Source organism: Protopterus annectens, chromosome 5.part0 (assembly GCF_019279795.1).
Source record: "Protopterus annectens isolate FY-2018-M chromosome 5.part0, PAN1.0, whole genome shotgun sequence".
Taxonomy (NCBI): domain Eukaryota; kingdom Metazoa; phylum Chordata; order Ceratodontiformes; family Protopteridae; genus Protopterus; species Protopterus annectens.
Window position 1 is genome coordinate 529,193,807 of NC_056735.1, and position 72,089 is coordinate 529,265,895.

Below are 72,089 nucleotides of genomic sequence, written 5' to 3' on the forward strand. Positions count from 1 at the left end.
AACTGAATGCTATATTCAGAGCCTGTTTTAACCTTTCCAGATTTTATTAAGTGTTTTATAATACATATTGATGCATCAGAGATGAGCAAAATGGCAGTGTTAAGATAGATCTTTGATGGGCATATAGCTCAACCTGTTAGTTCAAGAATTCTGGATGAAACCAAAAATAATGAAGGATCATTGGCCCAAAATTATGGGCAGATTTCAAATAGTGATATTGTAAACTAAGGAGGCTGCTGGAATAACAGGCTTTGTATTAAAATGCATTTTCTGAGGGGTGTGAAGTCTGAAACTCAAATATCTATCATTTTATTGACTTCTGCACTCAGTGATTTAGTGGAAAACCACAAATTTTGTGAGGAATGGACCAAAAATATAAGCAAAAAGTTTGGGCATTCTGCAAAATTCTGGACCATTGAGAGGTGTGTGTTGAAGGAGAAGTACATCCATGTGAATTTAGCTTCAAAAATTGAGTAGAGCAGAAACCACATATTCGGCAGTAAGATATGCATTATTTTAATTAAAGTTCTAATTTCTTGGCCAAGAATTTATGCTTGGTACAGATGACATCCCATTGTTCCGGTTAAATTGACAGCAGGATTGGAACACAAAACTATGTATTTAGGGACTTTTCTTTCAGACTTACAGACTCATAGTGAAACATAGTCCAGGCTCGACTCAGCATAATACAGATGGCTGTCTTGGGCTCAAAGCCTGAAATTAAGGGCTTCAAGCTGGGAGGGGGGGGGGGTTGTACCATAGTGTGGTGCTTCTCACCAGAATGTTGCATTAAAAGTATGAGAAATTATGTTAAGAGTGGAAATAAAACTTCTGCTTTACAAATGACATAAGTCTTGTGTATAAATTCTGTATAAACTGCTGCTTTAAGTATTCAGGTGCCAATGGATTTTACATAAAATAAACATCATACTTACATTGAAAAGTTTAACTAGATGACAGAACCTCCCTTCTAGCTATGTAACCAACAATAATTTTTATATTAATTTTATACTAATATCATGAATAATATTTATCTCTAATAGTAACATACGTTAGTAAATGTGATACCAGGATATTCAGCCTTAATTCTCTTTAAGGTCATAGTTAGATTGTGTATTTTTTTTTATATTTTTTTATATTATTTTTATATAATGAATGTCATATTGTGGAATTAAGTGAATGGCATAACATAGTATGAATGCTATAGATTTAGTAATATGGTTATCATAGCTAGTTAAAATTATGTACTAACATCAAGTTAATTTCTTGCATGGTAATTTTAGTCACTGCTCATGGTGCCTAAATGTATGTCTCTGAGTTATATATTTTTTTGGCCTAGGCGATTAGCTATGAACCAGTATGAAATGTTGTAGTAAAAAAAAAAAAGTTTGTAGTGTTGAATTTCAGCAGTGTAATAGTAATTCCTTATAGGTAACCTTATTTCATATATTTATTTGTTGTTGTTGTTTAATGTATGCCCATCAGTATACTTTATTTTTAAACTATAGCTTCAATCTTTCTTGTTCATGGATGTTAGCATTGTTTTAGTTTTAAACAGTATTTTTTCATAGTGTGTAGAACAGGAAGGGTTAACTATTGTTGCTGATGTCATCACAACATGTGAGCTGACAAGCTCAAGCACTTCCTGTTTTTTTATTTAACTGAAACTTGTAGTTTGAATGTTTGCATCTGAAGAAGTTTGATTTTATTAAAGGAAAAGCTCTTTATGCACTTTAAAACTACTGTTTGGTTTATGAAGCTATTTTTTTCTATGCCAATGGATTTTAGGCAGAGTGGATTTCTGCATGGTTCATTTAGTAAAACCAGTTGTCTACTTAAGTGGTGCAAAAGAAAGAGGAATGTTGCCCTACAAAACCAGACTGAAGTATTTTGTGGAGGAGAGCTGTATACTTGAAACATTAGTGGTGGTGGTAGTGCAGTGCAGTTAGAACAATCACTGGAGATTATACCAGGGGAATCCTAGACATCTTACTGAGGAATCCAGAGAGTACAGAGCTATTTGGAAGCACTTATGTTCTGTGGATATTAATTCTTGTCTAGAAGGGAATTACTAGACGTAGAGGGACAAAGTATGCCCCTTTGTGTACGTGCTAAATAGACCTTCAAAGAAACAAAGTAATTTGCAAGTTTTGGTTGCCTTTACTGAAAGTTATTTCTTTTGGCAGACTTGTTTATATGCAACACTTTCTTTTGTCTGACTTTACAAGCATGTTTTATTAAATATGGATATGTATTTATTTATGGGTGTGAGGCAGCTGATCGAATGACCAGCTACATCAACACCCAGAATATTGATGTAAAAACATCAAACAAACTTTGACATGTTTTACACATGCTCTGAGAATTACTGCAGAGCAAAATAAATTAAAAGTAAGTGTTTTTACAGGGGGATAAGTCCCCACTGCACCTGCCACACATTGGGGCTTTACCCGCAACACCCCTTGCTAATTATTTATACTAACTCTGAGACTGAACTATCATGGCAGAAAGGGAATATTCCCCTTCCCAGGAATTCTTGATCTCACACATCTGTCGACCATCTATTTGCGTTGACCAAACACACATCGATGCAGGTGGTCATTTGACCCACTACCCATAATATATATATATATATATATATATATATATATATATATATATATATATATATATGGGTTTACTTTGAATGACTGAAATTACAAAACTTCAAATCTCATGTGGTCAGGACCAAATGATCAAAATTTTGAAACTTCGAAGATTCAAAAAAAAAAAAAAAAAAAAAAGAAAATAAGACACATTTATGCAGAGGGACAAGCCCCCCTGCACCCCCACCCCCTCCCCGCTATTAAAATATACCAACTCTGGGATTGCACTACAGCAAGGAAAAGAGATTATTCCCATTCTGCGCTGTATGGAGATCTCTGTTTAAGTGTTTGAAGTTTTAAAACTTCGATCATATGGACTCGGCCATATGAAATTCGAAGTTCTGAAACTTTGTTCACTTAAATGGAGCCTATATATATATATATATATATATATATATATATATATATATATATATATATAGAGAGAGAGAGAGAGATAGATATATTTATATATAGGTGTGTGTGTGTGTGTGTTTGTGCATGTGTTTTTAAATAAATAAATAAATAAATAAATATATATATATATATATATATATATATATATATAATGTATGCATATATATATATATATATATATGTGTGTGTGTGTGTGTGTGTATGTGTGTGTATATATATATATATATATATATATATGTGTGTGTGTGTGTGTGTGTGTGAGTATGAATATAAATGGATAGGCAGGATATGTGTGTGCATGCTTGTGTGTGTCTGTATGTGTTTATATATGTATTATTAGGCTATTCAAATAACCAGTATGGAGAATGGGAAGGTGAAAAGGGCTCTACCTTTTTTGCATGTGAGTGCTATGCATACCCTGTTTTTGTAAGAAGGATGGTCAGAGTCATACTCCAGATGCTGTGGAAACTGAGGTAGTGGAGTGAAAAACTGCAGTGTTTCTTAATGCTGTTACTAGGGGCAGGATTCACGAAGACTCCGTGTAAGAGATACAAGGCTTACATGGAGGCTGCAGTTAAACAGTGTGACGTCAGCATGTCATGCATATGCATGAGGGCATGCTGAATCACACAGAAGGCTAACACGGTCTGTGGAAGACAGTAGGGGGCGTGTCCATAGGCCGAGCCCTGCAAGCGGACACGCCCCCAGAAGAGTAAAAGTGCCCAAAGTAAACCCCCACGACAGAGTACATGGAAATGTGAATAAACACAACACAACACATGCCCCCACAGGCTATGAACATAAAATCATATAAATGAACATGTTATATATTTTTTTAACTGTAAAGATGTTTGCCCGTGAGTGTGCTTGTTTGCGCGGGCGTGCCTGTGGCTCAGCCACAGTTAGCAGTAAGTGGAAAAGCATATAAGAACTAACTATGCAAAGCAAGCAAAAAAGCAATAGTGTAGCGGTAGAGATGGCGGCTGAAGAGCAGGCAGTCATGGTTCGAGCCCCCACAACATCAATTTTTATTTTTAGTGAAATAAGTATGAAACAAGTCCCCGACATATATGTACACATATAAAATTATATTTTATGTAAAATGTAATGAAATAGGCCATTTATTTTGAAGAAATGTGACATAACAAAATAATAACAAATGCCAGATGTGCCCATAGCTGAGCTATAGTTTAACAAGTTGAGTGCATCTGCCCGTAGGTGAGCAGTGGTTTAACAGGTGCAAAATGAGTGCCCGTAGGTGAGCAATGGTTCAACAGGTGCAAAATGAGTGCCTGTAGGTAAGCCATGGTTTAACACGCTGAAACTGTGTGCCCCTAGCTGAGCTGAGCATAATATGTGTGCTTACAGCCAATGAACCGTAAACCAATGTAACCCGTTTGCGTGGAGCTGTGCACTGCGCCAGCAAGCTAACCGACGGGCAACGTTGAGCAAGCTGTAACAAAACTGCCTTTACACAGACACCCCCCTAGCCTGTCTAGACAGTCATAAAATATAAAAAGTGGTGATCAGGTTCGAACCCAGGATACCATGCACCATAGTCAAGGTACTGAACCACTAAACCATGACAGCTGTACTTAGAAATGCAGTAATAGCAAATATATAGGAATGAATAGAAAGAGGAGCATGACAAAGCAGGTTTTGTGAAGTTGATACAATTCCAAAATGGCCAATCACAGATAAGTGCGGGAAAAACGGAATATATAAGCCCCATAGGCGGGAATACACAGCATAACCGATTGTAGAACTAACTTGCAGCCAGAATGTCAGGAGTAGGTGAGGGTAGTTGCTTCCGAGCACAGAGGTGGGGCGTTGAGGAGTCCAGATATATGGTCTGACTCCTTGTCCACAATCATGAGGCCCAACTCATGCAGGGCCAGGTCCTGTGGGGAGCATATAGGGCTGAGGCGTGGAACCGGTTGGCTCATGATCTCACCAGTGCCACAGGGATTCCAAGGACTGGTGAGCAGGTCCGTCACCACCATGCGGACCTGAAGAGACATAAGCAGGACCAACTGAACCTTTGGATCCAGCAGGCCCGGCAAATGCCCAACGGCCCACTACTGAGTAAGTTACATTTAATTATGTATGTAAGAAATTAACCTAGCTGATATTATGGAGATGTGTATTCCAATATTACTTTATTTATATTACAGCTGCAGGTGTCCGTTCTGCGAACCGCAGAGCCTATGGCGATAGGCTGGTGCGGTTGCACCACCAGGCAGGTCAGTAATCCTCTCCCTGTAACTGTAAAAAATATAAAAGTATGACAGTTAGCAAAAGAGTGCAGTGTAGTCACTAAGTAATAAAATGTGCAAGTAACAGAGTAAGAGTGTTTGCAAGTATTGCTTGATTACAAAAGTGTGTTGCAGTCCGTAATCCAAACAGAAAAATTAAAATGTCTGAAATAAAGTTTGAAATAAAGATGCCCCACCTGTAATATAATAGTACACAACCTGCAGCAGGCAGAAAAGTACAGCTGCAGAAGATGAGCAAATCACATGTGCGAAATATATCCCTGTTGAAATACTGAAACATGACAGAAGTGAGACTGTTGGAAAGGATTGTAATAACTACAGGTAAACATGTCAATAAAGCCTAGAAGTAAGTACCATCCTGAATTGAAAAATTAAAACAAGTGAGAGAGTGTGAGAAAGAGTTATGAATCCACTAATAAAGTAGTAATAACCCCTGAATAAAGTATACTGCAGTCAGTACAGAATGAAATGAATGTGACAAGCAGAACCAAACTGCGAAATGTGTTCAAAATGTTGCTGCAGCTGGAATGTGTATCCCAAAATCTGGATATGTTTTTCTCAGTCTGCAATATGCAGATAGTATGATAGTCTGAAATACCAATCATCTACAGTTGTCTATAGCTATATAAAGCAAATGTAGCAGGATGATGTAGCTGAACAAAGCCAGATATGAACGTGTATGAATAAAAATGAAAATGTATATTGATGTAGCAGTAACATTCCTATCACCAACCTGAAGTAGTCATCACATAGGAAACTGTAGGTAGAACTGTAGTGTATATATATCTGCAGGTATTAGAAATGTACAGCATATGTATTGGTATTTGAAGGTGTTAATTATATTTTCTTCACCCTACCCTATAACCACATATAATCCATTCCACGTGAAATTGGTATGTGCAATCACAATTAACACCCCTGGACATTTGTCCTGTTGGGTCATACATATTTGCATGTACGTTGATGCATCTGCCCTCTTCATACATCCAAACATGATGGCCTGTTGCCATCAATCAACCCTGCATGTTGTTGGACTGTGTATTGCTGTTCAAATTATGCATGTGTTATGCTCGCTGTTCAATGGTGTGAATATCTGGGTGTTTGGTTAATGGGAATACTAATGCATGCTGTTACAACTAATTGCGAATGGTATTGTATGTTACTAACCCAAACTGTCATGACATAATGCAAAACATAGGATGACAGGGAAGGCGGGTTCCAGCGGACCCACCTCTCCCACCTCAGCTGGCGAGTGCACCTGACAGTAGTGCCCAGTCTGGACCCTCCTCCAGTGGCCCTGTGCCACCTGCGGGTGGAAGCGCTGCAGGGGATGGGGCTCATCCCCCCTCTGCAAGTGTGGCCGGAGGAGAACCACCACTAACCCTCCATAGCGTCCGGACTGTGGTGCGTAGGGAGATCCAGGAATCTGTTCTTGGGCCCCTACGCCAACTTGAGGCACAGGTGGCACAACTAACGGGCATGCTTGTTGCCCAGCCTACACAGCCCCCAGCACAGCCCCATCCTGGGCAGTGAAGGAACAGTGGCAACTGCCCATGGGTGGGGATATCAGTTCCACTGTTGCCATCTGTGGGCTCATGGGCTCTGGATATCCAAACATCTGTCCCCGTCAATTGTGTAACCCCCCACACGTGTCATACACCGCCCCTGTATGCATCTTGTTTGTCTTGTCTGTTGACCTACCCAACCTTCCTCCCCAGCTATACCGACTTCCTTTACCTGACATACCACTCTCATCTGAAAAAAAAAAAAAAAAAAAAAAAAAAGGGAACTCTGTACCCACAAAAAAATCATGCCCCATACATAGCTGCCCATTTCACACACATGTCTGCTGGACATGGAAACTGTCAATTACAACTGGCTGTACAACAAGTATTATTGTTGTCCTGACACCTCTCAGGGGTGGAAGGTTTCAAATGTCACACCAAATTACAAACATATGCACAGCTGTTGCTGATGAAGAAATGGGTAGCTATGGGCCTTACCTACATCCCTCCTGCAAAACCCAAGCTTGTTTCCCTGCTGTCTTACCCTCTTTGTGACCCCTTTTTCACCACTTTCCTGTGTCCCCATTTTCATTTCTTTCAAAGAAAATAGCGTGGGTGTGCGCCAGAGTAAGCACTGTTAAGCAGTTGTAAGCGGGTGTGCGCAGAGCTGAACGCCAGTGCACATGCGTGAGCTCCATGCAAACCAGCACTAACCCGGTTACAACTGCTTAAAAGTGCCTTAGTCACTCTGAATGACAGGTCCTGTAGTCAGTTCAAAAGCAAAATAAAATCCCACTATCAGTCCCGAAACCAGGACCTTGGAAACAGTAGTCTGCATGACTTACCACTAAGCCATGACTGTTATATAAGAATATTGTGCCACAATAAACATATCATGTAATAGTAGAATGAATGTAAAGGGAATATAGGATGTGTAGTACACAAGGCATGTCATGTATATTTACTGTCAAATCTAGTGGATGTCTATAATAGTAGTGTGTGAACAGAAACAGCCATGCTAGTTGGTAGCTAGTAGGTAATAATGTCAGTTATTATACATATATAAATATATATATATATATATATATATATATATATATATATATATATATAGTTGTAGGTGTCAGAGTACATACACACTTAGTACAGGAAACAGGAGAGATGAATGGAGAAATGTTAATCTACAACACAGCCTGAATTATGAGAGAGATACTAACCTTTACACTCACAGAACAGTGTCCACAGCATACCAGCATGGTCCCCGCCCTTACAATCTGAAAGGGCAACGCCTATCTCACATACCCTTTTATAGCACTGTCCTGAAATCACAGTGAGAACTGCAAGCAGTACACAACTGGCTGCATGCAATTAGCAAATGCTGGCTTACAATTGGTGCAGAGGCCATCACATGGACATATGCAGATACCTACAAAAGCATCCTGTACTCCCACTCCACACATGCAATACTTTCATTGCACCATCTGGAGGCAGCAAGAGAGAGAGAGAGAGAGAGAGAGAGAGAGAGAGAGAGAGAGAGAAAGAAAGAAAAAAATAAAATAAAAACACAAACAAAAACCACACGTAAGACAAACTAAGTGTCAGTATCAAGCTGGGCTAGCAGCAGTAGGAACCTATACTAATGGTAATGCAACCAGCTGCAACAAACCCAGGTAATGTAAAGTAACAATTTAATAGTTTACATACTGTGAACCCTCCATATGTGTTATTGGTCTGTATCTATATGTATGTCTATGTGATAAGTTGTGTGTACGTTGTTTTACCCAAAGGGGATAACTATACATTACATGTCATTCAGTGTTAGGCCATGATTCTGGCACCAGTTGTCCATTTCAGTGAGGCCTGTCTGTAGGATGTGTGTGTCAGCTGGTGTAACGACTATGGCGGTTAGTTCGCAGTCATCTGGGAACTTTGACATCTACAACCCACCCATGTTTGCTTTCACATCTGAGAAGTAAATGCCAAACAAGAGGGGTACTAGGACAGAGCCCTGTGGGATACCACTAGTGACTGGCTATGAGTCTGACATGGCTCCCGCAATTTTGACTTTATGGATTCAGTTTTTCAACCAGTTTGCAACCCGTCATGTGACATATGTATTAACATTTAAGCTGATGAGCTTGTCTATGATGCCTGAGTGGAGTATTGTGTTGAAGGCCTTAGGCAAGTCCAGGTAGGCTGTATGGACTGCTTTGCCCTCATCAATGGCTGTAGTGACTGTTTTGAAAAAGTCAACCAGGTTCAAAAGGCAGGATCAGCCCTTCACAAAGGCAAACTGGGTGGGATCGAGTGTCTGTAGGTACCCAATATCGCTGTATATGAGTCCCATAATGAATCTTTCCATAGCTTTGCAGACCAGACTGGTTAAGCTTATGGGCCGGTAGTTCCCAGGGTCAGTAGAGGTGCCTCCTTTGTGGAGTGGGACCACTGTTGCTGTATGCCAGTGTTCAGGTACATATCCCGTAGTAAGGCCAAGTTTAAATATTAGTTTTATATGCGGTTGTAGCTCCTCTTGGAGTTCACATAGCACACATCCAGGGATACCATCAGGTCACATTGGTGCTGTGTATTCTGCTTTGCTGAGGGTGGCCCTCACCTGGACATCTGAGATGACAGGGAGGTTACATTCAGCTGTGATAAGTATTTCTTATTTTGGGGGAGAGGGAGGGGGGATATTTGCACTGAACCTGCCTGCCAGAATGTTGCCAATATCTGTGGGCTCAGTGAATTTTATGTAGTTGTGTACTAACTCAGAGCATATGTGAGGCTTTTGGTCCATGTGTCTAATAAAACTGAAGAAGGCCTTGTGGTTATCTATAGTGTCCTTGGCCATTTCCCTCTCAGAGTTGGCCTTGGATGCTGTTATGAGAGAACTTAGCTTATTACTAGTGCCGACCACAGATGCCTTCCCTTTATGTGATTCTGTTCTGTCCTGCAGTAGCCTCCTTCTATCGTTATACAATTTGTCTTTGGCTGGGGTCCACCAGACAGGATGCTTAACCTTTGTGCATAGGGTCTGGGTTAGAATTGTGTGTGCATGTTCCATGAATTCTGTGGGATGTCCGTGGGAAGCATTTGGAAAGGGGTCAGCATTGTGGGTTGTGGTCTCCACTGGCCCAGTGGGCTGCATGGATACCATCTCAGTCCTAACAAGTGAAAATCTGTCTAGTCACATATATATCAAAGTAGTCTACTGTGCTGGTGGTGGTGGTGGGATATGTATATCCAGGCCGATTATTTTGTGTCCAGATCACACTAGTGGATGATGTTCCACATACAGTACCTTGTTATGAACCCCCAGAGTGAGGTGGTGCATTGGACCTGTCTCAGTGTGCTGACTGATGGGGCTTAGTACTATGTTGTATGGAATATGGCAGGTATTGTTGCACAGGTGTCGGCTGAGCACTGATATCTGGACATGTACATGTGTATCCACCAAGAGACACACACATGCTACATATGGGAGTAGTAGTATATCACTACAGTTGAGTATCATGTATAGTATGTGTGCCATATTTTGCTGACATAGTTTGCTGATATCCTGTTTGTGTTCTCTTTCAGGGACATGGCGCATCAGCGAAATCCTGCCTACTCTGCTGCAGAAGATGAAGAGATACACCAGAGCCTGGTGCGGGATTATGACATACTGTTTTCCCGCACCAGCCAGAATCAGCAGGAGAGGGCTGCACTGTGGCAAGACCTTGTCAGTAGGGTAAATGACATTGGCACGCATAATAGGACATATGAGCAGGTACAACATCACTGCAGTGATTTAATCAGAAGTGTCCGTCAGCGTGCGTCGGATATCCACAGGCAACAGGTCGCCACAGGAGGTGGGGTGGCCACACATCCCCCCCTCACCAGACTGGAGGGGCTACTCCTAAGTCTTGTGGCTCCAGCCCAGGAACATCAACAGCAACACACCTGCATTATGATGGAGGCTGGATCCACACAGCAACACGACATGGAGCGTGCAGGTAATGTGCCATATGTACACTTGACTGTTCTGTACACCGTTAGTTTATGCATGTGTAAGGTGTGTCCTTGGTATGTAGCTGTCAACATAGTATGTAATTGTGCAGGTGTGATATTGCCAATATCAGCAGCTGACATGTGAAAGGCAACTGGTGTACTACTGAACTGTATCATATGCAGTATCAATGGCACAGTTGTGCCCACTGACATTAATCCCCTCATTTCTGCAGGTCCCTCCGGTGTTACAGCAAGGCAGCCCATCTATGCTGGTGAGTGTGTTTTAACAATACCTATAATAGTCCTGATAGTGCTAGTAATAATAGTGTAACTCAGTAGTGCTCTGTGTGTATACTGTGGGGTGTGCATGTGTGCATGTGTGTGTGTGTGTTCACATGTGCACGTGTGCATGTGTGCATGTGTGCATGTGTGCCTGTGTCCACGTGTGCATGTGTGCATGTGTGCATGTGTCCACGTGTGCATGTGTGCATGTGTGCATGTGTGCATCACTGGTAACATTGTGTAGACATTGTAAACTGTGTTTCCTGTCTTCCTCCCACAGGTTCTGGTGCTGCGCTGGTGTCCTGCAGCAGGGAACCTGAATCTGGTGTCACAGGTACAGATAATGATGATATCTGTGTAATGGCACAGGAAGGTGTGTCAGGGTCCGTCATTGGTCAGCCAATTGACAGTACACAGCTGTCAACCCCATCATTGCACACAGTCATCCTGCCAGTACATCCTATGTCACCAATGTCCCTAGGTGATGGACAGAATACAGTGGGCATTGACCAGGGTAATGTGGTATCTGTGGCACATGCTTCCCCACACAGCAGCCATGGGCAGGGTCCTGAGATGGTACCACACAGACAGTTGCCCATGGGTTCTCGTGGGAGCATCCGTGGGTGCACTGCCTCTGGCAGACGTGTCCAAAGAGGTCTGTCAACCTCAGCTATGTATTGGGCTGTCATGCAGGTGCAGTCACGTACAGAAAGGTACACCAGACAGGGTCTGAGGGAGCTGAGAGCATGTCATCCATGACTGACAGTATGCGTGACATCGTGGATGCTATCCGTAATTTCACCGATGTCATAGGCAGACATTGTGGGGGCATATTACAGCAGTTCCACAACCACATGTCCATGAGCCAGGGCAATGGTGGATGGTTGCGGCATTGACGTGGCCGTATGCCAGCAACAGCAGCCGCTGGCAGTTGGTGCAGATGACAACAGGCCCGCAGACGCCCCCATAGAGCCAGCAGCAGCCCCAGCAATGCTGGGTCTGTGCTGTCATCAGACCACCCCAGGGGGACCACATGCACGTGGCTCTGGACAGTCCCAACAGGGACCTGTGTCCAGTCAACAAACTCCCACTTCTGATGACAGTACCCAGTCTGGCTTAGTACCGGATATGGTCCGTAGCACCCCTGCCAGGCACAGGTACCATGTCCATGGCCACAGACACTGATCTGTATGACCTGCCAGGTGCAGTCTGTGGCTGTCCACAAACTCCAGTATATGGCAGCCATGAGGTGGAACTGTGTGCATGCATGCACACATGCGAAATGTTAACATGTAGGGCTACCACATACACACACACACACTGCACCAACAGTGCCCCACCCTGTACTGCTGTCCCTCACCAACACACATACACATACATGTCAATTGGTGGTATCAGTGGCAGACTCAGGCATACCTAGTTCACACCCTGTGCATATGATGAAACTGTGCCACCTCCTGCAATCTCCAACATCAGTGCAGGAACAGATTAACATGTTGCTGATGCACAGGGTGGCTACATAGAAGTGTATTACTAGTATCATGTTGGTAACAGTACAGTGTGCTGGTATGACTGTGTGCATATCCCAGCATGCCTGATGCAGTAACTGTATGACTGTCCTGAATTGTTATCTACACCCATAGTAAGTACCATAGTGTAACAGCTGCACATTATTGCATACTGGTGGTAAGGATGTCAACAGATAGCCAGATACATAGGTAGCACAGTGGAGAAAGTAATGCAAGTAGTGATACGCAATGATGGTCATGTACACTAATGGTGGCATGTTGCCCACAATGACTATGCAATGTGGATGTTTGCGCATGTTGATATGTGCGCAGTACCAATTTAATTTAAATTAAATTAAATATTAAATAATATTAGTTCTACCATGGACATCTGAGCTGTGCATTCCTGTGTACATGTTGATAGTGCCTGCATATCTGCACTGTTACCTACTGGAAGTGGTACCCCTTCTTTGTTGTACAATGAACTACTTCCAGACCTGCTTACTGTAGCCTTGTTTGCATGCATGTTTGCTTGAGGTTCCCTGGAACACTGATTCCACCTGCAATGTAGATTTACAGAGCTTTTGTGGATTCCTAGTGACATCTGCATAGCGTACTACATGTATGTCAATTTTCCACCTGGCAGAACGTCACTGTCTTTTCTGTTCACATGTACGTTGCCTGTGACACATTGCATATGACTTACCTGGCATTTACCCACGTGTGCAGTCATATATGCCAGCGCTATGAAATCAGTAGCAGCACACCCACACATACTCACCTTCAGTATGTTGTTCCCCATTGGCCCTATGTGTTGGTAATCACCATGGCAATCACACTACTATGGTAGCATGTGCAAAGGTAACCTGTGAATCACCTCTATGGTCCAGTTGTTGTTTATGTGAGTCATGTGGCAATGTCACAGCTGCCACATGTATGCAGTCAACCCTCTTCCCTGGCCAGGAACGTACAACATATGTGTGAGATGCAACCACATAGCCAATTTGGGGACTGAGCACTCAGAACCCAGTACTGCCATACCCTGTCAGGTGGCATGACATACTACAGTGACTACAATACCAGTCTGACATAGACCCGCACTGACAGCAATCTGAACATACTGGGGCATACTTGGAGCTGCAGAATAGCATCCTGCCTGAGCATCACACACCTCCGCAGCTGGCACACAGGCATACGTTAAGTCGGAACAGAGCACATGCCACACATGGCACACACATCCCGTGTGCCACGCACTCACATCCTGTAGGGCTACACAACACACCTGCTACAGATGTGTCAGGTACCTCTCTTGGCAGCTGCAGTGGGGTCCTGCTCAACAGGCTGTACATGGTGAAGGTCACAGTGATATGCCCATGGGGCACTATGGTCCACCACATAACACATGCATACAGGTCAGTCAGAGGCATGGACACATATGACTCAGTCATTGTCCATGCCACTATGGATGACCTGAGACGTACCTCCCTGGACTACATGATAGGGAACATAGAAGGGCTCTCTCAGCATGTGGCATGGGCCGGTATGAGCCTGACCTTTGTTGCCATCATACCCTCACCAGGTATGCTACCACAATATGTAGGAAGGGTGTTCTATGTTTACATTCTGCTCAATCTCCAATGTCATTCATAGGGTATCCAATGGCAGTCAGCGTGTGCTTACATGCTAGGGAAGCCACAATGATTTGCGAGGGGCAGCTTGCACATGTCACCCATGGGCCATTGTATATTGGCGAAGCCCCTTGAAACACACATAGTGCCTTTTGCTGCAGGGCACAGATTACATAGCCACCTCCACGGATATCACACGGGGTAGGACACTAACAGTAATGCTACACAACACCAGCAGTGTACACCGCAAGATGCATGCACTGGACACTGTCCTCAGCACTGTAAACTGCAATATCTGTGCAGTAACAGATTCCTGATTCACGGCTCACAGGTGCAACCCATCACTGCCAGGTTATACCTCATACCATGCCTGTTGTCCCCTACACATGTACCACACATGAACAGGGGGGTGATATCTAAAGGCACCACAGATACACACACCTCCAGGTTGTTGGCACAGCACAAAGCATCATGGGCTATCCGTGAGCAGCTAACAGTGTGTTGGACTGCCTTCTGGTTCATAGCCTGGCACACACAACCCTCCCATACACAGGAAACCCAACTGTCCTCCCTAACAACACTGGGAATAGGACGGTCTCTAGATATGTCTTTATATGGCTGGACTGCATCCAGCCGAACATTGTGTGTGAGCATTACTGTAGCTACAACACACTCGCTGAAAGGTTCCCAGCATGTAGTCACTGCATTGCAGTGGAACAACATGTTACCACTCCCACAACATGTGGGAAAATGCAGCACCTGTTCATCGACTACATGTAGACTATATGGCCCAGACCAGATGTGTATCCCCAGCTGTTAGGATGATACCATATACAACTCACACTGTATATGGTATTATCCTAACAGCGGGGGATACACATCTGTTAGGATGATACCATATACAACTCACACTGTATATACACATACCGCATGCAGCCCCTGCACAGTAAGACACAGTCATAATGTTATGCATTGCAAATACCATTTATCCACTTGAGGCATGTATCAGACATGCTAACTACTGAAGGTCACAGATATATATGTGTATGTGTCACACACATACATCATGTGTGCATTGCCATTGCTGGTTTAAGCAATGTCATGCATTGTTATGAACAACAACCCACACATGGTCATTTTGTGTGACACAACCACACGTGGCAGTTGTGGGTTTCCAAAACATACCTATCTGTGGTCTGACAGTGGAAATAGACCCAGTAGCGGAGCGCACTATTGGCATTACTGGGCAATTAGCCCTGTTTGGCTGTACTGATAGTGTGGTGACATCACCTGTATTTACTGGGGGAATATGCAGCATCTGGTGTATTGTAGTAGTTGCCAAAAGGAACTGTTCTCTCACACTTGCAATTACACACACCCTACTACCCCCCCCCCACACACACACTTGCAGGAGTCATACCCCTACCTAACTATGTTATGACATGTGAGAGAGACGCATTAGCGAAGCGCACTATTCGGATTAGTGGGAGGTTCCTCTTCTCTGGCTGTACTTATAGGGTGCTGACATCATCAGTGTTTGGAAAGGGTAATGTGCATCATGTAATGTGTTCTCCTGATTGCCAAAAAGTACATGGCTTTCATACAGAATTGCACACACACAAACTGCCCTCATCCAAACATACACACTTGCAGGATTCATACCCCTACCTAACTATGTTATGACATGTGAGAGAGACGCAGTAGCGAAGCGCACTATTCGGATTATTGGGAGGTTCCTCTTCTCTGGCTGTACTTATAGGGTTCTGACATCATCAGTGTTTAGAAAGGGTAATGTGCATCATGTAGTGTGTTCTCCTGATTGCCAAAAAGCACATGTATTTCATACAGAATTGCACACACACAAACTCCCCTTATCCAAACACACACACTTGGCATTTGCAGGATTCAAACCCCTACCTAACTATGTTATGACACTCGACAGATGCGTTAGCGGAGCTCGCTATTTACATTACTGGAATGCTTCCCTTCTCCTGCTGTACTTATAGGGTGCTGATATCATCAGTGTTTAGAAAGATGAATGTGCATCCTGTAGTGTCTTCTCCTAGTTGCCAAAAGGGACATTCCTTTCATACAGACTTGCACACACACACTAATCCCCCTCCACACACACTGGGCATTTGCAGGATTCAAACCCCTACCTAACTATGTTATGACACTCAAGACGGATGCATTAGCAGCACGCGCTATTCGCATCACTGGGAGGTTTTCCTTCTCCTGCTGTACTTATAGGGTGCTGACATCATCAGTGTTTAGAGAGGGGAATGTGCATCCTGTAGTGTGTTCTCCTAGTTGCCAAAAGGGACATTTCCCTCACACAGACTTGCACACACAACAACCCCGCTCACCCCCACACACACACACACTGAGCATTTGCATGGTTCAAACCCGTACCTAACTATATTATGACACTTGAGGGAGACGCATTAGCAGAGTGCACTATCCAAATTACTGGGTATCTGATCTGCACCTGCAGTATTTATAGGGTGCTGACATCTTTATTTCTACAGAGGTATGTACATCTAGTAATAACTGGCAGGTGGGGGATAGCATATATATGCATTTGCAGCCACCTACTTCAGGGTCAGATATGCACATTGCACTGGCAGGTTATGTTCTATACCATGCTTTGTGACCACAGGACCTGTAACACACAACACAACCAGTCCAGAACACCCCTCCCAAATCCAGGACACACACTTTGCTTCCCTGGGAACAGTGCCGGGATATGCAGGTGTTCACATACACCATTCCAGTTGTTAACGTCAGGTACAGGCATATTGTGTGTGGGAACTACTCAGGCCTCTACAACCTTGCCCTACAGCCACTACAATTTGTGGGTCCATGTGCTATGGCAGAACCACTCACCACAGCCACATGGGGGAATACATATTGCACCTGACCATCTGCAACATGGATACTCACTGTTCCACACCAGAGGTAGACCACCATTGTTGATATCTGACCATACCCACCTTTCCCTGGACATCCATATCCCATCCCCACCCCCAGGCAAGGTTGTCACTGCAAACAAACTGTATTTATCACAAGCAGACTTTACACTTGTGAAGACTGGGGTGGAAGACTTCAAAGGACCCATGCTGGGGGACTATACTGGCCACTCTGCATAATCCTTGACAATTGCATTCTATGAGCATGTGGAAGGTTTGCATTGATCATGCTATCCCACATATACCCATGATTGCTCCACAACAGGACACCTGTCAGGTGTACACCAGCCATATATGAGCTGTCCAACAGACAGAGTGAGCTAATACATTGCAGAGCTGTAGCCCACAGAGGGAGGACATCTCTGAAGCGTACCGGCATGACACTTCAATCCCACATAATCCTCACGACACAGTGTTGACAGTGAAATTGTCCAGACAATGCAGATAAGGCTCCCCTCAGTCTGTTATTGATGCCCACTTACTGTTAGAGGTCCTCAGCAACCCTCTTCCTGCACACACCAACAACATGGATGTGGCTTAGCACATTCAAACCCTGGGATCTCCACTGTGTCCCTGCTTGACAGAGGCACAGCACACTAGCCTCACACAATGCCTTATGTGACCTACTTTACAGTGGCACAGTAGCCTACTGTACTGGGGATGCAGACGCCAAGCACACTCTGGCTAAGCTTTCATTCCCTAGGGAAAACAGCCTAGTATTGACCTCTACACCCATATGTTTAATTGTCAGATGCACAATATTTGTTGCTGATAGACTGTTTGCAGGTCTTTATTGCCATAGCATTCCCTGTTTCTATGAACAACTTGTGTATCTGTGGAAGATGTTTGAATATGAGGGGGATCCACTATATCACTTATGTCTCTGTAGTCATTTAACTGTGTGCACTGGGCAGATTGCTGTGATGTGGTTGGTTCCTGGAATGACACGTACAAATACCAGATATGTGTGGCCAACTGCTAAACGGAGATATGGCCTAAGTGTGTGAGCATGCCCAGTTCAGCCTTTCCATGGCATGTTGTCTGACATATGTCTCATTTATCAAAGTGTGCGAGCATGCCCAGTGTGAGCTTTCCATATGTTGAACTCTGCAGTCCACCACATATGTGGATGAGTGTGAACTTCAACAATATCTTATGTTTATGGTTGTGTGTTGGGTGTCATGTTGTGTACTTACTGGCCAACTGCTTCATGTCTGAACACAACAGGGATTATACTGTGCCTGCAGGGTTTGCATGGGATACTATGCATACAGTTGTCAACATCCTTTCATACTGACCTAACACTGTAGTACCATATAGTGTACTGGTTAAGTACTTTCACTGTGGTGGAGAGTATCCTGGGCTTTAGTCCTATCACTGCTTTAAATTTTCATAGTGAGCACAACAGACTGTTTAGAGGCCAGTTGTGCACATATGACCATGTTGCATTATGTTCAGATATGGACTACTTAAACCAGGCTTGTCCAACATTGGTAGTGTATTCCACAACATAGGTGGACATTGGCAAACACTAGCGATGTGCCCTAGGCCATTTCTAATGCTAGTCAGAGAGTGTGTTTGTCCTTCAACACACATTGTAACTGGAGTTTGCCATGACATATGTCATGGTTAGTATACTGTGCCTCCATCTACCTGTGACATAACAGTGATACCCAGGGTAAACCTACCATATCCCATCCACTCATCAAGATTCCTCTTGAGGAGAGTCGATGGGTGACTCTCTGGCTAACCTGTACTGGGAGTTTACTCAAGAGTGGGGGTGGCTTCTGTGTTATGGATCATTCAGTACAGCTTGTCCTATGTATGTCAGTGCTGGGGTTCAGGTCTCTCATGTGCATAGCTCACTGCCATTCAGATTGTACAAGGTGCAGCATGTTCATTGATTCCAGCTTGGACATGGCTTTATACATCAGGCACAGCTTGCCTCTGGGTGGGCAGTATGACAGTGTGTGGAGCTGCAGTTTGTTTAATCAGGCAACACATGGCATCTGTTCAAGCTCTTTGCTACTCCTGGTGAGGTACTGTTGTGGACTTTACAGTTGATGGAGGTGTCTGCTGAGGTACATCCCACAGGGGCTATTGTAGTCAATTGTAATGCTGATGAAGGATGACTGCAAAGCCATAATGACCTACCCTTATCTAGATCTGACAACCTTCATGATTAGGTGGGTATATGGTATGTTTCTGTGAACACTACAGCCACATGTTTGTCCAATGCAGGATATCTATCACCTTGTGTCCCCAGGTCTCTCATTACATGTTACGTACGTAATGGGTTAACACCTATGTGGTAATTGGTGGGCACTTACTGTATATCCACGGGGGTTGACTATACACTTTTCTGCAATTAGCTTGCTGACATGGCTATGGCACCAGTTGTCTGTTTCTATGTGGCCCTTTTGTGGGATGCTTGTGTCAGCTGGGGGTCAGATATGGTGGGCAGTTTGTAGTCCTCTGCATACATGTTCAGACACAGTCCTTCCATGTTGGCCTGTACCTAGGGGACATATATACCAAACGAGTGAGGTCCCAGGACCAAGCCTTGTGGGATGCCACTTATATCTGGTTTGTAGTCTGACATGGCTGCAGCATGTCTGACCATGTCAGTTCTGTCCTTGGTCTGGTTTGCAACCCCTCTACTGACATAGGGGTTTATATTTAAGCTGGTGAACATATCTATACTGAACACGTAGGGTATTGTATGGAAGCATTTGCAAGGTCCAGCTACGCTGTGTGGACCACATTGCCCTCATCAATGACCTTAATGACTGTTTCAAATGAGTCAAACATGTTTAGGGGCCGGATCTGCACTTAAGACAGCCACACTGGGTAGGGTCCAGTGTCAGTAGGTCTCCGATATCTTTATGTCTGCGGTACATGCTGATCCTTTCCATAGCTTTGCAGACCAAGCTTGAAAGGATTCTGGGGTGGTAGTTTGCAGTATCCAGTCAGGCAACACCTTTGTTGAGAAGGACCACTGTTGTTGTACACTGCTCTTTGGGTACATATCCTGTGGTAAAGCTGACATTGAGCAGTAGTGTGATTTGGCATTCCATTCTTCTTGGACTCCATGTTGGACTCAGCCCAGGACACCATCTCATACCATTGCTGCTGTGTGTTTTGCTTTGTCGATGCTGGCTGGTACCTCAGCATCTGCAATGTCACGGGGCCAGCAGTCTGCTGGGATAGATATTTTGCATTCTGGGGGGGGGGGGTTGCGCTGCACCTGTCAGGTTGTATGTTGGCAATATGTGTGTGTGTGTTTGGTATGTTGTTTGTAATATTTGTGTGATTCAGAGCATATCTGTGAATTCCCAACATGGTTCCTACCATCAGTTGAGTAATCCTTGGGATTATCCTTAGTGTCCTGTACAATTTGTATCTTCATAGGTTCATAGGTTCATACTAGGCTATCCACCCTATAGCATTTGTAAGCCTAGCCAGAGTGTGTGTGTCTTTCGCCGCCCCTTGCTATGTGAATATTATGGCCATTTATGATTTACTTTACTGTGCCTCTGTCTGGACATGACACAGTGAAGGCCCCCAGTGTACATCTACGATCATCCATCCACTTGGCAATATTCCTGTTGAGGAGTGTCAGTGAGGGGCTCTGCCTAACATGGAGTGGGATCCTGTTCCAGGGTGTGGGGAGCCTCTGGGTTATGTATCTGTCCCTCCAGCACATCCTATTTCATTATGTGTTGAGGTTGACATCTGTCACTCTCACAGCTCCAATGGCTTTGATATTTCTGGGGTGGAGCATGTCCATTACTCCTGTGTTGGACATGGCCTTGTACAACAGACATACAATGCCTCTGTGTAGGCAGTATGTGACTGCATTCAGCTGGGGTGTCTACAGCCAGGCAGCATATGACATATATTTGAGACCCTTTATCCTCTTGGTGAGGTACCTTTGAGGTCTTTCTAACCGCTGCAGGTGTCAGGTAAGGTACTTCCCAAATGAGGCATTGTACTAGATTATGGGTCTGATAAGAGAACAGTACAGGGGCACAATGACCTCTGTTGACGTAGATGTGAATCCTTTCATGGTATGGTGTCCAATATAGGCAGTCTTCCTAGCCACATTGGCAATGTGAGTGTCACATAACAGGTTACTGTCCACTTGTGTCCCTAGGTCCCTGATTACTCCTTGCATACATAATGGTTTACCACCTATGTGGTAATTTGTGAGTACCTTGTTTGGTATTTGGTGGGACATTCATACTGTCCAGTGTCTTCAGGATGTCTGGTTGGGGTTCCCGTGTGTGAGAGTGTGGTCTGTAGCATGCTACAGACTGTACAGCAGTTTTGACTACAGTTAGGTGCACATGGGTGGTCTCTGATGCTTCGTGCATTGTCAGTTACCTGGACATATGGGTGTCTGTGCTGCATATGGATACTCCTCCTCCTTTTATGTTTTGGTAAAGGTTTTGGGGCCATAATGCATGATATGAGGTATAACCTGGTAGTGCTGGTGTGCTGTCAGTAGGCTTGCAGCAGGTTTCTGTCACTGCACAGACATCGATGTTCTCCATACTGGGGAGGGTCTCAGGAACATGCATATTGCAGTTTACACATCTGGCATTGGTCAGCATTACCCTTATGTTTCTTACCACTTATGTTTTCTAGGGTGGTGGGTTACTCTTTTCAGCCTTGCCTACATATGGCTCTATGGAGGTGGCAAAAGCCTTATCCAATATCCAGACACCCAGGGGTAACAGGTGCAAGCCATCCCTGGAACAGCAGCATGGCTTGTCATGCATGACATCTCAAGCAGACAGACATTAGATCCTCTTGGACTGACAGCTGTAATTGTGCCACCTGTTAAAGCTGATCATTCTGTGTTTGTACTGTGGCATCATTCTTGGTGAGGGTAGGATGCTGCAAACGGCCAGTGTCATACCGGTCTGGAGTACATACTCAGAGAGCTCATCCATGTCTGTTTTCATGTAGTCCAGGGAGGTACATCTCAGGTCATTCACACCAGCATGGACAATGACTGCATCATATTTCTACTTGCTTTGGGGTGACCTGCGTACTTGTGTTATGTGGCGTATTGTAGCAGCCTACAGGCAGCTTACTGTACCCTTTCCCTTGTTCAGTCTGGTGAGTGGGACAGCAGTGTGTCTGCCTATAGAGTCACGTATTACAACTGTATCAGGCATGTTGTTTCTCCTTCTGGCCTGTGACTGTTTGGCACACCAGCTTTGTGTACTATGTGTTGTATGTGCTATATTTGGAGGTTGTGGTTGCTTGGGGTTCTGCTTTGGAGGCCTCTTTTGGTGTGGTGTGTTTGTAATTAGGGCCTCCGGGAATGTTTTTCTGTGTTTATGTGTTTGGTTTACAGTTGTGATAGGTCTATGTCAGACTGGGTTTGTGGTGTGTGTGGTTACCTTCTGCTCCTGACTAGTTTTGACAGTACTGAGTTGAGGGAGCTCAGCCTCCGGTTTGGATAACTGGTTGCATCTCTCACTTATATTTGTATTTATTGAGGTGAGTTGAGGGTTGTCTGTGTACTTGCGGCAGGTGTAACATTGCCTCAGGATTCACAGATTCTACTTGTTGTAGCTGGCCTTAGTGGATTGTATGTGTGGACATATTTTATTGCCATACTACTGATCAGTGATTACTTCCTTTTTTATGTTTGCTCTATCATGTAGTAGCTTCCTCATTCTCTTGCATGGTTTGGTAATGGCTGGAGTCCAGCATGCCAGATGCCTGCGAGTATGGCATTGTGTCTTGTTGTTATTTCTGATTGCATAATCCAAGCATTCCTGGCTGTGTTCATGGAATGCCTGTATAACAGGTTCTGTGGTGTGTCCCATATTTTGCACCTGCACAGGGCCTTTAATGGATTCCACATCAGTTTGGAGGGGTGCAACTTATGCTTTACACATGTTTTTCACTGTGGTTTTCTGGCCAGGGACTGTGGTCAGGATGTGTATATCTGGTGTGATTACTCTATGGTCTGGTCTTACCAGTGAGGGATACTCTTCTCATCTTGCCATCCAGTACCCATGTTGCTGATTATCACATCCAGTATGCTTACCACTCTTGTGGGAGTGGTACGATGTTCCTGGGCATTTTGGTTTATGGATACTAGGAACTTTTCTCCTACAGTGTTGGTGCTAGTATAATGCTCCCAGTGTATGTCTGGGTATTTTCAGTCAACCAATATAATGTGGCTTGGGGGGCTTGATATATTCATGTATTCCAACATAGGCCAGGTGCAGTTCCTGGTGTTAGGACGGTAGTCTGTAGCAGGCTATATACTGGGAAGCGGTTTTAGCCACTGTTACTTGACCATGGCTAGTCCATGCTGCTTCTTGTTGTGGTACCAACATGGGGGTGTGGTTATCCTTGACAATTATTGCTAGTCACCCTCCTTTTGTAGCTTGTTCCATGTTTTGAGGTTGTACAGCACAGTATCAGGTGTAACCTGGTAGTGTTAGGGTGCTGTTGTGAGCCTTGACCCAGTTTTTTGTTACAGGACAGATATCAACATTCTCCATACTGGGTGCATTTACACTGCACGTATCTTGCTGTTTAGACTTCTGGCATTGGGTAGAATTACATCTAGGTTCTTATCCCTTGTGGTACCTATGGAGGTGGGTTTGTGTTTTGAGCCTTACCTATTCAGGGCACGCTGTGGGTACTGACAGCCTTTGCCAGTATCCATGAGGCCTGGACTGATAGGTGCACACCACCCCTAGCAGGTGGAGCATCATGTCATGCTCAGCATGTCATCCCAGGCTGGCACACATTGGCTCCCCTTTGACTCACTGCATTACTTCAGTCAATTATTGCAATTGATCATCCCATCGTCATATTGTGGCATCATGCTTGGTGAGGGTGGATGTTAGTCAGGGTCCTCAAGTGTGCATATAGTACATGGTGTTACATTACTTAACACATGGCATTCATGCCTCAGGTGGTGCTGCAGGGCTGCCTCTGTTGGATGCACATATTACACTCCCTGTACATGTTTGAGAGCAGGTTATGTCATTTTAGGCATCCATGTAATTATATGAGTGAGTCAGAGAGGGGTATCATTCCCAGGGTTCCTACTGAGCCAGTGTATGTGCTATGCATTGCCTCTTTGCCAAGACCAGGGCATACTGGGCATGCCTCCTTCTGCCTACTGGGGCAGGCTCAGGTTGTTCCTCCTCCGAGTCACGCTCTGCCTGTGATGGCCTTGGCAATGGTGGGGGGCTGTTTGGCCCGGCCCTATGCTGGTCCTGCTGCAGCTGTTTTCGCAAGATCATATTATGTAGCATAGCACATACCATGACAATTTGGGTGCATGTAGTTGGTGAGTACTGCAAGGCTCCACCAGATGTGTCCAGACACCGGAACCGTGACTTGAGGAGCCCAAACACACGCTCTATTACATTACGTGTTTGTGCGTGTGCCTCATTATGGCGTTCCTGTTCAGGTGTGTGTGCATTTCTGATGGGTGTCATCAGCCACGGCTCCAGTGCATAACCTGCATCCCCCACTAGGTGTCCGTGTGGGATGTCCCCATTGGCAAATGTCTGGTACAGCTGTGTCAAATGCCAGATATGGGAATCATGGTAGCTCCCAGGGCAGCCAGCACACATATTCATTATTATGCCCTGGGCATCACACACGACCTGGCAGTTGATGGAGGGGAAGCCCTTGCGGTTAATGTAGGCCCTACCCTGCTCACCGGCTGGTGCTTTGATGCGTATGTGTGCAGTCTATTGCACCCACTACCTCAGGGTATTCCGCTATTTGCTGGAAGAGATGCATATTGCTGGCCAATACCTCACGGGCATTGAGGAAATATACATGATCACCGACATGTGCTGACATGGCATCCAGGAACTGGTGCAGTACCCTGGAGGCTGATGCCTGTGATATCCCCATCATATCACCAGTTGGTCTCTGGAAGGTACCTGTTGCTAGTATTCTTAGGCCAACACATACCTTGGTTTCCACTGGGATGGGTTCCCCTCTGTTGGTTCTGTGTGTGAGGCGTGGCCTGCACAGCTTGACAATTTGCTGCAGGAGGTCTCTGTCCACTCTATAGCGCTCTACTATCTCCATCTCATGTAACCCGTGGTAGGTGACCCTGGGCCTGTACACTCTTCTCCGTCTCCTCACTGTGGGTTGTCTGGCACCATCTGCATTGTCACCACCCTCAGCAAGTCGCCTATGTCTCCTTATGACAGCTATGGCAGCCCCTAGCATTTCTGCTCTGAGTTCAGCTTTTTCAGTTTTCACTTCTAATAGCTTACTCCTGTCTTGCAGTGTCTCTTAAGAGATACATCCTGCACTGCTGTTTGCAGAGTTTTAAGTGCTTGGCTGAGCTACTATTCTGCCTGTGTAATTGCCTACTTCTAATTGTTTTCACCTGCTAGCTCCAGCAGTATTCCCTGCTAGGTTCCTACTAATTCTGTTGCTTCCTTTTTACTTTCTGTTTCCTCAGGGGCGAGCAACATGCATACCAGCAAAAACACGCTCACAGTGGCTTACACGCACGCGCACACATGCTTACACGGTTCGGAATCTGCTTATTCGGGTTAAAACGCGCGCGCACCAGTGCAAACAGTGTTACAACTCTGCCAACAGGCTCACACATGCTCAGTCTGCCCTACACATGGACACACTAGCGCAAACAGTCTTACAAGTCTAACAACACGCTCCCACATGCTCAGTCTGCCTTACACGCCCACACACTGTCCTAACCGCGCCTCATGGCGTGCATATGTGCGCATGCATGCCCAGCAAGAAACTTTGGTGTAGGTAACAGTGTACACCTTCCATTTCTTGACTTTCCCATGCTTATCTTGTGGCACTCCTCTTTCCATGATCTGTGTCGGACATCTGTCATGTAACACTGACCTCCAGTGAACTGCATTTCTTTCTACCATTCCCCCCTGTGATGTCGCATATCTCCTACTCTATTCCTCCCCCTTATGTATCTCTTACACTACTCAGAATGTGCTCATTTGCTATGTGACAGTGGGATTCAGTATCCTAACCCTCATTTACATCAGATTGCCTACTAATGCTTAGTTACATGTCTTAGACTCAGCTTACCCCCTTAGCAACCACTAAACGGTGGCCATGTTGTTTTTGGTCTGCTGGTCCCTGGATTGTAAATCCATGTATTGCATAAAACCCACATTTGTGGGTTTATAACCTTCATTTTTATGTTTTATACAGCGCAGCCCATTTGCACGGGGCCGCGCTGCGTTTAAACACTGGCGATCGCCGAAAAAAATATATTTATTTCTCATATTTGCATCAGTGTACCTTGCCAATGGCTGCATATTTGGCCATTGGCATGCTGCCTGACACATATGCACCCTTTATTTGGAGCTGACATGGCTCCATTGTGATTTTTGCAGAAACATACTCAGTTGTCAACTGAGTACATTTCTGCAGCTAAAACGGCTCTTACACGGGCTGCTTAGTGTTTCGTGGATCGCTACTCTACCTCATTTGCATGCCTTTTGGCTGCAAGTGAGGTATTTAGCATATCCACGCCCAGTCCGTGTAAGAGACGTTTTAGCTGGTCTCTTACACGGAGTTTCGGGCTGTTCCTGGATCGCAAGGCTTGCATGGAGTCTTACACATCTCTTACACTCCGTGCAAGCCTTCGTGAATCCTGCCCTAGGTCTGTATGGGTAACACATGGTCTACCTTTCTAATCATGCCCTTTTTCCTGTGTTTTGGACTTTTATTGCTGCACTACATGCCAAGAACAAAGTATAAGTAATCAGCTTTTTGACAGGCTGATATCAGTCTGCTATGGTTTCATATATATTTGTTCTGTCTTACATTTGTTTTTTAAGCTTAATGATTATTAATTGAAGTCATATAAAGTGGTTTTTTTTCTTAAAACAGAAGCCTTTAAGGGAGGGTGACTGCTGGGGGGGTGAAGGAAGGCAACATATTCAGCATCAGTCAGAAAGCATTTTATGTACCCCTGGAGACAAAATCAGCAGATTGCTTTCCTTAAAAGCATATCATAATTAAAACAAATACATCCTTAAGGACTAGATTCTCAAGATCCCCAGCATGTATAACCTGTAAACAACATCCCTGAATACAAGTTATGTTCATTAAAATGCACATTTATCAGCTGTGCTTTAAAGTATCTTAGGTACACTGCTGAGAGTGAAGCTGGCAGAGCACAATATCTGTGGCTCTCCCAGCAATTGGCTAGCAGTTCTTTAGATTAATATGGGATGAGGCTGAATATTTATCTTGCAAATGTACAGTTAAAATATTTATTTTCTACCCTTTAAAGCTATTTCTGATGTTTTCATCTCCATTACAGAATTTGTTAAATGACCATAACAGATGTACAACAGCTCTGCAAAATGCTCCTTTATTTCACACATATAGGGGATCTTTGTTGGTTGGGTTAAGGAAGGAAAGATTGAGTTTGCTATAACAGGTCTCTAGTGCTAATGAAAGTTGTTAGGCTTTATATTCATTCTATGCATTTATTTTTTGTTTACTCATTTATCATTTCTCAGCTTTTCAGAATATAATGGTCCTCTTTTATCAGAAAACTTAAAAAATTCTGATACAGTAATCACAGAAGTATAAAATAATTATGTGTAAAATACTGCTTAAGTTTAATGAGGCTGATAAACTCAGTAGGTTTGAGATCTTTTTTTTTTTTTTTTTTTTTTTTACAGTTGTGTGCAACTTGTACCCACTGATCTGAGAAAAAATGTCTTGACACTGAAATAACTCTCAGTGGCATAATCAGCAAAATGCCCTTTCAGACAAGCCTAAATGTAAATCATAGAAGCAGTAAAACTGAAACCCTGCTTTTTACGTTTAATTAATTCTGTTTATATTCAGGCAAAGGACAACTATCAAAACACTGCAGTAATGCAATTTAGCTCAAAGCTGAAGAATCATTGCTTTCCTTAGAATGCTGAACTTTGCTGATATTAGCAAGTAAGTCAGAATAGAATTTCAGAGACTTCTTTCATGGGCCTCCTCAACTGCTGCTGGTCTTCCATCTCATCCACAAATAAATCTGATGGCTTCTGGCAGGCAGAAATTGCTGTTGCTGCTGAAGAGTGAGCTTTTTCATTTATACAAGGGAAAACAAACTTGGAAGGGGATGATCCATCTCTAAATGGGGGAACAGCTGGCAGTGATGCCTCATGTACATTACACACGCACATACACCCACATGCACGCACACACACACACACACACACACACACACACACACACACACACACACACACACACACACACACACACACACAGATATACACACACAGACACACACACACACATGCACACACACACAGACACACGTGCACACACATGCATGCACACACACACACACACATGAGTGTGTCCCAAACACCCAGGGATGTGTAACCACAAAGCAATAAAACCTTATTTCAACTCTCCAGTGTGACACCAAAAGTAAACCATATATTGGTGGCCAGCTGTGTCAAAACCTCCACAACCTACCACACAGAAGAAAAGCTAGCAACAATTGCTCATCTCAGAGACTTCTAACACTCATGGTTAGATTGCACTTCTCTGCATAGCTTTGTTAAACTGCTGCAGCCTGATGTTGACACTGGCGACCTCAGGAAAGTACAGTTTTGTACCTACCATAAATGTAGATGTCCGATTGGAATGCATCTGCAGTCCTTACAAATGGGTTGTCCTGTCGTCAGGCAGCCCTTCGGTCAGTCGGATTCCAAAGTCTGGGTCTGGCTTCGGCTGGTGTCGCACTTCACCCGACGTCATTGCTGCAGTTACTCGGGTATAAAGGCATCAGCCGACGCCATTTTCCTCAGTGTTTCTTGCCCCAGATGCCAGGTGCCCTCTAGGAAGGCTAAATTTTGATAAATGCCAATGGTTCAAAATATTAGAGAGCAAACAAAAAATAAGCATGTATGTACATATATACAAACAAATACACCATAATAGATTCCCCCAGCTAGCTATAAGAGGGCAAATACCGTAGGAGTACCACAGAGGGAAGGAGGGTGGGTAATCCTGACTGCAGATGCATTCCTATCGGACATCTACATTTATGGTAGGTACAAAACTGTACTATGTCCTTCAAGGATGCATCTGCAGTCCTTACAAATGGGTAGAATACCATAGCCAAACTGCAGGAGGAGGAAAGATAGAATTATGGTGTAGTTAAGATCCCTTGCAAAACAGCAGTGGCAAAACCTGCTCGGGATCTAGAGTATAAAGGTAAATTATAATGCTTGGCAAATGTATGCATGGAGCTCCAAGTAGCAGCCTCTAAAATGTCTTTGGTAGCCACTCCTCGTAGAAAAGCTGTGGTAGTGGCTGTAGCTCTTGTAGAGTGAGGCCTGATGTTTTCTGGAGTTTTCTTTCCATGGTAGGAGTAACAAAATCTAATGCAATTTCCTATCCACTTAGATATTGTCTGTTTTGTAATTGCTTCCCCTTCCATTCCTGCTGCATATGCTACCAGTAGCTGGTCAGTTTTTCTATTGCCCTTGGTCCTGTCCAGGTAGTAGCGTAATTGTCTGTGTACATCCAAGGTATGCAACAGTCTTTCTCCCCTGTTCTGTGGATTGGGGAAGAATGTAGGTAGGTGGATAGCCTGATTTAAAGATACTCTGGAGACCACCTTAGGCATAAAAGTAGGATTTGTTCTCATGGACACTCTATCTTGATGGAAGATCAGAAAGGGTTGTACTGCCATTAATGCCTGTAGCTCAGAAACCCTTCTTGCTGAAGTGATTGCCAGCAGGAAAGCAGTTTTCCATGATAAGTATTGCAATTCTGCTGTTGCTGCTGGTTCGAAAGGAGGTAGTGTCAATTTTTCTAGCACAAAGTTCAAGTCCCATGCAGGTAATGGTGGCTTCCTAGGAGGTTTTACATTTTAATTCCTCTCAGAAACTGCCTGAGCAGAGGATGTGAGAAAACTGGAGGATCCAAGTCGTATTCTGCTGAAATAGCTGAGGCATGAATCTTAATGGAAGAGTAGGACAGGCCTTTGTGGAATAGCTCTGCCAAGTATTCCAGGATGTTGGCTATGTTTACCAGTGACACATCTTCCCCTTTAGCAGTACTCCAAATGAGATATCTTTTCCATTTTGCTGAATAGGTTTTCCTTGTTGAAGGTCTGCGAGCTTCTAAGATAATGTCTTTAACCCTTTGGGATAAATTTGGGTTAATTTGTCTTATGCAAGGTTCCAGGCAGTCAGCTGCAGAGTTTTCAGGTTTGGATGCAGGGTGTTGTAATTGTTCTGAGTTAACAGCAAGGGAACTAGGGGTAATGGCCATATCTGTTCCCGAGACATGCTCCTCAGTAATGGGTACCAATGTTGCCTTGGCCAGTCTGGAGCTATCAGAATGATCCTTGGACGGTCCTCCTTGATCTTCAATAGCACCTTGTGCATCAAAGGAAGTGGTGGGAATGCATATGCTGACAGATTTTTCCAACTGAAGGATAGGGAGTCCACCTTCCATGCCAGTGGGTGGTACGTCCTGGTGCAGAATTTCTTTAATTGGTGATTGAGTGGGGATGCAAATAAGTCTATTTCTGGGAGACCCCATTTTCTTGTAATGGTTTTGAAGATGTCCGGATGCAGCATCCATTCGTGAGCATCTGTGGTAGTCCTGCTTAATATGTCTGCTAGAGTGTTTTCTTTTCCTGGTACAAAGATTGCTTGTAACTGAATGTTGTAACTCAGGGCCACATTCCAGAGGTCCAGGGCCATCCGGCATAGAGGGTACGAATGTGTGCCTCCCTGCTTGTTGATGTACCACATAACTGTGGTGTTGTCTGTCCTTATCATCAATTGGCCTTGTCGAAGAAATGGTTTGAAAGTCTGAATTGCCAGTTTTACTGCCAGCATTTCCTTTAGGTTTATGTGTAGGTGCAGCTGCTCTTGAGTCCATAAACCCTGTATGCATTTGTTCATCATGTGGGCCCCAACCGAGGTCTGAGGCGTCCGTTGTGATGGTTTGGCTTGGTTGAGTGCTGTGGAAGGGCAATCCTTCATTTGATTGACAGGCCTGAGCCCACCATTGGAATTCTTGCTTCAGGCATGGAATTATTGGAATTTGAGTTTCTAGGCTGTGTTTGTGCTGAGACCATAAATTCCTTAGGTACCACTGTAGTTTTCTCATATGCAGTCTGGCATGTGGGACCAATATTATGCAGGATGCCATGAAGCCCAATGCTTGTAGGACTTTTCTTGCTGTTAGATGGTTTTGTTTTGTTAATGCCAAGAAGTAGAGAGGGAGTTGCTCCTGTTTTTCTACTGTTAGGAATGCCATTTGTTTGGATGTGTCCAGCTCCGCACCCAAAAAGGTTATCTTTTGGGATGGTATCAGCCTTGACTTTTTTATATTGACTGTGTATACCAGGGCTTGTAGAAGGTAAATGACTCTTTTCAAGTCTTCTGCTAGCTTGTTTTTGTTGTCCGCTTGTATTAGGCAGTCGTCCAGGTAAGGGTAGATTTGGATCCACTGAAGCCTGCAATGAGCAATTACTGATGCCAGGCATTTCGTGAACACTCTGGGTGCAGTAGATAAGCCAAAGGGCAATGCTGAGAATTGATAATGCTCTGATCCTGCAAGAAATCTGAGGTATCTTCTGCAATTTGGTCATATGGGGACGTGCAGGTATGCCTCCTTGAGATCTAGAGTTACCAGCCAAGACTCCTTGCCCAGCATGGGAAGAAGCTGCTGTAGGGTCAGCATTTTGAATTTTGGAACAATGAGGAATGTGTTTAAAGCGGACAGATCGAGAATAGGTCTCCATTTGCCTTCTTTCCTTGGTACTAGGAAGAGTCTGGAGTAAAAGCCCTTTCCTTGCTCCATATGTGGTACCTTTTCCACAGCTCTCATCTTTAATAATTGATTTACTTGTTGTAGAGCTTCTGCCTTTTGATTTGGAGGTAGGTTTGGCATTCCTCTCTTTCCTGGTAGAGTATGGAAATGAAACCTGTAACCTTGGTCTATTGTCTGCAAAATCCACTTGTCTCTTGTGATGTAATGCCAGTTCTTTGTAAATAAAGCTAGCTTCCCGCCTAAGGGTGCTTCTAGTTGTTCCCTGGTAGGCGGTGCCAGAGCCAAGTCACTGTGATTGTCCTGTAGTAGTGGTGGTGGCTGTGTCTGTGCCTCGCTGGTTGTTACCCTGCCACTGGCGTCCCCTGTAGGCACCTCTGGATTGGCTTCTGCCTCTTGAATGCCTATTCCTGCCTCTCTGTGCTTTGGAGGAGTCTGGAAAGGACCAATTCTTGGAGGGCCAATTCCTGCTAAACCTTGGAGGTTGAACCTGTAAGAAATCTTTCACTGTTTGGACAGATTTTGCCTTCTCTTCCATCTTCTTCAGCACCTGTTGTGCAGGAGAGCCAAACAAATTGATCTTGTCCATGGGAGCATCTAATAGTTTTGATTTGACATGGTCCGGTAAGGCCTGCTCTTTTAACCATGCATGCCTTCTGATAACTGTGCCAGTCATGGCTGATCTAAAGGAAGCCTCCAGTGCATCATAGCCGCATTTTAAAGAATGGTTACTAACTTGCTGAATGTTATGTACCATTTCCTGAACATATTTCTTGTCTAAAGGTTCATCAGAGGACAGTTTTTTGGTTAACTGGTCTAGCATAAATTCTTGATACTGGATCATATGAAATTGACAGTTCAAGGCCCTAGCTGACAGAGTAGCAGAAGTGTAAACTTTTTTACCCCATCACTCTAAGGACCTGGATTCCCTTTCAGAGTGGAGGGGATTTTTGGCAGAGGTAGATGCTACAGCCTTAGGCCCCTGGGAGATTGTCTCGGGATCTGCAAAAGGAGCCTTGTATAAATGGTGATGTGTGTCCGGGACCCTGTAGAACCTATCGGGCTTAGCAGGGGCCGGAGGTAATGAATCAGGAGCAGTACAAGCATCATTAAATGCATCATCTACAACAGACAGAACTGGAGGTATAGCTAAAGGCCTATGTTGTGGTAAATGCAAAAAGGTTCTAAGCCTTTTTCTGGAGTCTGAAAAATCTTGGCTCTGCCACTGAAATTGTTCCCTCATAGCATGCAAGGTTTCCCCAAAGGAAAATTCCTCAGGTGGAGAAGGGATGGACTCTTCAGCATCAGAGTCTTCATAAGGGGAAAAAGGAGCCTCTGGAGGGTCTGTATTATCTGAATCATCAGAGGAATCATCTGTGGAAACTGGCTCAGGGGGCTCTGCTCTAGGCCTCTTCTCTGGAGGTGGGTGAGAGGCCCTGTCTGGGAGAGGTTGGGATCCCCGGATTAAAGAAATGAGATCCTCTGCTAAACTAAGCATTTGGGAACTGGAGCTAGGCCTGTGAGAAGGGGTCTTAACAGGCACAGATTTGGTAGCTTTAGCTGCTTTAGCCCTGGCAAAGGCCTTAATGGACATGGCTGCAGGAGGCCTAGCAGCTCCACGTGCAGGGGTTGAAATATCCAAGGGAATAGTGTCAGATAATTCCTGAGAAACCACAACTGCAGGTTGGATTTCAGAAGCCGATTCCACCAGGTTGGAAGAGGCCTCGGTAGAAGGTAAGCTTTCGGCTGAAGGAAGAACCGCTTGCTCGGTTTCAGCCGAAACCGAGACACTCGCGGTTGTCTTAACCGCGGTTTCGGCTGAAACCGCAGACCGCGAGTGTCGGTCCTTTTCCTTGCGTTTTTTGGATATTTGTGAAGTCGGAGGATCCGACGGCATAATATAAGCAAAATCCGACCGACGTCTAAGCGTCCGTCGGTTAAAAGAAGCACAGGCTAGACAAGCTGCTACGTCGTGGTCTGGGCCTAAACAAGGTAAGCAGTAAGAGTGGAAATCTTTATGAGGTATTTGTTACCCACAAGTTAAACAGTTATTCACTTTTTCTGACATCGGCTGAGGCAAGAAAGAGTCCCCAACGGGGTACTTAGCTTTTTAGAAGTCTTCGGTAGTAGTAGAAGTATTCGGTAGTAGTAATCTCTGGTTCTGACCGACCGGCACTTGCGAACAGCTTCTGCTTCGGGCGCCACGCGGCAAGAAAGACTGAGGAAAATGGCGTCGGCTGATGCCTTTATACCCAAGTAACTGCAGCAATGACGTCGGGTGAAGTGCGACACCAGCCGAAGCCAGACCCAGACTTTGGAATCCGGCCGACCGAAGGGCTGCCTGATGACAGGACAACCCATTTGTAAGGACTGCAGATGCATCCTTGAAGGACATCATGTTAACAAACCTACCATCACTCCAGCCAGATTTAGTAGTTATTAACATGACTGACGGGCACAGCAATGTGACAAGCTTAAGTGGAACTGACCTACAGCAGTCAGGAGCAAAGGCCAATATGAAAGGTCAAATGGCACCAGAAATACTTGGTCTAAGGAACAAAACCTTTTCTGCAACATAAACAGAATAGTTTTGAGGAAAAAGTATATCTCACAGAGGATACCACTACAATGAAACAGACTCCCCATTCATGTAAAACAAAGTTCATACCTGACTGTACTAAAGCTTGACTTGGATCAATTGATGAGTAGTGCAAAATATACCCCACGACTGCATCCTGTACTACTAATGGGCAGAAGAAGCTACAAAATACATTATGCCATTCATGGGACCCCTCAATTTATCTATGGTATGATTCCAGTTATTCTCACTACAGGTAATATATAATTATTAACCATGCAGATGGGTAAGGCCAATCTAATGACAAATGAGATACTTCAATTCAAGCACCAAAAGGGAAATTGGATAGGCTTAAAATAGCCTGCAAGGCCAGCTAGCCAAGTGCTTTCCTGAGAACCTATAAGCTTATGATGAACGAACCAAGTAAACAAATAATTACTAAACAGCAATCACTTAAATCACTAATGTGTAATTTATATGTACAGTGATATAACATTTTACATAACTTCTTCAATGGTGTAACTTGAACTTTAAAAGAATTGTCAGTAAAATGTAAAACTCATTACTATTGTTCTAGAAATTAACACTATAATAAGACAGCAATTGCTTGGTGTTAACGCTAAGGGAAAAAAATAACAGGTTCTCTCATCAATACCAAGTGTAAGTAATCGGTCTTTAATATAAGCAAGGAAAGACATCTTCAGAGGTTGCAGACTTAATGTTTCAGAATTAGACTCAAGCAGCTCCACTCTAATACCAATCCTCTGGGAATAATAGAAATAAAACCACCTTCTCCAAGATTTTACCAAAAAGTCAATATTCCGCAGGTAGCCCCATTTCAATGATGATCCCGAAATGCTGTCCTGTGAGTTGTAATTCTTCTGCAAATATAGACAAAAGGACAATATAAACAACAGCCCAAGGCAGCAGTCTTTCAGCAACAGGTAGAGGTCCATAGGCTAACACTCACAAAGTCCAAGCATGACTCATGGCTAAACCAAAACATTCTAAATAATGCCAAGGAAAAGCATGATCCAGAATTCCAAAAAATAGTCAAAGCATTTTAATTGGATTTTCTGTCCACTGTTCTATTACTCAAAAACTAGTCTATATTTTGATATGCGAAAGAAAGAAATTAAATAATAAAATGATAATTCATCAGAGTTCAAAGAGAGTACCTCAGATAAATTGTAAAATGAAAACCAAAAGGAATTAACTGACTATCCAAACTTAAATAAAAATATGTTAAATCAAGTCCTTCACTTAACCTATGCGACAGAATGCAGAAACATCAAGCTTAGTAATACGATTTCTTCATCTAATCAGTTACAACCTTCACAGATTTTGTAACCCTGGACACCATAGTTCAATAGTATTGTCAAAAGGTTGGTGATTTATCCCAGTGGAGATAAAATCTCTTGAAAAATCTTGAAGATGTTAGCATATTCCCCGTAATCTGACTTGTAGAAAATAAGATAATAAAATGGGGCAAACTGAATGCTGGAATACGTGCTCTTGCAGCAGTACAGACAAATATAAAAGTACAATTATTTGAATCTCATCTAAAAAGTAGAACATTGTATAACAAAAGTCGTTAATTTCTTGCTGTAATGATCATGTATTATATTTTCCTTACCTTTGTTACTATGATTATAGTTCTTGCACTATCAGTTATTGGAGACTTACCCATATTGCATACTTGTGGTAAAGATTTCTTGCATAATATCCCAATTTTAGCCTCTTCTTAATGCTCACCACTATAATGCAATAGCTAGTTTTCAAAATATACTTTCTTATTAACATTGCTTTAAATTCTTTATTTCAAAACTTTGTTAAATAGACATAACATACAACAGCCAACAAACCATTCTTGAGAATACAGCCAGAAAATAAACCTATACCTCTACATTACCATCCAAATCTATTGCAAAAGTAATATGCAGTTTCGACTTGCTCTTGTGTGAAGATTGAGCCAACCATATTTACATTGTATTACATTACATTTTTATACATTTTGCCAGCTAATACCTCCAGACAAATATACCTCCAGAAGAAGAGTATACAAATACCTTAATCATTTGGACCACTTACAGATAACTTTCCATCTGACATAAGTTTCCATTTCTAATACATGAAGTTCTTTCCTGAGTTCTGTCTGACAGTACCTATCTGAGGTGGATCTGTCAACTTCCATTTTTTTCAGTTGTAACTTTCTTTGCCAGTGATAACAAACAGACTAAGTTAGAAATCTTTTTAAAGTTCTCTGTATCAAAGCATTCCCCAAAACTATGAAGCTAATTATCTATTATACCTTGTGTGTATCTCCAGCAACTACTTTCAACAACTGGATACATCCTTGCCAGTCTAGCTGGCATATAAAAGAATTTAAATGTGCATTTTCAACTGAAAAATCAATAATGTTGCAGTATGGTGGAATATCTAGATAACTGAATCAGTTTCACTTCTCTCTCTCTCTCTCTCTCTCTCTCGGTATTTAGCACTTCATTTAACAACCATGTATCTGTTAATCATACCTATCTTAGTAGTTCTAAGAGTCTGATGTATGTTTCCAATAATCTTTTTCATGGTTGGAAATTCTCCTCTAACTTCTTTGATCCATGCCACTAACTTTGGGTAATCATTTACCTTATGCTGAATGAATTTTAGGTCTTTGCTTAATTTCCATGGACTTTTATATCAATGATTCTCTTACCTTCAATAAAATAACTGTTTTGCAACATGTGTCATCCTAATTGTAAGTTCTCCCAGTAGGTACATGAAGCCTTTTTCTTTCACATATTCTCTGAGTGTAGATGTTGTGGCCCTAACCTAGGATGGTTATTGATGCCAACTAATTTACCCATTTATCAGTATCCTAAATTTCTATGACCTGCTTGCAATAGATCCCTTACCTGTGCAAATGCAAGTGGTAAGTTATCATGACTGAATGTACAATCATATATCCACCTAGGTTCCTTTTAGTGTCCCTAAATCTCAGGGATATGTATAATTTCAAACAGATGTAAAGTTTACTTTGCTCATCCCATAAAAAAATGACTCAGTTTTATCAACTTTATATAGAGGTCACATTATTAAAAATGTTTGTGTAAGTCAAGGGAAATGGCTCAGCTTAATTCCTAAGTAAAAGCTCCCAGTTGACTCATGCAGGAATATCTTTGAAACTAAATGCACTGGTGGAAGATATTTAATCACTCATGTATTTGTCTTATTCAGGTTCAGTTTATAACTAGATATCCTACCAAAATCAGATAAAACTTCAGGTATAGTATCCAAATCTTTTTCTGTGCTAGCTGTGTATATTACAGATCACCTATATGCAACAAATAAAATCAGTATCAGTAATACCTTAACCCTGAAAGGGAACATTTCTTTGGGCATCTGCCCAGGACACCATATATAGAACAAATATGAATGAAGATAATGAACATCCTTGTTGTGCAATCCCCCTTTATATACAATTATAGAGAGCTTATATTTCTTATTTTAAAATTGTCTATAAATCCAACATACAGAGATCTCAGTAAATGAATGAATCCCTAGAAAAACCTAAATAATGTAGTAGAGTACATAAAAGTTGCAATTAAACTTCATAAAGGCCTTCTCTGGATCATAAATTAAAAGCACCAAATTCTGTTTCTGTAATTCTAATTGTCTTACTATGATTGTCAGATGTCATTCTACATTTTATAAAAACCCAAATGGTCAATGTGGACTACTGTCAAAATGAATGACTCAAGCCTTTTTTGATGATATAGATGTAAAAATCTTATAGTCATGGTTGAGAGCAGAAGTAGAATAACGGGATTCTGTTAAGAATGGATCCTTTCCCAGATGAGGTGGATTTCTCACTAGTGCAGCCAGGAGATAGGAAACGCTGCTTCTCCGAGAACTCTTTGGATCAGTTGTAATATATCACTGTTTTTGAGCCTGACTCCATCTGTTTGTTACTGTATTGCTAATATGACAAAACAGTCCAAAGGAAACAAAATGCAGGTAAAAATCCAAAGCAGTCCAGTATAATGTTGAAAAATCCTTTATTAAAACCACAAGTACTTCCATTCAAACAATGCGAACTTCATCTGATAATGACCCAAAATTCTTCACTCCCTTTTATAATACGCTCAATTAAGAATCATTGAAGCAATTAGTCCATTGAATTAGTAATCATGCCAACCCTTATCAAAAGAAGGAATTTGAGTAACATTATTCCCAATAAAAATTCATTGTCTATACATTATCTAACCATTCAGAAAAAAGTTTATATATATATATATATATATATATAGAGAGAGAGAGAAAGAGAGAGAGAGAGAGCAATGCTATGCATGAATAAATAGAATATCAAAAATAAAATTAAGTTTACATCAAGGGCAGGATTCACGAAGCCTCCGTGTAAGAGATACAAGGCTTACACGGAGGCTGCAGTTAAACGGTGTGACGTCAGCATGTCATGCATATGCATGAGGGCATGCTGAATCACACCTAAGGCTAACACGGTCCGTGGAAGACAGTAGGGGGCGTGTCCGTAGGCCGAGCCCTGTAAGCGCACACGCCCCCAGAAGAGTAAAAGTGCCCAAAGTAAACCCCCATGACAGAGTACATGGAAATGTGAATAAACACAACACAACACATGCCCCCACAGACTATGAACATGAAATCATATAAATGAACATGTTTAATAATTTTTTTAAACTGTAAAGATGTTTGCCCGTGAGTGCGCTCGTTTGCGCGGCCGTGCCCGTAGCTCAGCCACAGTTAGCAATAAGTGGAAAAGCATATAAGAACTAACTATGCAAAGTAAGCCAAAAAGCAATAGCGTAGCAGTAGAGACATTGGCTGAAGCGCAGGCAGTCATGGTTCGAGCCCCCACAACATCAATTTTTATTTTTAGTGAAATAAGCACGAAACCAGTCCCTGACATATATGTACACATATAAAATTATATTTTATCTAAAATGTAATGAAATAGGCCATAATTTATAAGAAATGTGAGATAACAAAATAATAAAAAATGCCAGATGTGCCTATAGCTGAGCTACAGTTTAACAAGGTGAGTGCATCTGCCCGTAGGTGAGCAGTGGTTTAACAGGTGCAAAATGAGTGCCCGTAGGGGAGCCGTGTTTTAACACGCTGAAACTGTGTGCCCGTAGCTGAGCTGAGTGTAATATGCGTGCTGACAGCCAAATGAGGTGTAAACCAGTGTAATCGTTTGCGCGGAGCTGCGCACCACGCCAACAAGCTAACCGACGGGCAACGTTGAGCAAGCTGTAACAAAACTGCATTTACACAGACACACCCCCTAGCCTGTCTAGACAGTCATAAAATATAAAAGGTAGTGGCCAGGTTTGAACCCAGGACACCATGCACCATCGTCAAGGTACCGAACCACTAAGCCATGACAGCTGTACTTAGAAATGCAGTAATAGCAAATATATAGGAATGAATAGAAAGTGGAGCATGACAAAGCAGGTTTTGTGAAGCTGATACAATTCCAAAATGGCCAATCACAGATAAGTGCGGGAAAAAAAGCATATATAAGCCCCATAGGCAGGAATACACAGCATAACCGATTGTAGAACTAACTTGCAGCCAGAATGTCAGGAGTAGGTGAGGGTAGTTGCTTTCGAGCACAGAGGTAGGGCATTGCGGAGTCCAGCTATATGGTCTGGCTCCTTGTCCACAATCATGAGGCCCAACTCATGCAGGGCCAGGTCCTGTGGGGAGCATATAGGGCTGAGGCGTGGGACCGGTTGGCTCATGATCTCACCAGTGCCACAGGGATTCCAAGGACTGGTGAGCAAGTCCATCACCACCATGCGGACCTGATGAGACGTAAGCAGGACCAATTGAACCTTTGGATCCAGGAGGCCTGGCAAATGCCCAACGCCCCACTACTGAGTAAGTTACATTTAATTATGTATGTAAGAAATTAAACTAGCTGATATTATGGAGATGTGTATTCCAATATTACTTCATTTATATTACAGCTGCAGGTGTCCGTTCTGCGAACCGCAGAGCCTATGGCGATAGGCTGGTGCGGTTGCACCACCAGGCAGGTCAGTAATCCTCTCCCAGTAACTGTAAAGAAATATAAAAGTATGACAGTTAGCAAACGAGTGCAGTGTAGTCACTAAATAATAAAATGTGCAAGTAACAGTGTAAGAGTGTTTGCAAGTATTGCTTGATTACAAAAGTGTGTTGCAGTCTGTAATCCAAACAGAAAAATGAAAATGTCTGAAATAAAGTCTGAAATAAAGATGCCCCACCTGTAATATAATAGTACACAACCTGCAGCAGGCTGAAAAGTACAGCTGCAGAAGATGAGCAAAACACATGTGTGAAATAAATCCCTGTTGAAATACTGAAACATGACAGAAGTGAGACTGTTGGAAAGGATTGTAATAACTACAGGTAAACATGTCAATAAAGCCTAGAAGTAAGTACCATCCTGAATTGCAAAATTAAAACAAGTGAGAAAGTGTGAGAAGGAGTTATGAATCCACCAATAAATTAGTAATAACCCCTGAATAAAGTATACTGCAGTCAGTACAGAATGAAATGAATGTGACAAGCAGAACCAAACTGCAAAATGTATTTAAAATGTTGCTGCAGCTGGAATGTGTATCCCAACATCTGGATATGTTGCTCTCAGTCTGCAATATGCAGATAGTATTATTGTCTGAAATACCAAACATCCACAGTTGTCCATAGCTATATAAAGTAAATGTAGCAGGATGATGTAGCTGAACAAAACCAGATATGAATGTGTATGAATAACAATAAAATGTATATTGATGTAGCAGTAACAGTCCTATCACCAACTTGAAGTAGTTATCACATAGGAAACTGTAGGTAGAACAGAAGTGTGTATATATCTGCAGCTATTAGAAATGTACAGAATATGTATTGGTATTTGAAGGTGTTAATTATATTTTCTTCACCCTACCCTATAACCACATATAATCCATTCCAAGTGAAATTGGTATGTGCAATCACAATTAACACCCCTGGACATTTGTCCTGTTGGGTCATACATATTTGCATGTACGTTGATGCATCTGCCCTGTTCACACATCCAAACCTGATGGCCTGTTGCCATCATTCAACCTTGCATGTTGTTGGACTGTGTATTGCTGTTCAAATTATGCACGTGTTATGCTCGCTGTTCAATGGTGTGAATATCTGGGTGTTTGGTTAATGGGAATACTAATGCATGCTGTTACAACTAATTGCGAATGGTATTGTATGTTACTAACCCAAACTGTCATGACATAATGCAAAACATAGGATGACAGGAAGGCGCGTTCCATTGGACCCACCTCTCCCACCTCAGCTGGCGAGTGCACCTGGCACTAGTGTCCAGTCTGGTCCCTCCTCCGGTGGCCCTGTGCCACCTGTGGGTGGAAGCACTGCAGGGGATGGGGCCCACCCCCCTGCAAGTGTGCTGGAGGAGTGTGTGGTGGTAGTGTGAACTGGGAATCTGTTCTTGGGCCCCTATGCCAGCTTGAGGCACAGGTGGCACAACCTACGGGCATGCCTGTTGCCTGGCCTACACAGCCCCCAGCACAGCCCCATCCTGGGCAGTGAAGGAACAGTGGCAACTGCCCATGGGCGGGGATATCAGTTCCACTGTTGCCATCTGTGGGCTCATGGGCTCTGGATATCCAAACATCCATCCCCGTCAATTGTGTAACCCCCCCCACACTTGTCATACACCGCCCCTGTATGCGTCTTGTTTGTCTTGTCTGTTGACCTACCCAACCTACCTCCCCAGCTATACCGACTTCCTTTACCTGACATACCACTCTCACCTGAAAAAAAAAAAAAAGGGCACCCTGTACCCACAAAAAAAATACGCCCCATACATAGCTGCCCATTCTGCACACATGTCTGCTGGATATGGAAACTGTCAATTACAATTGGCTGTACAACAAGTATTATTGTTGTCCTGACACCTCTCTCAGGGGTGGAAGGTTTCAAATGTCATACCAAATTACAAACATATGCACAGCTGTTGCTGATGAAGAAATGGGAAGCTATGGGCCTTACCTACATCCCTTCTGCAAAACCCAAGCTTGTTTCCCTACTGTCTTACCCTCTTTGTGACCCCTTTTTCACCACTGTCCTGTCTCCCCATTTTCATTTCTTTCAAAGAAAATAGCGCGGGTGTGCTCTAGAGTAAGCACTATTAAGAGGTTGTAAGCTGGTGTGCACAGAGCTGAACGCCAGTGCGCATGTGGGAGCTCCGCGCAAACCAGCGCTAACCCAGTTACAACTGCTTACAAGTGCCTTAGTCACTCTGATTGACAGGTCCTGCAGTCAGTTCAAAAGCAAAATAAAATCCCACTGTCAGTCCTGAACCCAGGACCTTGGAAACAGTAGTCTGCATGACTTACCACTAAGCCATGACTGTTATACAAGAACATTGTGCTACAATAAATATATAATGTAATAGTAGGAATGAATGTAAAGGGAATATAGGATGTGTAGTACACAATGCATGTCATGTATATTTACTGTCAAATCTAGTGGATTTCTATAATACTAGTGTGTGAACAGAAACAGCCACGCTAGTTGGTAGCTAGTAGGTAATAATGTCAGTTATTATACATATATAAATGTATGTATATATATATATATATATATATATATATATATATATATATATATATATATATATATATATATATATATATATATATATATATATATATATATATAGTTGTAGGTGTCAGTGTACATACACACTTAGTACAGGAAACAGGAGAGATGAATGGAGAAATGTGAATCTACAACACAGCCTGAATCATGAGAGAGATACTAACCTTTACACACACAGAACAGTGTCCACAGCATACCAGCATGGTCCCCGCCCTTACAATCTGAAAGGGCAATGCCTATCTCACATACCCCTTTATAGCACTGTCCTGAAATCACAGTGAGAACTGCAATCAGTACACAACTGGCTGCATGCAATTAGCAAATGCTGGCTTACAACTGGTGCAGAGGCCATCACATGGACTTATGCAGATACCTACAAAAGCATCCTGTACTCCCACTCCACACATGCAATACTTTCATTGCACCATCTGAAGGCAGAGAGAGAGAGAGAGAGAGAGAGAAAGAAAAAAGAAAGAAAAACAAATAAAAATAAGAACACAAACAAAAACACATGTAAGACAAACTAAGTTGAAGTTGTCATCAGTGTCAGTATCAAGCTGGGCTAGCAGCAGCAGGAAGCTATAGTAGTGGTAACGCAACCAGCTGCGACAAACACAGGTAATGTAAAGTAACAAGTTAATAGTCTACATACTGTGAACCCTCCATATGTGTTATTGGTCTGTATCTATATGTATGTCTATGTGATAAGTTGTGTGCATGTAGTTTCACCCAAAGGGGATGACTATACATTACATGTCATTCAGTGTTAGGCCATGATTCTGGCACCAGTTGTCCATTTCAGTGAGGCCTGTCTGTAGGATGTGTGTGTCAGCTGGTGTAACAACTATGGCGCTTAGTTCGCAGTCATCTGTGAACTTTGTCATCCACAACCCACACATGTTTGCTTTCACATCTGAGAAGTAAATGCCAAACAAGAGGGGTCCTAGGACAGAGCCCTGTGGGATACCACATGTGTATGGCTTTGAGTCTGACATGGCTCCCGCAATATTGATTTTATGGATTCTGTAGTTCAACCAGTGTGCAACCCATCATGTGACATATGTAGTAACATGTAAGCCGATGAGCTTGTCTATGATGCCTGAGTGGAGTACTGTGTTGAAGGCCTTAGGCAAGTCCAGGTAGGCTGTATGGACTGCTTTGCCCTCATCAATGGCTGTAGTGACTGTTTTGAAAAGGTCAACCAGGTTCAACAGGCAGGATCAGCCCATCACAAAGGCAAACTGGGTGGAATCAAGTGTCTGCAGGTACCCAATATCGCTGTATATGCGTCCCATAATGAATCATTCCATAGCTTTGCAGATCAGGCTGGTTAAGCTTATGGGGTGGTAGTTCCCAGGGTCAGTAGAGGTGCCTCCTTAGTGGAGTGGGACCACTGTTGCTGTATGCCAGTGTTCAGGTACATATCCTGTAGTAAGGCCAATGTTAAATATCAGTTTTATATGCGGTTGTATCTCCTCTTGGAGTTCACATAGCACACATCCAGTGATACCATCAGGTCACATTGATGCTGTGTGTTCTGCTTTGCTGAGGGCGGCCCTCACCTGGACATCTGAGATGATAGGGAGGTTACATTCAGCTGTGATAAGTATTTCTAAGTGTGGGGGAGAGGGAGGGGGGATATTTGCACTGAACCTGTCTGCCAGAATGTTGCCAATATCTGTGGGTTCAGTGAATGTTAAGTAGGTGTGTAGTAACTCAGAGCATATCTGAGGCTTTTGGTCCATATGTCTAACAAAACTGAAGAAGGCCTTGTGGTTATCTATAGTGTCCGTGGCCATTTCCCTCTCAGAGTTGGCCATGGATGTTGTTATGAGAGACCTTAGCTTATTACCAGTGCCTACCACAGATGCCTTCCCTTAATGTGAATCTGCTCTGTCCTGCAGTAGCCTCCTTCTATCATTATACAATGTGCCTTTGGCTGGGGTCCACCACACAGGATGCTTAACCTTTGTGCATATGGTCTGGGTTAGAAATGTGTGTGCATGTTCCATGCAGTCTTTAGGATGTCTGTAGGAAGCATTTGCATAGGGATCAGCATTGTGGGTTGTGGCTTCCACTGGCCCAGTGGGCTGCATGGATACCATGTCAGTCCTAACAAGTGAAAATCTGTCTATTCACATATATATCAAAGTAGTCTACTGTGCTGGTGGTGATGGTGGGATATGTATACCCAGGACGATTAATTTGTGTTCAGATCACACTAGTGGATGGCGTTCCACATACAGTACCTTGGTATGAACCCCCAGAGTGAGGTTGTGCATTGGACCTGTCTCAGTGTGCTGACCGATGGAGCTTGGTACTATGTTGTATGGAATGTGGCAGGTATTGTTGCACAGGTGTTGGCTGAGCACTGATATCTGGCCATGTACATGTGTATCCACCAAGAGACACACACATGCTACATATGGGAGTAGTAGTATATCACTACAGTTGAGTATCATGTATAGTATGTGTGCCATATATTGCTGACATAGTTTGCTGATATCCTGTTTGTGTTCTCTTTCAGGGACATGGCGCATCAGCGAAATCCTGCCTACTCTGCTGCAGAAGATGAAGAGATACACCAGAGCCTGGTGCGGGATTATGACATACTGTTTTCCCGCACCAGCCAGAATCAGCAGGAGAGGGCTGCACTGTGGCAAGACCTTGTCCGTAGGGTAAATGACATTGGCACACATAATAGGACATATGAGCAGGTACGATATCACTGCAGTGATTTAATCAGAAATGTCCGTCAGCGTGCGTCGGATATCCACAGGCAACAGGTCGACACAGGAGGTGGGGTGGCCACACATCACCCCTTCATCAGACTGGAGGGGCTACTCCTAAGTGTTGTGGTTCCAGCCTAGGAACATCAACAGCAACACGCCTGCATTATGATGGAGGCTGGATCCACAGAGCAACACGACATGGAGCGTGCAGGTAATATGCCATATGTACACTTGACTGTTCTTTACACTGTTAGTTTATGCATGTGTAAGGTGTGTCCTTGGTATGTAGCTGTCAACATAGTATGTAATTGTGCAGGTGTGATATTGCCAATATCAGCAGCTGACATGTGAAAGGCAACTGGTGTACTACTGAACTGTATCATATGCATTATCAATGGCACAGTTGTGCCCACTGACAGTAATCCCCTCATTTCTGCAGGTCTCCCTGGTGTTACAGCAAGGCAGCCCATCCATGCTGGTGAGGGTGTTTTAACAATACCTATAATAGTCCTGATAGTGCTAGTAATAATAGTGTAACTCAGTAGTGCTCTGTGTGTATACTGCGGGGTGTGCATGTGTGCATGTGTGCATGTGTCCACATGTGCATGTGTGCATGTGCATGTGTGCATGTGTGCATGTGTGCCTGTGTCCACGTGTGCATGTGTGCATGTGTGCATGTGTGCCTGTGTCCACGTGTGCATGTGTCCATGTGTGCCTGTGTCCACGTGTGCATGTGTGCATGTGTGCTGTGTCCACGTCTGCATGTGTGCATGTGTGCCTGTGTCCACGTGTGCACATGTCCACGTGTGCATGCGTGCATGTGTGCATGTGTGCCTGTGTCCATGTGTGCATGTGTGCATGTGTGCATGTGTGCCTGTGTCCACGTGTGCATGTGTGCATGTGTCCACGTGTGCATGTGTGCATGTGTGCATTAGTGCATCACTGGTAACATTGTGTAGACATTGTAAACTGTGTTTCCTGTCTTCCTCCCACAGGTTCTGGTGCTGCTCTGGTGTCCTGCAGCAGGGAACCTGAATCTGGTGCCACAGGTACTGATAATGATGATATCTGTGCAATGGCACAGGAAGGTGTGTCAGGGTCCGTCATTTGTCAGCCAATTGACAGTACACAGCTGTCAACCCCATCATTGCGCACAGTCATCCTGCCAGTACATCCTATGTCACCATTGTCCCTAGGTGATGGACAGGATACAGTGGGCATTGACCAGGGTAATGTGGTATCTGTGGCACATGCTTCCCCACACAGCAGCCATGGGCAGGGTCCTGCAATGGTACCACACAGACAGTTGCCCATGGGTTCGTGTGGGAGCATCTGTGGGCATACTGCCTCTGGCAGACGTGCCCAAAGAGGTCTGTCAACCTCAGCTATGTTTCGGGCTGTCATGCAGGCACAGTTGTGTATGGAAAGGTACACCAGACAGGGTCTGTGGGAGCTGAGAGCATGTCGCACAGCCATGACTGACAGTATGCATGACATCGCAGATGCTATCCGTAATTTCACCGATGTCATAGACAGACGTTGTGGGGACATATTACAGCAGTTCCACAACCATATGTCCATGAGCCAGGGCAATGGGGGATGGTTGCGGCATCGACGTGGCCGTATGCCAGCAACAGCAGCCGCTGACAGTCAACGCGGATGACAACAGGCCCGCAGACGCCCCCATAGTGCCAGCAGCAGCCCCAGCAATGCTGGGTCTGTGCTGTCATCACACCGCCCCAGGAGACTGCGTGCACATGGCTCTGGACAGTCCCAACAGGGACCTGTGTCCAGTCAACAAACTCCCGCTTCTGATGACAGTACCCAGGCTGGCTTAGTACTAGATACGGTCCGTAGCACCCCTGACAGGCACAGGTACCATGTCCGTGCCCACAGACACTGATCTGTATGACCTGCCACATGCAGTCTGTGGCTGTCCACAAACTCCAGTATATGGCAGCCATGAGGTGGAACTGTGTGCATGCATACACACATGCGAAATGTTAACACCTAGGGCTACCACATACATGCACACACTGCACCAACAGTGCCCCACCCTGTACTGCTGTCCCTCACCAACACACATACACATACATGTCAATTGGTGGTATCAGTGGCAGACTCAGGCATACCTAATTCACACTCTGTGCATATGATGAAACTGTGCCACCTCCTGCAATCTCCAACATCAGTGCAGGAACAGGTAAGCATGTTGCTGATGTACAGGGTGACTACATAGACGTGTATTATTAGTATCATTTTGGTAACAGTACAGTGTACTGATATGATTGTGTGTATATCCCAGCATGCCTGATGCAGTAACTGTATGACTGTCCTGAATTGTTATCTACACCCATAGTAAGTACCATAGTGTAACAGCTGCACATTATCGCATACCGGTGGTAAGAATGTCAACAGATAGCCACATACATAGGTAGCACAGGGCTGAAAAACTGCTTGAAACCACCACGAAGTAAATCCAATAACGTTTAATGAGAAAACAAACAGAAACAAGCGCTTTCACGCAATAAAATTGCGCTTCTTCAGGTTACAATTTCATAAAAATTTTTCTGGCTTTTATACCAAATCATTGGTTGCAATTAATCAATTAACTCAAAAAAAACCAGCACATTATTAAGATAAAATTCATCAAAATCATTTTAGCAACCTAGAATTCCACTAGGAGACCAGATACATTATTTATGATATTTGTAATCTCAACTATTATTCATAGATTAGAATCACATTAGCAAACTAACAACAAAAAATACATAAAGTATCCATAATTAGTGGTAAAGTGCTTCATTAATTATTCCCAAGGAAGTAATGCCCATATTTAGAAAACGCTTGCTCAGAGCATAACATTGCGTGTAGATCACAACTCTACATTAGAAGAATAAAATCAATGTTATTTGTTATTCGTATTTATAGAATAAAAGTCATAGAGCTAAATATTATTAGAACAACAAGACAAAACATAAACATAAAGTAAGACAAAATGAAGCAAAATATAAGAGTCAATGGATAAACATGCTGCCAAAGGTGCAGGTAACCAAAATCTATAATGGTATGTTCCACAAAGCATTTACAAAAGTCTTGCTTGCAAGCGGAGACCTGCTCACACAAGATAGTTGGTTATTTAAAAACACGCTGTTAAGCGTAAGCAAAACAAGAACAGATCACCCATCGTCATCTTAGTTGCATTATCGGCACATATATAACCGCAATGCTACGTGTCACTAGTACCCAAAAATACACCAAAAAAGTCATGTTTGCTTAAGCAGACTTTGTGCAAACTACATATAACAAAACAATAGACTAAATAAATAGTGAAAACAAAAATGAGACGAAAATAAAATAAAATAGAGTAGCGGACAACAAACGACTAAGTCATAGTACATTGGTGCCCGCAAACTCCATTACATTTCAAATAAACGCTATTTTACTGATCTAATGAATAACAATACATATAAAAAACAGCTATAGAACTAAGAAATATATATATTGTGAGTAAAATATTATGTATAAAAATTATATATAAAAAATTATATATAAAAAATATATATAAATGACACTTTATGTCATTAATATCACAAAAGTGTCTATATTAAAACATTATTATCCAAACCAAAAATCAACACCAAAGAGACCATTAGAGGCGCATTTTCCAATCAGATCCAAGTTAGAGTTACAACAAAAGAATAATTATATATAAGATCTACATGCATAAAGATGCATATAATGCATATGATGCAAAAAGATATCTTCTAACAATAATTGCATCATACATTATGTCAATATCACCATCTAAGTAAAAATAAAAACCAAAGTCATATGACAAATTAAAACCCAGGTGGTTCCATGGCAGTATAAGATACTAGACAATTTATCAAATCATATCCAAAAAAGATAAAATAAGATAACATTTCATTATAGTAGGAATATAAACAATAAATGTTGTGCAAAATACATATTGGCACTAACGAGTAAGGAATCATATTTAAACATCATAAACTTATAATGTGATCGCTCACCCTAAGAAAATCATTGAACTTAATAAAAAGTCCTAAAATTACAGGATGGCAAAGATGCCATATATATTAACAATTTTCATTGACATGTAGGTAGCACAGGGGAGAAGCTAATGCAAGTAGTGATACGCAAGATGGACATGTACACTAATGGTGGCATGTTGCCCACAACGACTTTGCAATGTGGATGTTTGCGCATGTTGATATGTGTGCAGTACCAATTTAATTCAAATTACAATTAAATATGACATAATATCAGTTCTACCATGGACATCTGAGCTGTGCATTCCTGGGTACATGTTGATAGTGCCTGCATATTTGCACTGTTACCTACTGGAAGTGTTACTTCTTCTTTGTTGTACAATGGACTACTTCCAGATCTGCTTACTGTAGCTTTGTTTGCATGCATGTTTGCTTGAGGTTCCCTGGAACACTGATTCCACCTGCAATGCAGATTTACAGAGCTTCTGTGGATTCCTAGTGACATCTGCATAGCGTACTATACGTATGTCAATCTTCCACCTGACAGAACATCACTGTCTGTCCTGTTCGCATGTACGTTGCCTGTGACACATTGCATATGACTTACCTGGCATTTACCCACGTGTGCAGTCATATATGCCAGTGCTATGAAATCAGTAGCAGTACACCCACACATACTCACCTTCAGTATGTTGTTCCCCATTGGCCCTATGTGTTGGTAATCACCATGGCAATCACACTACTATGGTAGCATGTGCAAAGGTAACCTGTGAATCACCTCTATGGTCCAGTTGTGGTTTATGTGAGTCATGTGGCAATGTCACAGCTGCCACATGTATGCAGTCAACCCTCTCCCCTGGCCAGGAACGTACAACACATGTGTGAGATGCCACCAAATAGCCAATCTGGGGACTGAGCACTCTGAACCCAGTACTGCCATACCCTGTCAGGTGGCATGACATACTACAGTGACTACAATACCAGTCTGACATAGACCCGCACTGACAGCAATCTGAACACACTGGGGCATACTTGGAGACTCAGAATAGCATCCTGCCTGAGCATCACACACCTCCGCAGCTGGCACACAGGCATACGTTAAGTCAGAACAGAGCACATGCCACACATGGCACACACATCCCGTGTGCCACACAATCACAGCCTGTTGGGCTACACAATACACCTGCTACAGATGTGTCAGGTACCTCTCTTGGCCGCCGCAGTGGGGTCCCACTCAACAGGCTGTACATGGTGAAGGTCACAGTGATATGCCCGTGGGGCACTATGGTCCACCACAAAACACATGCATACAGGTTAGTCAGAGGCATGGACACATATGACTCAGTCATTGTCCATGCCACTATGGATGACCTGAGATGTACCTCCGTGGACTACATGATAGGGAACATAGAAGGGCTTTCTCAGCATGTGGCATGGGCCAGTATGAGCCTGACCTTGGTTGCCATCATGCCCTCACCAGGTATGCTACCACAATATGTAGGAAGGGTGTTCTATGTCTACATTCTGCTCAATCTCCAATGTCATTCATAGGGTATCCAATGGTTGTCAACGTGTGCTTACATGCTAGGGAAGCCACAATGATTTGCGAGGGGCAGCTTGCACCTGACACCCATGGGCCATTGTATATTGGCGAAGCCCCTTGATACACACATAGTGCCTTTTGCTGCAGGACATGGATTACATAGCCACCTCTGTGGGTAGCACACAGGATAGGACACTAACAGTAATGCTACACAACACCAGCAGTGTACACCGCAAGATGCATGCATTGGGCACTGTCCTCAGCACGGTAAACTGCAATATCTGTGCAGTAACAGATTCCTAATTCACGACTCACAGGTGCAACCCATCATTGCCAGGTTATACCTCATACCATGCCTGTCGTCCCCTACATATGTAACACACATGGACAGGGGGGTGGTATCTCAAGGCACCACAGATACACACACCTCCAGGTTGTTGGCACAGCACAAAGCATCACGGCCTATCCATGAGCAGCTAACAGTGTGTTGGACTGCCTTCTGGTTCATAGCCTGGCACATACAACCCTCCCATACACAGGAAACCCACCTGTCCTCCCTAACAACACTGGCAATATGACACTCTCTAGATATGTCTTTATATGGCTGTACTGCATCCAGCCGAACATTGTGTGTGAGCATTACTGTAGCTACAACACACTAGCTGAAAGGTTCCCAGCATGTAGTCACTGAATTGCAGTTTAACAACATGTTACCACTCCCACAACAGGTGGGAACATGCAGCACCTGTTCATCGACTACATGTAGACTATATGGCCCAGACCAGATGTGTATCCCCTGCTGTTAGGAATATACCATATACAACTCACACTGTATATACACATACCGCATGTGGCACCTGCACAGTAAGACACAGTCATAATGTTATGCATTGCAAATACCATTTATCCACTTGAGGCACATGTCAGACATGGTAACTACTGAAGGTCACAGGTATATATGTGTATGTGTCACACACATACATCATGTGTGCATTGCCATTGCTGGTTTAAGCAATGTCATGCATTGTTATGAACAACAACCCATACATGGTCATATTGTGTGACACAACCACACGTGGCAGTTGTGGGTTTCCAAAACATACCTATCTGTGCTCTGACAGTGGTTATAGACCCAGTAGCGGAGCACACTATTGGCATTACTGGGCAATTAGCCCTGTTTGGCTGTACTGATAGTGTGGTGACATCACCTGTGTTTACTGGGGGAATATGCAGCATCTGGTGTATTGTAGTATTTGCCAAAAGGAACTGTTCTCTCACACTTGCAATTACACACACCCTACTACTACACACACACACACACACACACACACACACACACACACACACACTTGCCATTTGCAGGATTCATACCTCAACCTAACTATGTCATGATACTTGAGAGAGACACATTAGCGAAGCACACTATTCGGATTACTAGGAGGTTCCTCTTCTCCAGCTTTACTTATAGGGTGCTGACATCATCAGTGTTTGGAAAGGGGAATGTGCATCATGTAGTGTGTTCTCCTGATTGCCAAAATGCACATGTTTTTCATACAGAATTGCACATACACAAACTCTCCTCATCCAAACACACACACTTGCAGGATTCAAACCCCTACCTAACTATGTTATGACACTTAAGAGAGATGCATTAGCAGAGCACGCTATTCGGATTACTGGTAGGTTTTCCTTCTCCAGGTGTACTTATAGGGTGCTGACATCATCAGTGTTTGGAAAAGGTAATGTTCATCATGTAGTGTGTTCTCCTAATTGCCAAAATGCACATATCTTTCATACAGACTTGCCAGCACACACACTCCCCTTATTCACACTCTTACTATTTGCAGGATTCAACCCCCTACCTAGCTATGTTATGACACTTGAGAGAGACTCATTAGCAGAGCGTGCTATTCACATTACTGGGAGGTTTCCCTTCTCCTGCTGTACTTATAGGGTACTGACATCATCAGTGTTTAGAAAGGGGAATGTGCATCCTGTAGAGTGTTTTCCCAGATGCGAAAAGGGACATTTCCCTCACACAGACTTGCACACACACACTAACCCCTCTCCCCACACACTGGGCATTTGCAGGATTCAAACCCCTACCTAACTTTGTTAAGACATGAGACGGACACATTAGCGGAGCATGCTATTCGCATTACTGGGAGGTTTTTCTTCTCCTGCTGTACCTATAGGGTGCTGACATCATCAGTATTTAGAAAGGGGAATGTGCATCCTGTAGAGTGTTTTCCTAGTTGCCAAAAGGGACATTTCCCTTCCACAGACTTGCACACACAACAACCCTGCTCACCCACACACACACTGAGCATTTGCATGGTTCAAACTCCTACCTAACTATATTATGACACTTGAGGGAGACGCATTAGCAGAGTGCGCTATCCGAATTACTGGGCATTTGTTCTGCACCTGCAGTATTCATAGGGTGCTGACATCTTTATTTCTACAGAGGTATGTACATCCAGTACTACCTGTCAGGTGGGGGATAGCATATATATGCATTTGCAGCCACCTACTTCAGGGTCAGATATGCACATCGCACTGGCTGGTTATGTTCTATAACATGCTTCGTGACCAAAGGACCTGTAACACACAAGACAACCAGTCCAGAACACCCCTCCCACATCCAGGACACACACTTTGCTTCCCTGGGAACAGTGCCGGGATATGCAGGTGTTCACATACACCATTCCAGTTGTTAACATCAGGTACAGGCATATTGTGTGTGGGAACTACTCAGACCTCTACAACATTACCCTACAGCCACTACAATTTGTGGGTCCATGTGCTATGGCAAAACCACTCATCACAGCCACATGGGGGAATACATATTGCACCTGTCCATCTGCAACATGGGTACTCACTGTTCCACACCAGAGGTAGACCACCATTGTTGATATCTGACCATACCCACCTTTCTCTGGACATCCATATCCCACCCCCACCCCCAGGCAAGGTTGTCACTGCAAACAAACTGCGTTTAGCACAAGCAGACTCTACACTTGTGTAGACTGGGGTGGACGACTTCAAGGGACCCATGCTGGGGGACTATACTGGCCACTCTGCATAATCCATGACAATTGCATTCTATGAGCATGTGTAAGGTTTGCATTGCTCATGCTATCCCACATATACCCATGACTGCTCCACAACAGGACACCTGTCAGGTGTACACCAGCCATATATGAGCTGTCCAATAGATAGAGTGAGCTAATATATTGCAGAGCTGTAGCCCACAGAGGGAGGACATCTCTGAACAGTACCAGAACGACACTTCAATCCCACATATTCATCACAACACAGTGTTGACAGTGAAATTGTCCAGACAATGCAGATAGGGCTCCCCTCAGTCTGTTATTGACACCCACTTACTGTTAGAGGTCCTCAGCAACCCTCTTCCAGCACACACCAAAAACATGGATGTGGCTTAGCACATTCAAACCCTGGGATCTCCACTGTGTCCCTGCTTGACAGAGGCACAGCACACTAGCCTCACACGATGCCTTATGTGACCTACTTTACAGTGGCACAATAGCCTACTGTACTGGGGATGCAGATGCCAAGCACACTCTGGCTAAGCTGTCATTCCCTAGGGCAAACAGCCTAGTATTGACCTCTACATCCATATGTTTAATTGTCAGATGCACAATATTTGTTGCTGATAGACTGTTTGCAGGTCTTATTGCCATAGCATTCCCTGTTTCTATGAACAATTTGTGTATCTGTGGAAGATGTTTGAATATGAGGGGGATCCACTATATCACTTATGTCTCTGTAGTCATTTACTGTGTGCACTGGGCAGATTTCTGTGATGTGGTTGGTTCCTGGAATGACACGTACAAATACCAGATATGTGTGGCCAGCTGCTAAACGGAGATATGGCCTAAGTGTGTGAGCATGCCCAGTTCAGCCTTTCCATGGCATGTTGTCTGACATATGCCTCATTTATCAAAGTGTGCGAGCATGCCCAGTGTGAGCTTTCCATATGTTGAACTCTGCAGTCCACCACATATTTGGGTGAGTGTGAACTTCAACAATATCTCACGTTTATGGTTGTGTGTTGGGTGGCATGTTGTGTACTTACTGGCCAACTGCTTCGTGTCTGAACACAACAGGGATTATACTGTGCCTGCAGGGATTGCATGGGGTACTTTGCATACAGTTGTCAACATCCTTTCATACTGTCCTAACACTGTAGTACCTTATAGTGTACTGGTTCACTACTTTCACTGTGGTGGACAGTATCCTGGGCTTTAGTCCTATCACTGCTTTAAATCTTCATAGTGAGCACAACAGACTGTGTAGGGGCCAGTTGTGCACATATGACCATGTTGCATTATGTTTAGACATGGACTACCTAAACCAGGCTTGTCCAACATTGGTAGTGTATTCCACAACATCAGGTGGACATTGGCAAACACTAGTGATGTGCCCTAGGCCATTTCTAATGGTAGTCAGAGAGTGGGTTTGTCCTTCCACACACATTGTAACTGGAGTTTGCCATGACATATGTCATGGTTAGTATACTGTGCCTCCGTCTACCTGTGACATAACAGTGATACCCAGGGTAAACCTACCATCTCCCATCCACTCATCAAGATTCCTCTTGAGGAGTGTCAATGGGTGACTCTCTGGCTAACCTGTACTGGGAGTTTACTCATGAGTGGGGGTGGCTTCTGTGTTATGGATCATTCAGTACAGCTTGTCCTATGTATGTCAGTGCTGGGGTTCAGGTCTCTCATGTGCATAGCTCACTGCCATTCAGATTGTACAAGGTGCAGCATGTTCATTGATTCCAGCTTGGACATGGCTTTATACATCAGGCACAGCTTAACTCTGGGTGGGCAGTATGGCAGTGTGTGGAGCTGCAGTTTGTTTAATCAGGCAACACATGGCATCTGTTCAAGCACTTTGCTACTCCTGGTGAGGTACTGTTGTGGACTTTACAGTTGATGGAGGTGTCTGCTGAAATACATCCCACAGGGGCTATTGTAGTCAATTGTAACGCTGATGAAGGATGACTGCAGAGCCACAGTGACCTCCCCTTATCTAGATCCGACAACCTTCATGATTAGGTGGGTATATGGTATGTTTCTGTGAACACTACAGCCACATGTTTGTCCAATGCAGGATATCTATCACCTTGTGTCCCCAGGTCTCTCATTACATGTTAGGTACATAATGGGTTAACACCTGTGTGGTAATTGGTGGGCACTTACTGTATATCCACAGTGGTTGACTATACACATTTCTGCAATTAGCTTGCTGACATGGCTATGGCACCAGTTGTCTGTTTCTATGTGGCCCTTTTGTGAGATGCTTGTGTCAGCTGGGGGTCAGATATGGTGGGCAGTTTGTACTCTTCTGCATACATGTTCAGTCACAGTCCTTCCATGTTGGCCTGTACCTATGGGACATATATACGGAACGAGGGAGGTCCCAGGACCAAGCCTTGTGGGATGCCACTTATATCTGGTTTGTAGTCTGACATGGATGCAGCATGTCTGACCATGTCAGTTCTGTCCTTGGTCTGGCTTGCAACCCCTCTACTGACATAGGGGTTTATATTTCAGCTGGTGTACATATCCATTCTGAACACGTAGGGTATTGTATGGAAGCATTTGCAAGGTCCACCTACGCTGTGTGGGCCACATTGACCTCATCAATGACCTTAATGACTGTTTCAAATGAGTCAAACATGTTTAGGGGCAGGATCTGCACTTACGACAGCCACACTGGGTAGGGTCCGGTGTCAGTAGGTCCCCGATAGCTTTATGTCTGCTGTACATGCTGATCCTTTCCATAGCTGTGCAGAAAAAGCTTGTCATGATCCTGGGGTGGTAGTTTGCAGTATCCATTCAGGCAACACCTTTGATGAGGAGGACCACTGTTGTTGTACACTGCTCTTTGGGTACATATCCTGTGGTAAGGCTGACATTGAGCAGTAGTGTGATTCCATTCTTCTTGGAGTCCATGTTGGACTCAGCCCCGGAGAGCATCTCATACCTTTGCTGCTGTGTGTTTTGCTTTGTTGATGCTGGCTGTTACCTCAGCATCTGCAATGTCATGGGGCCAGCAGTCTGCTGGGATAGATATTTTGCATTCTGGGGGGGGGGGGTTGCACTGCCCCTGTCAGGTTGTATATTGGCAATATGTGTGTGTGTTTGGTATGTTGTTTGTAATATTTGTGTGATTTGGAGAATATCTGTGAATTCCCAACATGGTTCCTACCATCAGTTGAGTAAGCCTTGTGATTATCCTTAGTGTCCTGTACAATATGTATCTTCATAAGTTCATAGGTTCATACTAGGCTATCCACCCTAGGGCATTTGTAAGCCTAGCCAGAGTGTGTGTGTCTTTCGCCGCCCCTTGCTATGTGGATAGTATGGCCATTTATGATTTACTTTACTGTGCCTCTGTCTGGACGTGACACAGTGAAGACCCCCAGTGTACATCTACGATCTTCCATCCACTTGGCAATATTCCTATTGAGGGGTGTCAGTGAAGGGCTCTGCCTAACATGGAGTGGGATCCTGTTCCAGGGTGTGGGGAGCCTCTGGGTTATGTATCTGTCCCTCCAGCACATCCTATTTTATTATGTGTTGAGGTTGACATCTGTCACTCTCACAGCTCCAATGGCTTTGATTTTCCTGGGGTGGAGCATGTCCATTACTCCTGTGTTGGACATGGCCTTGCACAACAGACATACAATGCCTCTGTGTAGGCGGTATGTGTACTGCATTCAGCTGGGGTGTCTACAGCCAGGCAGCATATGACATATATTTGAGACCCTTTATCCTCTTGTTGAGGTACCTTTGAGGTCTTTCTAACCGCTGCAGGTGTCAGGTAAGGTACATCCCATATGAGTCATTGTACTAGATTATGGGTCTGATAAGAGAACAGTACAGGGGAACAATGACCTCTGTTGATGTAGATGTGAATCCTTTCATGATACGGTGTCCAATATAAACAGTCTTCCTAGCCACATTGGCAATGTGAGTGTCACATACCAGGTTACTGTCCACTTGTGCCCCTAGGTCCCTGATTACTCTTTGCATACATATTGGTTTACCACCTATGTGGTAATTTGTGAGTACCTTGTTTGGTATTTGGTGGGACATTCATACTGTCCAGTGTCTTCAGGACATCTGGGTGGTGTTCCTGTGTGTGAGAGTGTGGTCTGTAGCATGCTACAGACTGTACAGCAGTTCTGACTACAGTTAGGTGCACATGGGTGGTCTCCGCTGCTTCATGCATTGTCAGTTACCTGGACATATGGGTGTCTGTGCTGCATATGGATACTCCCCTTCCATTGATGTTTTGGTCCAGGTTTTGGGGCCATAACGCATGATATGAGGTATAACCTGGTAGTGCTGGTGTGCTGTCAGTAGGCTTGCAGCAGGTTTCTGTCACTGCACAGACATCGATGTTCTCCATACTGGGAAGGGCCTCAGGAGCATGCATATTGCGGTTTACACATCTGGCATTGGTCAGCATTACCCTTATGTTTCTTACCACTTATGTTTTCTAGGGTGGTGGGTTAGTCTTTTCAGCCTTGCCTACGTATGGCTCTATGGAGGTGGCAAAAGCCTTATCCAATATCCAGACGCCCAGGGGCAACAGGTGCAAGCCATCCCTGGAACAGCAGCATGGCTTGTCATGCATGACATCTTTAGCAGACAGACATTAGATCCTCTTGGACTGGCAGCTGTAAGTGTGCCACCTATTAAAGCTAATCATTCTGTGTTTGTACTGTGGCATTATTCTTGGTGAGGGTAGGATGCTGCAAACGGCCAGTGTCATACCGGCCTGGAGTACATACTCAGAGAGCTCATCCATGTCTCTTTTCATGTAGTCCAGCGAGGTACATCTCAGGTCATTCACACCAGCATGGACAATGACTGCATCATATTTCTACTTGCTTTGGGGTGACCTGCATACTTGTGTCATGTGGCATATTGTAGCAGCCTACAGGCAGCTTTCTGTACCCTTTCCCTTGTTCAGTCTAGTGAGTGGGACAGCAGTGTGTCTGCCTATAGAGACACCTATTACAACTGTATCAGGCATGTTGTTTCTCCTTCTGGCCTGGGACTGTTTGGCACACCAGCTTTGTGTACTATGTGTGGCATGTGCTATGTTTGGAGGTTGTGGTTGCTTGTGGGTCTGCTTTGGAGGCCTCTGTTGGTGTGGTATGTTTGTAATTAGGGCCTTCGGGAATGTTTTTCTGTGTTTATGTGTTTGGTTTACAGTTGTGATAGGTCTATGTGGGACTGGGTTTGTGGTGTGTGTGGTTACCTTCTCCTCCTGACTTGTTTTGACAGTACTGAGTTGAGGGAGCTCAACCTCCGGTTTGGATAACTGGTTGCATCTCTCACATATATTTGTATTTATTGGGGGGAGTTGAGGGTTGTCTGTGTACTTGGGACAGATGTAACATTGCCTTAGGATTCACAGATTCTACTTGTTGTAGCTGGCCTTAGTGGATTGTATGTGTGGACATATTTTATTGCCATACTACTGATCAGTGATTACTTCCCTTTTTATGTTTGCTCTATCATGTAGTAGCTTCCTCATTCTCTTGCATGGTTTGGTAATGGCTGGAGTCCAGCATGCCAGATGCCTGCGTGTATGGCATTGTGCCTTGTTGTTATTTGTGATTGCATAATTCAAGCATTCCTGGCTGTGTTCATGGAATGCCTGTATAACAGGTTCTGTGGTGTGTCCCATATTTTGCACCTGCACAGGGCCTTTAATGGATTCCACATCAGTTTGGAGGGGTGCAACTTATGCTTTACACATGTTTTTCACTGTGGTTTTCTGGCCAGAGACTGTGGTTAGGATGTGTATATCCGGTGTGATTACTCTATGGTCTGGTCTTACCAGTGAAGGATGCAATTCTCATCTTGCCATCCAGTACCCATGTTGCTGATTATCACATCCAGTACGCTTACCCCTCTTGTGGGAGTGGTACGTTGTTGCTGGGCATTTTGGTTTATGGATTCTAGGAACTTTTCTCCTACAGTGTTGGTGCTAGTATAATGCTCCCAGTGTATGTCTTGGTATTTTCAGTCAACCAATATAATGTGGTTTGGGGGGCTTGATATATTCATGTATTCCAACATAGGCCAGATGCAGTTCCTGGTGTTAGGACGGTAGTCTGTAGCAGGCTATATACTGGGTGGCGGTTTTAGCCACTGGCACTTGACCATGGCTAGTCCATGCTGCTTCTTGTTGTGGTACCAACATGGGTGTGTGGTTATCCTTGACAATTATTGCTCGTCACCCTCCTTTTGTAGCTTGTTCCATGTTTTGAGGCTGTACAGCACAGTATGAGGTGTAACCTGGTAGTGTTAGGGCTCTGATGTGAGCCTTGACCCAGTTTTCTGTTACAGGACAGATATCAACATTCTCCATACTGGGTGCATTTACACTGCACGCATCCTGCTGTTTAGACTTCTGGCATTGGGTAGCATTACATCTAGGTTCTTATCCCTTGTGGTACCTATGAAGGTGGGTTTGTGTTTTGAGACTTACCTATTCAGGGCACGCTGTGGGTACTGACAGCCTTTGCCAGTATCCATGAGGCCTGGACTGATAGGTGCACGCCACCCCTAGCAGGTGGTGCATCATGTCGTGCTCAGCATGTCATCCCAGGCTGGAACACATTGGCTCCCCTTTGACTAACTGCATTACTTCAGCCAATTATTGCAATTGATCATCCCATCGTCATATTGTGGCTTCATGCTTGGTGAGGATGGATGTTAGTCAGGGTCCTCAAGTGTGCATATAGTACATGGTGTTACATTACTTAACACATGGCATTCATGCCTCAGGTGGTGCTGCAGGGCTGACTCTGTCGGATGCACATATTACACTCCCTGTACATGTTTGAGAGCAGGTCATGTCATTTTAGGCATCCCTGTTATTATTTGAGTGAGTCAGAGAGGGGTATCATTCCCAGGGTTCCTACTGAGCCAGTGTATGTGCTATGTGTTGCCTCTTTGCCACGGCCAGGGCATACTGGGCACGCCTCCTTCTGCCTACTGGGGCAGGCTCAGGTTGTTCCTCCTCCGAGTCACGCTCTGCCTGTGATGGCCTTGGCAATGGTGGGGGGCTGTTTGGCCCGGCCCTATGTTGGTCCTGCTGCAGCTGTTTTTGCAAGATCATATTATGTAGCATAGCACATACCATGACAATTTGGGTACATGTAGTTGGTGAGTACTGCAAGGCTCCACCAGATGTGTCCAGACACCGGAACTGTGACTTGAGCAGCCCAAACACACGCTCTATTACATTACGTGTTTGTGCGTGTGCCTCATTATGGCGTTCCTTTTCAGGTGTGTGTGCATTTCTGATGGGTTTCATCAGCCACGGCTCCAGTGCATAACCTGCATCCCCCACTAGGTGTCCATGTGGGATGTCTCCATTGGCAAATGTCTGGTACAGCTGCGTCAAATGCCAGATGTGGGAATCATGGTAGCTCCCAGGGCAGCCAGCACACACATTCATTATTATGCCGTGGGCATCACACATGACCTGGCAGTTGATGGAGGGGAAGCCCTTCTGGTTAATGTTGGCCCTACCCTGCTCACCAGCTGGTGCTTTGATGCATATGTGCGTGCAGTCTATTGCAACCACTACCTCAGGGTATTCCGCTATTTGCTGGAAGAGACGCATATTGCTGGCCAACAACTCACGGGCATTGGGGAAATATACATAATCACCGACATGTGCTGACATGGCATCCAGGAACTGGTGCAGTACCCTGGAGGCTGATGCCTGTGATATCCCCATCATATCACCAGTTGGTCTCTGGAAGGTACCTGTTGCTAGTATTCTTAGGCCAACACATACCTTGGTTTCCACTGGGATGGGTTCCTCTCTGTTTGTTCTGTGTGTGAGGCATGGCCTGCACAGCTCGACAATTTGCTGCAGGAGGTCTCTGTCCACTCTATAGTGCTCTACTATCTCCAGCTCATGTAACCCGTGGTAGGTGACACTGGGCCTGTACACTCTTCTCCGTCTCTTCACTGTGGGTTGTCTGGCACCATCTGCATTGTCACCACCCTCAGCAAGTAGCCTATGTCTCATTATGACAGCTATGGCAACCCCTAGCATTTCTGCTCTGAGTTCATCTTTTTCAGTTTTCACTGCTAATAGCTTACTCCTGTCTTGCAGTGTCTCTTGAGAGATACATCCTGCACTGCTGTTTGCAGAGTTTTAAGTGCTTGGCTGAGCTACTATTCTGCCTGTGTAATTGCCTGCTTCTAATTGTTTTCACCTGCTAGCTCCAGCAGTATTCCCTGCTAGCTTCCTACTAATTCTGTTGCTTCCTTTTTCCTTTATGTTTCCTCAGGGGGGAGCAACATGCATACCAGCAAAAACCCGCTCACAGTGGCTTACACGCACGCACACATGCTTACACGGTTTGGAATCTGCTTATTCGGGTCAAAACACATGCACACCAGTACAAACAGTGTTACAACTTTGCCAACAGGCTCCCACATGCTCAGTCTGCCCTACACGCATGCACACTGTCCTACCTGCGCCTCATGGTGCACACACGTGCGCATGCACGCCCAGCAAGAAACTTTGGTGTAAGTAACAGTGTACACCTTCCATTTCTTGACTTTCCCATGCTTATCTTGTGGCACTCCTCTTTCCATGATCTGTGTCTGTCATCTGTCATGTAACACTGACCTCCAATGAACTGCATTTCTTTCTACCATTCCCCCCTGTGATGTCACCTATCTCCTACTCTATTCCTCCCCCTTATGTATCTCTTACACTACTCAGAATGTGCTCATTTGCTATGTGACAGTGGGATTCAGTATCCTAACCCTCATTTACATCAGATTGCCTACTAATGCTTAGTTACATGTCTTAGACTCAGCTTCCCCCCTTAGCAACCACTAAACGGTGGCCATGTTGTTTTTGGTCTGCTGGTCCCTGCATTGTAATTCCATGTATTGCATAAAACTCACATTTGTGGGTTTATAACCTTCATTTTTATGTTTTATACAGCGCAGCCCGTTTGTGCGGGGCTAAAATTATATTTTTTTAATATTTGCATCGGGGTACCTTGCCAATGGCCACATATTTGACCATTGGCATGCTGCCTGACACATATGCACCCTTTATTTGGAGCTGACATGGCTCCATTGTGATTTTTGCAGAAACGTACTCAGTTGTCAACTGAGTACATTTCTGCAGCTAAAACGGCTCTTACACGGGCTGCTTTCTGTTTCGTGGATCGCTACTCTACCTCATTTGCATGCCTTTTGGCTGCAAGTGTGGTATTTAGCATATCCACGCCCAGTCCGTGTAAGAGATGTTTTAGCTGGTCTCTTACATGGAGTTTCGGGCTGTTCCTGGATCGCGAGGCTTGCATGGAGTCTTACACGTCTCTTACACTCCGTGCAAGCCTTCGTGAATCCTGCCCCAAGTGTATACATCTCTATAAATATATATTAAAATGTAGGAAACAAATTCTGTTAAAATTTAACATTGAAACTTTAAAAAACAAGAATATATGTTTTTTTATTCATTTATTTATTTATTTTTTCTTTCTACATTCTATCTATCCAAAACCTTTAGTCTGAGTAGACAATAAATTGAAACATATTCATTCAAGCCTGGCCGCATTGGTGCATTTAATTTTAACTGCCGTAATAGAATTATAGAATTCATTTCTACATATAAACTGAAAGGACCTCCCCTTATATTTACCTCCATTTGGTCAATTGCCATATATTTAAAAGTGTGATGTGGAAATTCCATAACATGTTTGGCCAGTGCATTGGTGTCTTTCATTTTCCTAATATTATATTCATGTGCGTATATTCTGTTCCTGAACCTACGTTCAGTCTTACTGACATATAAACAGGGACATTCTTGACAGCAGGCTATATACACTATGTACTTAGAGTCACAATTAAACTTGCCCATTATATTATAGCATTTATTTCTAATCTTAAAGCTATCACCTGCCATTATTGCAATAATGCTGTAGTCAAGTGTAACAGTGTAATAGCTGTAGACTGCAAATATAATGGCTGCTAAATGAATTGTATAACACATATAGTACTGGTCATGGCTGATTCTAGGCCAGTATTGTTCACAAAATGCTCTGTCATCCACAAACACCAGATAAGCAAGGTATATGGGTGAGGTAAGCCCACTCCATGATCAGATATTGTTTGTTGACTTCACAGATATTTCAACCCACTAACAATATTTTGTCTACACCTGCAGTCTGTATAGTAATGTACAGGTTGCCTACTACCTCTGTCATGCTTGTACTTCATGCATGTGGGTTCTACTGTCACTGCAGGCTAATATGAAACTGTAGTAGTAGTCCCAAGTCCTATGTTGTTTCCACGTAAGCTTTAGGCAAATAACAGTTAGTCAGCAATCAGCAGTGATTCAATAGCTCAGTTAGTTAAATGTGCTGTCTAAAGTACATTTTGGCACACACACTGACTAGGGTTTGAATCCAGTGCTAGGTTTCACTATATAATGCTCACAAATTCTCTTTCTACAGGAACTAAAGGAAAATGGGTGAGGTAGCACATATCAGTAAATAATTGTGTGTTCAGATGTCACAGACTGAATCATTAGCAAGAATGTGAAAATACAGCATAAAATAAAGGAAATAAATATTATAATAATAAAATAAAGTGAAATTAGTAATGTGTATTCTTGGCATGGCTGTATGCTTGGAGTGTCTGTAAAAAAGTTGCTACAGCCAATTCATACATGCCATGCAGATGTCCTCTGCAGTCACTGTTACTGGATCTAACCCATGCCTGACAAGCAAGGCATGATAGTTGTTTAGTTTCTGTACTGTACACTTACATGTCTCTCAAGTGTCATTCTTCACGTAATGTAATTAGTAGTCTGTAATTCCTCTGTCACAGGTTTATCATCGACGTGATTACCTAAAAAGAATGTCACTACATCAGCCCACAGTACACCTTGGTAGTTATATAGGTCCACCTGATGTGCAAGTGTTCTATGTAGTTCTGTACTCGCAGTTGTTACTGTTTGGCCCATACTGTCCCATGCAGATAGCTTGAGAGGTATGCACATGCTGCAGCATCTAGAGGGGACTTGTACTCATAAAGAAAGGGCAGACCTGTAGAGTAGATAGTAGTACAGTTGTCAAGTATAAAGCCAATAATAATACTAATGGCCTGTTTTTCTCCGTCTCCCTACTGCTTATCTTCATTTATTTATTATTGTTATTCATTGGTTATGGTTCACTATTAACATATGTTGTTACATTAAACTGTATTTTGGGGCATGTGGTTATTATTATGTATAATAATCGTTGCATATTACATATCTTGCTGAATTAGCTATTTTGTTGGCCTTATGCCATAACTGTTACTGGCATGCTGTTATTATGTTGACTGTTTTGTTATTTATTGTTGTGTTTCACATAATATGCATTGTTATGTACTTGGGTTATTTCCACTATTCTGGCATGCTATTATTACAACTAATATTTTTTTTCATAGCTAATCTATAATTATTGCTATACCTCAATCACCACAGCATGTCAGGGTAGGCCGGTTTCTGGTGATCCGCCTACTCTACCACAACTGGTCATGGCACTGGGTCATGGCATGTTTGGGACCCAGGCTGGTGGTGCCCCCTCTGCTGCCCCTGCACCACCTGTCTCCTTGGGTGGAACCACATCAGGGGATGGGGCCTGGCTTTCCCCTGGGAATGGTAGCAGAGGGGTGGTAGTCACTCAACAGCAACTAACGGCCATGTTGCGCAGGATCATTCATCAGAGATATGACAGTCACCTGCACCAGACTGAGGGCACACTGGCCAACCTGGTGGGGCATGCTGGCCCTGGTGCCCAACCTCCAGCACAGCCAACTTTGGGGCAGTGAAGGAGCAGTGTGGACTGCCCATGGGTGGGAATGTCAGTCACACTGCTGCCGTCTGAAGGCACATGAGTCTCCGATTCCACAAAACCCTCCACAAACAAGGTGTTTACCCCCCTCATATGTCACACACTACCCCTGTCTGCTGAATTGTCTGTCTGCTATTGCATCCTCTCTTACTCAACTGACCTCCCCACATGTACCTATGTTCCTTCCCCAACATACCACTCTCTCTTTAAAAAAAAAGGGCACCCGTCCTACAAAACATAATCGCCCCTATGTAGCTCTCCATTTTGCACATGTATCCACTGGACACAACTAATGTGGTCCAGTTGGCTTGACAACACATGTATGTTGTCCTCACCCCTCTCTCTGGGGTTTGAAGCCCAAATTCACCTACAAAATCTGTCAAAATGCACAGCTGTTGCTGTACAATAAATGGATAGCTATGGTTCTTTCCTACACATCCCTACCTGCTGTTCTCTATGTTTTCCTCCCTGCTTGCCCGCATTTCACCACTGTCCTATCACCCCCCTTTTCTTTTCTTTATATATTTTTATGGTGGGTGTGCATGGAACAGCACAGTGCAGTGTGATTTGCTTAGCTCTGCTTAAATGAGCTTTAATGCCAATATGTGTCTATGTCATTGTCACTGACATGTAGAGATTAAATACCACTCCTAAGTCTCAAACCCAGGCCCCTCGCAACTATACTAATGTGCATTAACCTACCATGGTACACAGGTTTTACATTGCATGTGTTTCAAGCAATGCATACTGACTGTTCCCTATTGTCATTAAGCATGTAAATGAAATATAAAATGAATGAGAAAAATAGGAGTGTACCTTGGACCTTGGTGCAATAATACACCAGTGTACAGCTAAAGACAAACCAATGGATGTATGTGAGGCCTGTGATAGCAGGTATATGTGCCCTTTTATCAGCAACTTATAGAAAGACACCTGATAAGGCAGCAATGGCAAAGTATATGCACAACTGGGACCCTGGTGCAGAAATACAACCATATAAAGCCACTCTCATACTCATGGATGCTGAAATGTCTCTCACAGCCTGTATATATGCACATATATCTTGAAAATACATATACTGTTTGTGGTGTCTTAGTAGCTCAGTATGTTAAATGCCTTGCATGTAGTACATTTTGCCGCACACAGTCCTGGGTTCAATTCCAGTGTTGTGACGCACTTCAGTTACATTATTGTGCATACAGCAAGTAATGACTGTGTCTTTCAGACTTAATCCCCACAATTTGCTGCTACTTAATTAAGTACTATCCAGTTTTGCAAGATAAAGGCCTGCAGGCAGAGCCACAATGCACATATCCATATTGCCTAACTATATACTGCCTACCACTCTGTTATTCTCACTGTTGCATAACAGACGTACCTTACGCACATGCGTAGGTATAGAATGCTCTTACTCTGGCTCTGTTGTAATGACATCTCTGACACATCTCCAAAGTTACATGTACAGCTTGCTGTCCAACAAAGTGTTCACAACCCCCCCATGTGTTGTAGGCTGCAGCAGTAGCTGCAACCTGTAGCATACACAGCTGTATGTAAAAGGTAGCTGCTACAGACCTACCATACCTCCCAACACCCTACAGCAAGGGATATGGACACAGCCATACTTATTGTGGGTGGCAAAGGCCCAGAGATAGGGACATGTTCAACAGTTTGTCCCTACAAAAATAATAGGTTGATAGAATAACAGGTACTGATTAGCATGCATAATCTGATGAGTATGAAGTGTGACACTCACATGTCTCTCTTCCCTTACTGACCTCAACCCACGTTTGCTAGTGTACTGCCAGATGACCATAATGTTATGGGACACTGACCAAACATATGGGGCAAAACTGTGCACATACTTCACAAATCTCTACAGTGGACAGTAGTTGTACCTACCCTCTGTGATGCTGTAGTCTCCACACCTAGTAATGCCCATCTAAAACCATAAGAAAGGGGTCAAGGCCTAAATGAATGCCTAATATATTGCACTGTGGTGGCATGTCATTAGTTACTGATATTGTAATTCAGCTGCTTTGGCTGCAATTACCAATTCTGAGCCACCGATTGGTGCAGAGACAATTATCAGCTAATGAGTATTACATTCAAAAGGCAAGCAACCGGTGATGGGGAACAGGTCTGTATGAGCTTTCAGGTACAAAGACAGTGTATGTTACAAAGCATTTCCAGAGGAAAAATTCAAAAAAGGAATATTGCATCCCAACAGGTATGTAATAGATGTCTCCATATAATGGGATGCCGATGGGAGGATGGAGGTATGAGGAATAGGGAGTAGGGAGTACAGCAGTAGGCTTGTTGTTGATCTATGGTATTGAGATGTCATTGATACCCTGCTGTCCTAAACCTACAGGCATGCCTCACACCTGTCCCTGCATTCCATCGCATCTCAGCTCTGTCCCTATCAATCCTTCCTACAATGGTCGGCTGTTGTAGGAAAGCTAGTGGATTACATGTAGTATATAAATACAGGGTGTACACTCCTGTAACATCAAACAATGTACTGTATGTCACCTCCTCTCATTCTGTGAATGTGCCACATACTTAGCGCCAACATTATAAAAATGTCCCTGAATGTCCTTGATGTACTCTGGCTACGTCTCTGTGTCATTGACATGTGTGCCAGTTTTGTTGAGAGCTATGCCTAACATACCTATCAACCTCCTACAGCAAGAAATCAGGACAAAACCATAATTAATGGTGGGCCAAAGGGCCAAACTGAGTGACAGAATGTATATATTACTGGTACAATGTAAGAAAGTGAGTAGGCTAACAAATATTACTATAGCTTAACTGTTTTCTGAGGGGTATGACATGTGAAAGTCTGAATCTGACTGTATATTCTGACATCAGCCACAGATTTGTATGAATAGGACCACATGTATGAGGCAAACATCTCACGGTAAAACACTGCTTCATCAGACAACCATATTAAAGCATCATGCATTTTTATATTCAAATCAGCCAATGAAAATCAATTATTACAAAACAAACTCAAAGTGCTGAAACACAAAAAATCAAATGAACAACATGGAACTATTAAAAATCATAGTAAAAAAGTCAATGCTTCAATGACCTTTCTCTTAAAAATGGTTTCAATGAACCATATCATTAATACCAGGGAAGCAGTCTGCTTTAAAGAAAAGAATCAATTTTTGCTCACAGACGTCTGTCCTGTTTCTAATGTTGCCGCCCCTCAGACTTTCATATATAATTTATAACGGAAAAAATGTAAAATAGTGCTCTGCATTTTTAGCTTCTACATGTTTTAATAGTGCACTAGTTTATTTTTTATTTCTGATATCTCTTAGGTGTTCAAGTACACAATCTCTCAAACAGCGGGTTGTCTTCCCAATGTAGTAAACATTACAGAATGTGCAAAAAGCATAGTAAACTAAATTCTTTGTAGCACAGTCAGCATAAAAAGGAAAATCTACTGTAAACTTCTGCACAGGATGTACAAACTGGCTAGCTGTAAAAATGTATTTGTATGCACCACACTTCCTACAAGGGAACATCCCATACCTATGCGAGGTAGGGGCTGATGGTGCATCATTGCTTCTATAACATAGCTGTTTCTTAACAGCTGCACTGTTCTTAAAAGAAAAACTAGGCTTACTAGAGACTATGTCACCAAGTTCTTCATTTGCATACAGAATGTTCCAGTGTCTCTTAATTATATCACAGAATATACCAACATCATTCAAGTATGTTAAAGAAAACTTGATTCTGCATATATCTATGGGTGTCTTTACTGGTTGCACCTCATTAGAAGTCTCAGAAAAGAAGGGCTTGCCCTTCTTGTCTCTCTCTCTCTCAAGACTGACTGCATACACTCATCTATCTCCCTAACCTTATAACCTCTCTCAGCAAAAGTCTCTTTTAAGTTGATGAAAGGCATCCATCATCTCTTCTTCATCATTATGCAGTCTCATCATCCTAAGGAATTGTCCTCTAAGGACATACCTAGGGACGTACCGTGGGTGCATACTACTCCTGTGTAGTAGTGTATTTTCCCTTATCTCTTTCCTATACAGCCCTGTCCTAAATGTGCCTAACTCTGATCTGTTTATCTTAACATCAACAAAATGAATATGTTCAATAGTGTAGACATGTGAAAACCTTAAAAAGGATGCAGTGGTGGATAAATAGTAGTTGATCTTCATCACCTCCCCATAAAATAAACACATCATCCACAAATCTTTTATAACCAATAATAATATGACTGAAATTATTATAGGTGAAAACTGCGTCCATTTCCCAGTTAGCCAACGAAAGGCTGGTGTAGCTATTGGCACAAGAAGTACCCATCGCTACGCCAACCTTCTGTAGATAGTACTTACCATCAAAAATAAAAACATCATTTTCTAGTACAATCTCAACCAGGCTATAAATTAGGTTATTTTTTTACATTAGAGTAGTACTTACCCTTGTTCAATATTTATCTCTAGTTTTCTATACACCATTCATTCAGGATAACTGTGAACAATGAGTTTATATCCATGGTAACCAAATACACCTTTTGCTGTTTACCTATACTGACTGTTCCCTTATAAAGATCTTCCAAAATATGTTTTGTATATTTCAAAACAGTCTATTGTTTATCAACTACCGGATGCAGAATCTTTTCTACATAGATACTCAGGGGTTCAGTCACCCATCCCCTCCATGAAACAATAGGTCACATGGGTGGGTCCAATAAACTGTTATGTATTTTTGGTAGCCCATAGACTATTGGGATAGTGGAGGCATCTACAGTGAAATATTTAAATAAGTCTTCTGTTATTGTATTGGTAATTAACAAGTCAAAGACCAAAACAAGTACTTTCTCTATAAGTGCTTGAACAACATTTTTGTTAACAACAATAAAAGTCTGCTGACCACTAAGTAAATCAAGCATACTATTAAAATATTTGTCTTTATCTAATAGCACTATCCCTCCATCTTTATCTGCAGGTCGAAACTCTACCATTTTAATCTCTTTCAATTCACAAAGGGCTTCATGTATAGCCTTACTAAGATTATAATAGATAAACTGCGCTCTTTAGTGAAGCATTCTGGAATCTCTTTCTCACATATGTTACAGAATGCTTCAACTGAAGCATGGCTCTTAGGAATAAATGTAATTTGTTTACAAAAAATATTGACATCAGTATTAATACTTTTAAAACTAGCTGACAATGAAACATTTCTACAAAACATTTTTTTAAATTCAGCAAAATATCCAGCATATTAGATTTTCTAGATGTTATAAATGAATGTCCTCTATTACGCACAACACACTGAGTTTCAGTTAAATTATGTGAAGACAAATTAAAAATTAAGTCACTCTTACTGAGCTCTGAGTATTCTTGTATATTCCCCAGGTCTCTGCTGGCTGTAGCCATCAATGATTGGTCAACCATTTGTCAGACATCCAGAGGTTTGTATGAATAGGGCCACATGTATGAAGCAAACATCTTGACATTCTGCAAACATCTGTATAGTTGAAAGGTATGATGCCTACAGGGGACATATACTACAGAAGATTTGCATTGCTTTCTGTCATTGTGGC